The sequence below is a fragment of the Labeo rohita genome, chromosome 18, assembly GCF_022985175.1.
Source record: "Labeo rohita strain BAU-BD-2019 chromosome 18, IGBB_LRoh.1.0, whole genome shotgun sequence".
Taxonomy (NCBI): domain Eukaryota; kingdom Metazoa; phylum Chordata; class Actinopteri; order Cypriniformes; family Cyprinidae; genus Labeo; species Labeo rohita.
In genome coordinates this window covers 25,759,790-25,822,086 of record NC_066886.1, presented here as the reverse complement: position 1 = coordinate 25,822,086, position 62,297 = coordinate 25,759,790, and the positions used below count along the sequence as shown (strand labels likewise).

The 62,297-nt window shown below is 38.3% G+C and overlaps 1 long non-coding RNA gene across 1 annotated transcript; it reads right to left on the bottom strand.

The window, feature by feature from the left end:
* Positions 1 to 23,777: 23,777 nt before the first annotated feature.
* LOC127180712 (uncharacterized) lies at positions 23,778 to 27,352 on the bottom strand. The gene is made up of 2 exons (XR_007829684.1): positions 27,289 to 27,352; positions 23,778 to 24,075 (listed from the first exon to the last, which is right to left on the bottom strand). It is a non-coding gene; the product is annotated as an uncharacterized LOC127180712 (long non-coding RNA).
* Between the last annotated feature and the right edge of the window lie 34,945 nt (positions 27,353 to 62,297).

Genomic DNA, 62,297 nt, shown 5'->3' with positions numbered 1-62,297 from the left:
AAAAATGATGGCTTAACCTGCAAATTTACTTAAGTGTAAACTGGTGTTTTATTTACATGTGCACCGATAATCCAGCAGTCCAGCAGTGTAGATATTTACAAGTGCTCAGTCCAAACCAATATATATACACAACACAAAAAAACAAAGTACCAAAATAACCCAAAAATAAAGCAAACAAAGAAATTATAAATATATACAGACTTTTCACTTGTATCTACTAATATACAGAGGGGTTTTTTTTAGCTCACGGCACCGCAGTAGCACGTTTGCTCAACTTGGTTAACAAGTATCGTTTGAAGTCTAGCACCAGATTTTAAAGGCTAGACTCTGCCCCTTTTCCAGGCACAACCATTAACAGGTAAATTACACCAGTTATTATTTAATCAACCACTTTAAAATTTATACCATAATTTCTCTTGCTAATATTTTAAAACACATCAAAACTGCATTTCCAACCGCAATATAAAACAACCATATATTAGTTGCCAAAATTCTGTCTCTTTTTACAGATTGAAACATTCGGGTACCCCACAGAATGAATGAACATGGTTTCACCGGGTCATTCGGCTGCTGTGCGGATGTCAAAACGATGACGTCAAAATGCGATCGCCCTCCGCAAGCTCCGGTTCGCCAGCACAGTGTTTAGTAACCCGGCTACAGCAACATGTAACAGACGATTAAAACATAAAACAGTACATAAAGTTTATGTGTGATTTATCTGGATGACTGTATGATGACTGAGGGAACGAATGGAGTGTGGATAACTGACCGATGCTACCCAGCCAGCGTGTGCACCCACTATGCTGAGCCACTTAAACTGGGACTGGAAGGGTGAGTAATGAATGCATGTGCGTGTACATAAGAGCGCCAGCGCTGCCGTCTGCAGTGGTAAAGAAAATCACTTCTTTACAACGACATTCTTTGTTATTAAAATTACAGCTATCAGTGCACAATTTTCCACACCACAAACACATCTTACCAGGAACCATACACTTGTTCACGTCCTTCTTTCCACTTGCAGAGGTAGAAGTCTCCAAACTCAACCTTTATAATTAGCCTACTACTTGTCCACTTTATCCCATTCCACCTCATCTCCTTTAAGCCATTTCACCTTCAGTTGTACCTGCACTAACTGGTGTCTTTCCCCCAGCATGTAAACAGGATTGGATAACCCAACTACTTAAGAAACCCACTCAAACCAAGCACTTTTTGAAAACCACAGACCAGCATCACTTCTTCTATACATTGCTGAAACTCTAAGACTGGCAGGAGCAATTTCCAAATCTTCAATACTTATCTTACTGGATCTGTCCACTGCTTTTGACACGGTTAACCACTGGACCCTTCTGTCAACCCTCTTGGCAAAGGGCATCTCAGGAGCTGCACTCCACTGGTTTGAGTCTAACCTATCAGATAGGTCCTTCAAGGTATTTAGAAAGGGCGAGGTGTCCAAGTCGCATCATCTAGCTAGGTTCTGTTATTCAGAAAAATGGCTTTTTATATCACTGCCATGCTGATAACACTCAGCTCTACCTCTCATTCCATCCTGATGATACGAAGATAACTGCTTGCATCTTAGAATGTCTAACAGATATTTCTTGCCGGATGAAGGACCTTCACCTTCAACACATCCTTGCCAAGACAGAACTGTTTGTGGTTTCAGCCAACCCATCACTTCACCACAACTTTTCCATCCAGCTAGGTTCATCAACCATAATATCTTCCATGACAGCCAGGAACCTTGGAGTTCACAGACCACATTGCTAAAACTGCCCAGTCCTACAGATGAGACAGGCTAGAGTTCATACAAGGGGCGAGCAGAGTCCGAACGACAAGGCAAAGAGTAATCCACGACGGAAAGGTCCAGGGCAGGTGGAAGGCAGACAAGACGATATAACCAGGCTAGAAAACAAGACCGGGGGAAACTAACTAGAAGCACGACTGAACTAGACTAGGGATTAACAAGGTGGCTCCGTATAACACAGAGAGAGTGCTAAACACAGTCCAATACTCGGCCCAGAATATTGGGAAGGGCCTCATATTTATACCGTTTGTGATTGGCTGCAGCTGTGAATGTGTAATCAGCGCAATGGAAGATGGGGAACGTAGTCTGGGATGTGATGCAACAGTCTGTGTAATGTGAATGGCAAGGCGGCCTCTGGTGGTGAGCGGACTGGCGTTCTGGACCAGATTTGTGACATCTATTCTTTTCTATTCTGTCTACTTGTTTTCTTTTTGTTTATTATTTAAAGAAGGTCTCACTTTATATTAGGTGGCCTTAACCACTATGTATTTACATTTAAATTAATAATTTATATTGTACTTACATAAAAAAAAAACCTGCACATAATTACATCTGTAATTAATTTCTGTGATTACATTTCTAGTTACACTATTGACCCATCCTTTACACTTTAACCTACCCTTAAAGCAGCAAAAGTGTTTTTAATACAATATGAACACAGTAAGTTGTACATAGTAGTTAAAGCCACATATTATAAAATGGGACCAAAAAAATACTGCGTTAGACTAACTAGGACTTGTCACAGCACATATCGTTGCCCTTTTGTTGGTTTGATGGCTTTTATTGTCCTCATTTGTAAGTCACTTTGGATAAAAGCGTCTGCTAAATGACAATGTAAATGTACATGTTTTGCTGAAATACATAATACATGGAATAGTTTGGACACTATATCGATTTTTCATGTTGCTAAGAGTAGTTGCTAAGGGTGTTGGGCAGTGATACACAGAACTGTCAGGTAAAGCGGTCAAAGCGTGCTTTATCGTGAACAAAACAGCTAATAACCAATTAGAATCAAAGATAGGAGCTGTTTATACATATAATTAAGCCAGTGTGCATTAGCTAGTATAGACAGATGATTAATGTAACTGTAGACAGATATTTACAGAATAAATTAAACAAATATTCTGCTCTTTTTTCTGACTTTGAAACATATTGCCAGACAAAACTTCATAAAACACTACAGTCTTTTTGTTTAATGTTAAAAACATCATGGAAGTATGAAATGAACAAGGGTCAATAGTTATTGACAAGTCTGATTCAATGCTTGTATTTTTTAAGCACTGATTTTGGTAATAAAACAAACAAAACTTTATCTAGCCACTGTAACAAGGTATTTGTATGTATCATGACCCACCGGGACCTGATGTGAAATCCACCAATCAAAGAGTTTTTTGAATCTCACAAATGTTTTGTTTTTTTTTTTTAAATCGCTTAAAGTTAATAGAGAATATATTGTGTTTTCCCATGGGTGCTATTTATTTGTTTATTTTTATTTTATTTATTTATTCAATGACAAGCAGGCATGCGTGGGGCACAAACTAACATGGGGTTAGTTGTAACACACATGATTTAAATATTTCCACACATGCTAGCATAACACAATTCTATTTACTAGTTGCCATATCAACACTAGATAGATAAAAATATCGATGAACATTTATTTTACCATAGCAAAAGTGGCAGAAGTTCATTTTTCATTTCAGTTTTTAGTATTCATTTCAAATGAGACAAATCTACTATTATTTTAATTCCCATGCTTCGCTAACTAGCAGAAGGCACTAACCAGTTTTAAATTCCATTTGCGGAGATGGGGAATGTTGTAACACTGCGTTATAATGTGTCTTGCTATTATTAGAGCTATGCTATTCTTTGACATTATCAGTGTAATTTACACCATTTTTTTTTTTTTTTTTAATGAAATTTAATGAGAAACCACAAGAAGCAGGTGAATAAAGACTAACAGTTAATGTTTAATTTTCAAAAATGATTATTTCAAGAAATGTAAAGCATTTTAACTCATTTACAGTATGTGTCTCATGTTCTATGAGAGCTGTGTGTGGAGGGAGGGGAGTGTTGTGTTCATCTCTGTTTTGTTTTGTTTTTTTCTGAATGTGTTTCTTTATCTATTTGCCCACATCATTTTGAACTACTATATAACTGTGTCTTGCGATCAGGGCCCTTTCAAGCTTGTTTGCAATTTGTTCATTGTCAAACTCCAAAATTAGATTATTTGTAATTCTTAAAAAATAAATAAATAAATGAATAAATAAATATTTTATTTTGTCATATAGTCATGTTAAAACTTGCCTACGGAGCATGGTGTCACATTTCACTTCCATTTTTGGGGGTAAATAAAGAAAAACAAATTATGAAACAAAGCCACATATTTGTATTAGGCAAGTGTGAATTTAATGTCAATAAAAAATTATACTCTGGACCCCATGCAGATTGACACAAACTGAGAAAGTCAAAAAGTGTTATGTTGTGCTCCGTTCTCCCCTAATATCTTGCTTGTTTATTAAATTTACATGCAAAGTCAGATTTAGCATCTGCTGTGCTAGATGTTAATTTTAACTGTACTAGATCAAATTAATTGGTTTTAATTGGGATCAAATTAACTGTTCCTGTTGAAAACAGTTGGATCAGCTTAATATTTTTAAGTCTGTGTTTGTACTATGATTTAATGTCCTCCAATAGTTTGTTGGTTTGTTGGTTGACCATAATTTCATTAGACTTTGACAAACTGTTGGGTTAATAAGATAAATAAAAATGCTTTTTGAAGTGAGAACAAAGGATTCAGGTGTTGTATTGTTCACTAAAGAGATTGATTGAGTTGTTCACAGCCAACACAATTATTTTCCTTTTTTTAACATACCATACAAATCTACTAAAAGACTTTTAAAAGACTATTTTTTTTTTTTTTTTTTTTTTTTTTTTTTGCCATTTGTAAATCGGAGATTAGGTTTTGTGCAGCCCTCAAACTTTGTCTATAAAGCAGCTCTGTCTACTCAGACATTCGTTTCCATTTGCTGGTGCTGAAAACAATTCATTTCCAGGAATCTTTTCAGTTTATTGCTGTTGCTGTGGCAGTGACCCTGAGCTTATTTTTATTCTTAGTAGCCTTCAAAAAGTTTCTGTGTAATTGATTCGCTGTCTTTACCAAGACAACATGAGTTTTAGTGGAGACAGGAATAGAACAACGGAACTTATTTAACTGCTCAGGAAAAATGTGATGCGGTCAATGCTTTTAATTCTGACTCAAAACACCAACTTGGCCCTAATGTCCAGTGTATGTTCCTATATGTTCCCTTCACAGCCCACACGGCTGTAGTCAGTCTTTGAAGTCAGAATCAGGGAGAGACTTCAGTGAAAGAGTCAGTGCATGGAAGTGAAAAGGATCATATCGTTTTTCTACAGAAAAGGATGAGTTAAAAAACACGATCGGATCCCTTAACTTGCATTGCTGACTAGTGCATCTGTTTGCATTTTATTTCTTTGTCCATAACTAAAGCATATTAAATTGTTAAAGCACCTATAACAGTCCTTTAGCACACTGGTTCTCAGTCCTGGGGACCCCCTGTTCTAAACATTTTGCATGTCTCCCTTATTTAACACACCTGATTCAGATCATCAGCTTGTTAGGAGAGATATCCATGAATTGAGCCTGTCAGATGAGAGAGACATACAAAATGAGCAGTGGGTCCCTGTAGGGCTGGAACTGAGAACCACTGCTTTAGTCATTTTAAAATTAAATGAACCTTTAATACACATCCCATTTGAGACCCAATGAGTGACCTTTCTCAGCACTCTTCTCATTATAAGCAACTTAACTATGAAAAAGACTATTTTAAGATGGCATTAGTTTTATTCACTGTAAAAAATTATCATAAATGTAATGGTAAAAATGTTCTAAATGTGCTGTGATGGAGTGCGATTATTTGTTTTTAATTATTCAGATTTTGTAGTATTTCAGTACGTTGGCATATTACTGTAACATTACATCAGTTACTGTTTATTTATTTATTTATCAGTCATGGATTTCACCATTTTTTACAGTGTCGGTCAGAACGTTAGCTATTTTTTTTATTTTTATTTTTTTATGTAAACAACTCCTTCCAGCCCTTATATTACCCAGCGGAAAACACCAGACATTTAGTATGAAGCTCTTCAGTCTTGGGTCAATAAGAGGAGCATGTTAACAGAACGGGTGCCCTCTCTCTTTCTCTCCCTTTCCCTGCTGTTTCGGCATGTTATCTTGTTTCTTTCCTAGCTGTCAGGCAGCTGTCTGACGTATCAGAGGAATCGCAAGCGCAGGCATCCACCTGGCCGTAGCCCTCCAACACATTTCTCCATTATATCTGTCTGTCACACAAGATGGAGGAGATTGCGTAGGCGTTCCTTTTGTGCTTGTGGCGTAGGCTTCTGTTCGCCTTTGTCCCTCTTCACTGCTGCGCACTGCAGATGACTGTGTATGCCATGCAATCTGTCAGCAGTGTCGTAGTGGGAGGATGTTTATTTTGGCCATGCATACCACACATCGAGATCACAGGGAAGAGCTGCAATTCCGGCTGTCTCAACAAATAAGGAATTATATAAGGAATGAAATAATTAAATGCAATGCACCATCCTCATGCAACACAAAAGAGCAGTCATTTAGAGCTAGAATAACAGCACTATACAGACTTGACGTGTCTTATTCTCTGTGAAAGCAGGTGTTGTGGCATGCTTGATTACGAAGCAACATGCATGAGAGAGATTGATGCTGAGTTGGATGAGATCATGGCAGTCACGATAGGAAATAATCCCTGGAATTTCCGTTGCAATTTCACGGAATGCATTTTACTGTGGTTGAATAAAATGGAGAAAGAGCAGTCGTTAATTGCACATTTGGGTTTTCCTCCAGAAAGCGTCCGTTGTAGACAAATTATCATAATGATCGCTTGTGTCTTCTGAGAGGAAGTGTGCTGACCTGCCATTGACTGCAGCACCTTTACTCTGCCTCGTTTCAACACCATATTGACTGAGCCTGTCAAAAGCTATTAGTTCAAATCCTTACCTGTTTCCAAGCTGAAAAGAAATACATTTTGGATCAGGACAAGTGCACACACACACACACACGCACACACACACACAAAAAAAAAAAAGAAAAAAGAAAAGAAAAAATGTTGTTTGTTTTACAATAACGTCAAAAATGACAAAACGCCCCTATATTTATTAAATGGAGACCTCGGGACACCAACCGTTTTTCTCTGCTGACAACATTTATTGCCAAATTCTTCAGTTTAGTAATCAATCTGGCTGTCTGAGTGCTCAGAGGTTTGTCTGTATGATTCTATGTTTTCTCAACTTTCTAATCGTTTTTGAATTGGTCTCTTTTTGAAATGGATCTCTAAGATTAACTGTCAATATTTATTCATTTATGTATTTATTTATTTATTATTTTATGTATGCATGTATTTATTCATTTATTTATTTTTAACATTAAAAAATATTGCCACACAACACCTTTAAATATACAAATTAATGTGATAAACACTAAAATAGATACCTATCAGTGGTGAAATTTGATACAGTCTGACTGCTCTTTTTATAGGATGTATTAAGAGCAGTATTGTAGTTAATGCGGCATAGCTGGTGCACTGCTACTTACAAACACATTTCCAAAGCATTATTATGGAGACCATTCGCATATTAGATTAGCTAGTTATATGGGCGATTGTTATTATACCTGATGACACTGTTAATGTTTCTTTTAAAATGCATTGTCTAATGCTGAAATGTGCTCATTCTCTGCAGTCTAATGCTGAGACCTTAATGTTTGTAATAATTTGGTTAAAGTCCAGAAGTGTTGGTGGTTTGTGTTTTTTCAACTTTATCTCTCTCTCTCTCTCTCATCGCGTGTGATGGAGGAGGAAAACTTTGACCTGGACAGATGACTTGATTGATTGATGAATCATTTCAATTTCCAGAAATTATGCTATAGAGAAGAAATGCTCTAATTAAATAAGTAGGTTATGCTTGGTTGATGGTCAAAGTTTTTTTTTTTTTTTTTTTTTTTTTTTTTTTTCGTGTGACCTATTTGAAGAAGGATTCAACATTTTTGATTTTGTGTGCTTCAAAGGCTGTGATTGTGTGGCCTCTTAAAACCAGTCCTCGAGCAAGAAGGGATTGCATTTTTAAGTGCTTTGCATTTATTTCCTTGGAATACAAATCATTGTAAAACAGTGAAAATGTGAACTCTACGGCTGATTACTGCTGCACTCACTCCCAAATGGTCATTCGCAGCAGATAAATCACTTGAGATGTGAACATCTTGGCATTTCTTGCAGTTAAAGAACATTGTACACAAAGGATTTTCAAACTTTCTATAGACTCCAAAATATGACCTATCCATCTACAATCAATAATTATAATAATAATAATAATAATTTTAGTATATATTAATTACAAAAAAAATATTTAAATATTTACAATATTATATTTATTTACTATATATATATTATATATATATATATATATACATACATACATATATATATATATATATATATATATATATATATATACTGATAAAAATTATAAACGCAAAACTTTTGTTTTTGTCCGCATTTTTCAGGAGCTGAACTCAAAAGGCACAAAAGGCCTATTTCTCTCAAATATTGTTCAAAAAACTGTCTAAATCTGTGTTAGTGAGCACTTCTCCTTTGCCGAGATAATCCATTCACCTCACAGGTGTGGCATATCAAGATGCTGATTAGACAGCATGATTATTGCACAGGTGTGCCTTAGGCTGGCCACAATAAAAGGCCACTCTAAAATGTGCAGTTTTACTGTACTGGGGGGGTCCGAAGACCAGTCAGTATCTGGTGTGACCACTATTTGCCTCACGCAATGCAACACATCTCCTTCACATAGAGCTGATCAGGTTGTTGATTGTGGCCTGTGGAATGTTGGTCCACTTCTCTTCAATGGCTGTGCAAAGTTGCTGGATATTGGCAGGAACTGGAACATGCTGTTGTATATGCCGATCCAGAGCATCCCAAACATGCTCAATGGGTGACATGTCCAGTTAGTATGCTGGCTATCCAGTTAGTAGACGCAATCAAATGTGAGCATTTGCCCACTCAAGTCAGTTATGACGACGAACTGCAGCCATGTTGAGAACCCGATGAGGATGACAAGCATGCAGATGAGCTTCCCTGAGACAGTTTCTAACAGTTTGTGCAGAAATTCTTTGGTTATGCAAACCGATTGTTGCAGCAGCTGTCCGAGTGGCTGGTCTCAGACAATCTTTGAGGTGAAGATGCTGAATGTGGAGGTCCTGGGCTAGTGTGGTTACACGTGGTCCGTGGTTGTGAGGCCGGTTGAATGTACTGCCAAATTTTCTAAAACGCCTTTGGAGACGGCTTATGGTAGAGAAATGAGCATTCAATTCACAGGCAACAGCTCTGGTGGACATTCCTGCAGTCAGCATGTCAATTGCATGCTCCCTCAAAACTTGTGACATCTGTGGCATTGTGCTGTGTGATAAAACTGCACATTTTATTGTGGGCAGTCTAAGGCACACCTGTGCAATAATCATGCTGTCTAATCCGCATCTTGAAATGCCTGTGAGGTGTATGGATTATCTCGGCAAAGGAGAAGTGCTCACTAACACAGATTTAGATAGATTTGTGAACAATATTTGAGAGAAATAGGCCTTTTGTGTACATAGAAAAAGTCTTAGATCTTTGAATTCAGCTCCTGAAAAATGGGGGCAAAAACAAAAGTGTTGCGTTTATAATTTTGGTCAGTGTATATATATATTCCCTAGACGCTATGGGTAAAACTCCTTTTTTCTATGAGAACTGAAGCCTTTACAATCACACAGTGTAACTGCACTGCCATTGGTTCATGCAGTAAATAGAAAACGAACCAATGGCAGCAACCAAGCCTATGGTGACAAAGCCCAACAGAGCCTGCCAGAATGGGTGGAGCCATCTGGCTATATAAGCGGGCATTTCGCTCAGACAGCATGACAGTGGTGTCTTATATAAATCGCCAGGCGGGCTCACTTTGAAATGCCTTTTCGAGATGGTGAAACACCTCTTGGAGTGGGCACATCTCAACTTACAATCATTGAGGGCAGCACATGTGCCCGGTGTGTTGAACCATGGAGCAGACATGCATTCTTGGAGCAATGTCCCCTCAGAGGAGTGAATGATCCATCCCACAAACGGTTCAGAGAATCTGGGAGATCTTTGGCAGAGCAGAGGTTGACCTCTTTGCTCCAAAAGACAACTCTCACTGCCCAATTTATTTTTTAAAGAGTGAGGACACATTGGTCGACAATTGGCCCAACCTCCTCCTGTATGCTTTTCCCCCGATTGTTCTGATCCCTCAGGTAATCAGGTGAATCAGGGAACATAGACACAGGGTCCTTCTGGTGGCCCCACTCTGGAGGAACCAGCTTTGGGTTTCAGAGTTGTCTCAGCTGCCGATAGCAGCCCCATGGCCCATTCCCCTGAGGCAGGACCTTCTCTCAGGCGAACGGGACAATTTGGCACCCCCAGCCCGAACTGTGGGCTCTGTACCTTTGGGTTTTTGATGGAAATCAGCAGATCTCCCCGTGAGTGTCCTGAATACTATTTCACAAGCTAGAGCCCCGTCTACGATACGCCATATAGTAAGTACATCTAGTTAATTAATATTTCTCAGTACTGAAACAAGGACACCTTAAAATAAAGTGCGACTAAGATCACTCAGCGAGTGTATAAGTATTACTGTTTTTGTGTCAAGGAATGTAGTTTTAAGATTAAGAGAATATACTTGTTTATAGTTCAGATATGCAGTTTGTTAATAAAGATAACATCTATTTGAAAATTTGCTTCAAGGTTTTCAGACATGTGAGCATCTGATGGTCTGCGGCCATTCAGCGCTTATGACTCCGCCAGACAGCGCCTCACCGCAGCCAGATCTTCTGTAATTTACCGCTGGCTCTAATGTCTCTGTAGTGGTTAAATGTGACATGTAATTTGTTTTGGTTAAATCTAAAGGGCAGTCTTTGGTCTCATTAATCTATTATTAGTTTAAGAGAAGAAGTTTTGGCAAAATCTCATGTTTATTAAATTAATAATGTATATCAGAGTGCTGTCTTTGTACGTTTGACTGAATCGCCTAGCAACTTTGATGATGGCTGTTGTTGTTGTTTATGAAATATTATTTAATAAATGTTATATAAACAATTTTTTAATATAAATAATATATTTAATAATAGTGTTTTGTATTGATAAATGGTGCATGTTCGTGATGGTGATTTTAGTTACATTGTTCTTTTTACATTGAAAAGTTATAAAGGCTGTAAGTGGAGGTTATTTTTAGTTTCAACAACAGCTTGATGCAGCGAACAAATGCACTAAGCAGCAAAATCACCCTTAACAGATAAAAGGATATTAACGCTATGGCAAAGTTACTCAGCAGACATTCAAACTGATGTTTATTTTGGGTACGAGACCGGTCTGAAGAATAAATGCTGAATGCAATCAGATGCAGGTATGCTAATCACACTCGCTCAGTCCATCTCTCTCTCTCTCATAATACTCTACATAATACAGTGAGCTTTTACTGCAGTAATACAATAAGCTTTCAGTGAAGCAACTCAACGTTCCTTTGTTACTAGTTCTAAAGTGACATTTTGGAATTAGTAATGGAGGCTTGGGCTTAGCTGTTCAACTGTCAAACTTTGATTTAAATCTGTGGTGGAGGGAAGTAGTTTGCACAAAAGGCTTTTTTTTTTATTATTTGCCTATGTATTTACCAGCCTGGTCTCATTGTTTATACTTACATATTTATATGTAACGTTTAGAGGTGCAAAACGTACATTTTATTGATGCTAAAACTAATTCAACGTTTTAAAGGTACAAATCGCTATGTTTTTTTTAACTAAAAAAGTAAAACATTTATGTATCTTTTATATCATTAAGATATTTGTATCAATACCTTTTTATCATTTTATCAATAAGTGATTTACATTTTTAGCCTGCTTAACCTACCCCCAAACCTAAACCTACCCATTTTATAGCGAATATGCATTTTTTTACAATTTTATCAATAAGCAATTTAGATTTTTAGCCCACTTAACTTACCCCCAAACCTAAACCTACCCATTTTATAGCGAATATAAAAGGATATAAAACATAACTGACCAAAATACGCAGGGAAATGACCATTTTAGTAACAATATAGTATAAAAACATTTTTTAATAGTCATTAATCCCACTCCTATCTCTAAACCTAACCATAACTCTCTCTGTATAGTAAAATAGAAAAACATGACAGACAGATAAGTGCAATCACAATCATTTATTTATTGCAAAAATGTCAAAAGCAGTACCAAAAGCAGTCCAAATGACGATGCGTTGCAGCTGCAGTCCTCTCTGGCGAGAATACATTAGGTTTCTGAGGTGCAGAGCAGAATTTAATTGTTAATCGCTGAAAATATTATCCAGATTATTTTCCCTATTCATTCCATGAAGGCACGCGCATCATTCAAGCACAGCTCACCAGGAACACGGCATGTTGCAATCTGTGACGAATGTAGGCGAGAGCCAATAAGTGTTTTTCCTGCCGTAAAACCTGTCGTTTCTTGATGCTGCAGTTTTTGAATTTGTAAAATTCACTTTATTGCTGTTGCTACTGGACTCGCTGTTTGGAATTGAGATGAATCGCCGGATAAAGGCTTGAATTTTCCTCAATCGTATGGATTCTGAAGATTTGGATTACAGTGCACAAATAAAATTGTTTAATTTCGTAATTCTGTTGCATGTTTGGTGTATTTTATGGTTTTATTGTCAGACTCCTTTTGTGCCCCATCACATTAATATTACATGAATGGTTCAACGATTGCAGAAATGTTATTTATTTTAAGGGTTTAAAGTCTTGTTTAACAGTATGTAAATTAGGCCTATTCTTGGAAACAAGCTGGCAGCAGAAATCACACAGAACAGAACTAAATGGTATTATTTCATATTGAGTAAACTATTAATTTAATAATGCAATTGAAAACTTAAGGCCATTGATATGACAACTAAAAACAATAATAATGAAATTAATGAAGTAAATTAATGATTTTAATATTCATAAGGATTCGTTTTTAGGTGTCGTCAATATGGCAATATTGTACGTTTAAATGCTGAAAATATGTAAGTATTTGTACGTTTAGATGTTGTAAATACGTTAGTATTGTATGTTTTAGTGTCTGGGAAAACGTAAGGAAATGTAAGTTTTGTGGAACCACATTTTCCGTAAAATACATACGCATTATCATGAGATCACGTTGCATTTACACACTTGTGCCGTCGAACTGTTGTACAAGCCAAGTCACAGCTGTGCCGATATACGGCCATATCTCACGTCTACTTGTGTGATGTTGCTTGTATATAGCTGTATCCGCATATTAGTCTGGGATGAATACAATAGCTACTCAATATGGTCAAAACAAAAACACACATACTTTTCTCCTGAGTCAAAGAATCAAAACATGAACTGAATCATTGATGAAATAAAGAAACAGGAGAAGGTCAGAGCTGATAAACGTCAGGCATGAATGAACATCCTGTTGCATTTGTTGTAACCAGATCTGAATGAAAACTGTAATTTCTCAGCATGCATTGAAAACATTTTGAAAAGCGTCTGACATTTTGAATGCAAACAAGGTCAAAGGCCATTAAATTTCATTCAGTCATACAATTCACCTTCAATAATGCCTTTAATTTATTTTAACTGTTTAACAGACAGAGATGAAATATGAAAGCATCAGATTGTGTTAATATATAAGATGCATCAAATGATTATTTTCTCTCAGTTAAAGCTGACAGAGTTCATAATAATCAGATTTCTTCGGAGGTAAAGAATTTCTTAAGATGGCATAAGAAGTAACATGTTTAGACTGCGGCTTTATATTATTTGCCTTAAAAATGGCACATTACTTTATATACAGTGTATTTAAAACACAGCAGTCCTGAACTCAAACTTATGAGATTTATCCCTGTGTGACCTTAGATGGAGACGTAAATCAAATGGCCCAGGAATATTATTGCACTCACCAGGAGAAAATCATCTCCATAAATACAGACACTTGACTACAGGTGAGCTGAGGAAATGAATGCGCTGCTTCTGAATGACTGTCCACTACATCATACTGTATATGGTACATATATATATATATATATATATATATATATCAAGAATTCATTTATGTAGCTATAGGAGCGAATACAATGGAGAATACTGTGTCTTTCTGTAAGCATTAGATGGCAGTTTCTGAGAAGCGTCTCTAAATATACTTCACAAACCATGAAGCTTTTGCTTGAGGGAACTACTGGCATATACAGATTAGGAGACAAAATACAATCAGACAAAAAAAAAAAAGGTATAACTAGGAAACCCAGATAGCATTTTGAAGTCAAGTCTGGCAACCAGCACATGCATTTTTATGTTTATTGGATGAATGCCTTTCATTTGTTTTTGGCACTGATGTCTGACCTTTTTGATTTTTCCAGTAATCAGGCCAATTCCAAAGTAAGTTTGGGGTTTTAAATGTTTCTAATTTTATATTTCTTACTGATGATTTAAACCATACCAGCATGATCTCACTAGTATTTGCATGCATTCATATGTAAAGCTGGTTCCAGTGCACATGCATTTTCATATTTTTAGATATAGAATGAAAAATACAACATCAACATTTTGACAGCATCTAAAATGCAAACAACTATGAAAACAACTAAAATACAAATAACTATGAATCAGGGTTATTGCAGTTAACTAAAACCATAAAATATTTTTTTCTTACTTCAGATAAACTTTTATTTAATTCAATTTCAACTTAACTTTAATTTTCATTTAAACGACATGTACTAAAATAACTATAACTAATTAAATGACTTGAGTTATTAAAATAGAAATATAATTGTATATATATATATATATATATATATATATTTTTTTTTTTTTTTTTTTTCAGCTGCATATTTATATTGTACATTTAAATGTCTATCCAAACATATAAAAACAACAAACATATAACAAAACATAACAAACATACACTTTTACACCACATAAGGTTTATAGTGGTCACCTGAGTGCATAGCTGATGCTCATCACACTTCCTAGAATCTGTTTTAGTCTGTGGTAACTGGAATCCTGTGGGATCTGCTCTAATCTGAACTGAATCTGATGCTCATTTCATGAACATTTTAAGAGCCTGAAGTGCTTCCCAAGAGACGCCAGATTGTGCGAATACATTCTGACTTTGTTTAGTAATGGACAGAGAGGAACTGACAAAATACTGCTCATGAATCCCAGAAAAACACTTGACATTACGAGAGAGTTCATGAGTGCGGCTGGCAAGCTTTTTAACTGCAGTGGATCACAGCGACACATCGGCATGATCATTGTGTGTTTTCGATAGATAGATAGATAGATAGATAGATAGATAGTATTATACTTAATAATACATACTAATAAAATAATAAATACAATACAGTTCATGTCAAAAATATTGCAAATTGAGGATGAGGACTAAAAAACGTTACAAGCTATCTGGCGTAGTAAACAATATTATAAAGGGAAAAATAAATGTTTATACAGATTTCCCTCTGTTGCTAGTGTGAATGTGTGATATATATATATATATATATATATATATATATATGCATAATATTATATATTATATAATATAATATAATACATGTCAAAACTGCAAATTGTACCATATATCAAGAAGAACTTTCCACATAAACCATCCATGTCAACTGACAGTGCAGCACCATGTTCCAGCAAGCCTGTGTTAGATATAATTGACTGAACTTATTCTGAATAAGTACATGCAACTGTTTGGATGCTTATTAAAAGGAGAGTGAAAGAATAAGACAGAGAGTGAAGCTTCCCTTTTAAAAATGCCAGTCCGTCTGTAAACAACATAGTAAGCATTTGATAATAGCCAACTTTCTACATTAAAAAAAAAAAAAAAATGCAAGGTGCGGGTTACGACCCGAGCAAAATCAGTCTGTGAAAATGGTTATTGTTGAATAACAATAACAGTAACAATTTGACATAATGTCAAATCCTTTTTCAGCAGGAAGCAAATGAACAGATTCCAGACCCAAAATGGGGCAAAGGCGATGTGACTCCTGACCTGAGGTTGAGATAGACTTGTTTGTGTGTTTCGTGTGTGTGTGTGTGTGTGTGTGTGTGTGTGAGAGAGAGAGAGAGAAAGAGAGAGAAAGAGAGAGAGAGAGATAAGATGCTGAAATGAAGCTGTGTGTGTATGTGTGTGTAGCGATTGGAGCTCTAATTACTCTCCTGAGAGATGCTCTGCTAACCAGGAACAGAGCTGGAATTGGACAGATCCTAATTAAAACTCATGTCAGGGATCTACAACTCCACACAACTCTCAATCTACTGCTGTCATTGATTCTCAGAGGACAGAGACCTACTTGAAGACTGTCAGGCTGTCTGTCTACTGTAGCTGACACACAAAAAAATACAAGTGCATTGATATTAGTGTGATTTCTTCTTACAAAACTTTTTTTTTTGTACTTTATTACAGCATTCTAATTATTAAGGGCCCCAAAAGACACTCCTGCTGTTTGCAGTGCTCCTCTGACATGAAACCAGTTGGTGGTCGTTGTGTGAAGGTTTAATTTTCTTGGATTCTGTGCTGTAGACTCACTGTAACACGCACTGTCTAATGCGCATGCAGAGGGAAATAATTAGTCTATTTCTATCCGATGTAAACGGCATCATTAAAGTCGTGATTTCTTACGAAATCTTGGTTCATGTGGGTTGAAGCCTTATGAATTCAGAAGGCAGCGACATCTGCAGCAACTCAATGATTAACTGAACTTGAAGATGAGGACTAAGAAAATATTAGCTGCAAGCTGTCTGGATCAGTAAACAATGCGCTCAGAGGGAAAATAAATATGAGGAAAGCTTACCGACTACATCTGAAAGAGGAAAGAGGTTAGATTGTGACCTGTTTTTTCACCTTTCCTCTCTAATGTTTAAACAGATTTGCATAAAGAAGCACTGCAGAGCAAGACTCACAAATCATTTTCATCTCAGCAGCTTTATCTTCTAGCAAAAGCATTGAAGACACTGTGCTAAAGGCAAATTATTACCATTTAAAGGGGACATATAATGGGGAACTGGGTTTAACCTTTTTATGCAGTTTTGTTATTTTGAGATTTGTTATTACAGAGATTGGAGGAGTACTTTAGAAAATGTAATTCAAAATAAAAGTACATTTTAAAATAGCATTTTTAATGCAAATATCTAAATGAAATAAAATAAAATCATTACTTTGAACATGTAAAACAATATATATATATATACATATATATATATAAAATAAAAAAAAAAATAAGGTAACACTTATTTTGAGGTGTCCTTGTTACACTTTACATGTACTTACTATTATAATAAGAGTTAATTATGCATAATTACATGCAAGTAACCCTAAACCAAACACTAATCCTAACTCTAACCATATAGTATGTACATCTAGTTAATTAATTTTACTCAGTACTTAAATGTATAATTACACTGTAACAAGGACAGCTTAAAATAAAGTGTAACCAAAAGTAAATAAAAAAAAAAAATCAAATAGATATAGAAAACAGTGTTGCACTTCTATATCATTAGGCTTACTTTGAAAACGCAAAATAAAATGAAATAAAATAAAAAATACTTCGAAAACAGTGCTGAGCTATTTCTATATAACTGAGATCTGTAACTGATGGTATTACCATCTTTCCCGCTATACATTAAAACCTGTAATCCTGCTTGTAAGCCCCATTTTCACTAAGTTTATTTATAATCTGATTGCATCTTGCTTTGTGGAAATACTCTAATGTTCACAAACATTCACAAATCTCCCTTCCCCCTTCATCCAGACTATTTATGGAAACTAAGCAGCTAAAATAGGTCATTTAGAATTTCTCATGAACTGACGTCAGTACCAGTGAATTTACACATCAACACAGATTCAGCAACTTTGCCTGCCCTGGTCAATGACGGTGTAGCAGTTTTCTTATAAAATATGAATATACAGATTGCGGGGGCCTTAGGGTCCGGGCCACTAGAGGGCCACAACAATTGGAGCTTAGAAGAAATATGTAATTTCTCCACCATCAGTGGCACCAAACAGAACTAAATATAAATAATAATAATGGTTTCTTTCCACACAAGCTTCCCAAACACTCTTGCTGTCATTATTCTACTATTATGCCACTGGATGGTCCCACTCAACTTTTTCAGCCTCCCAGAGTCAGTGTTTACTGACAATGCTAATTTACATTTTAAAAATTCATTTGTTGGTTTAGTCGCACTTTCAATGTAAAAAAGCACTATATTCATATTTCTTAAAAATTCATATTCACGCTGTCAAAAAACACAAGAGAAAAAGATTGTTTTCGAAGTTGGCATGAATTAAAATTAGATGAGGAATGAAAACAGACTGAACTGTTTGACACTGATGCAAACCAAGGACAACCTCATGTGCCCACGTGATTACAATCGTTGGAGGACTTGAGAGAACAGCAGAAAGTGGGCATTTGGAGAGGGATGAGTGACATTTAATACATTTCTGATCTGTGCGTGAATGTTTTTGTGTTGTAATGTGACTGTGGAGTATAATTAGTCTAACTGATGTGGATTCCCTTGTGAGTGCACTTTAGCATACTTTTAGAAAGGAGAATACTATACTTTAAAAAAATAAACTTAAGTGTGAACAGAATGTAATATTTTTGGTCACTTAATTGCATGTTATTTACAATTAAATTAAGATGTGTTAAAGTTTAAATTCATGTTAAATGTAATTACTTAAAAGCGTTTTTATGTAGGACATCAGTACATCTTGTGTACATCAAATGTAATTTCAGAATTACTTCTATAGTATTCTATAGTTACTGCTGAATGCACTGACTATAGCATTTATGATAAAACAAAAATATATTTTAATTTAATTTTAACATAAAACTATATGTGATTACACATTTGTATGGATCAAGATGCAATTTAGTACATTTAAAGTACATTCACTTTGAATGTAATTTTGATAACACACTAGAGTGAAGTAATTAAGTGCATTTGAGTGTGTCAAGCAACTGTTACGGAGTGAAGGATGTGTGAAGCGGGCAGATCCAAATGCGAGCTTTTATTAAGGGACGTTGACGGAGACATGGTCATATAACAGGCAGGGTCAGGCAATGGCAAACATGTATGTGAAGGCAAGACAAAAGAGTAGTCCGAAAGGCAGGCGAGGGTCGATCCACGGTGAACGTAATCCAAGGGGCTAGGCAGAAGGGAAATCCGAATAGACAGGCTAGAGTACCAAAGGGCAGACAGCGAGACAGACTAAACAATATAACAATGCATAGATACAAGACTCAAATGACTAGAAACAGGAACAAGACTAAACTAGAAAACACAAATGAACTAAGTGCCTCCGTTGCTAACACACAAAGAGTGCTAAACGCAATACAATACTTGGCGAATCGTGGGAGGAAGTCCAAGGCTTATATAGGGTCTCTGATTGGGTGCAGATGATAAGCACAATGAATGATGGGAGACGTAGTCCGGGGTGTGGTGCAACAGTCTGTGTACTGTGAATGTCAAAGCAACCTCTGGCGGCGAGCGGACTGATGTACAGGACCAGATTTGTGATAGCAACTGTCATGAAAGTGCACTTTTATGGCCTTTTATTTAATCCTCATTTGCTCATTGCGTATTCCAATTAAATCAACATACTATATTTTAGTTTGATAATTTATTATTATTATTATTATTATTATTATTATTATTGTTATTTATTTATTTATTTGTTTGTTTTTTTAGTGGATTTTATGGTACCAAATTATATTTACATATATTTACATACAGTTTTGATTCCTTTAATGCCTGTTAGATTTTGTGTAGCCGCAGTAGCAAATGTTTCCACTAGATGAACTTAATTTATAGTGCAGTCATTTTTGATCATGATGAGTGCAAGTGTGACTATTATTTCAGGACCATTTAACTTTTTTGAATCATGTCCATGATTTTTTGTGTTCACATGGCAAATAGAAAAGCCTTTACAGGGAACCCTGGGTGTTATGACATATATAGCTTTATATCATGTAAATTATATATCTTACTAAAATATGCAGTAGAAAACCCATGAAAGTTATTTAAAAAAATCCACTTTGTTTTATACATATTCCGGACTATGGAGAGCCCCATAATGATGTGAAATGGCTGCTTGCTGCTATTTTTAATGCAACACAACTCAGAATACACAACTTTGAAAATAAAATATGACCACAGTTACTGAAAGAGATTGCAGGTGACAGTAGATGTAGGCTTAAACCAAATGTCATACCATCGATTTTCTCCACAAGGAGTCTATATGCTTCTGGATATCGAGTGAAATCTGCACTGAGAAACTCCTTCAGTAGCTGCGACGTCATGACAAGCATCGGCATGTTTACATACTGCCAGGATGGCATCTAGCGTTTCTTGTCTCTGCCGTTTGTAAGCTCTTTCAGTAGCTGTGGTCTACTAAAAGCCTCAAAGGCATCAGGGCTAAAGTGTAGAGAGGATGGGTTTTGAGGATGTTTTATTCATCCACGGGCATCTTCCTATTCTTTTTTCCTTTTCTTATTGGGAGGAAAAGCAACAAAGACTTACATCACTTATCTTGTTGGCCTTCGACTGAAAATGACAACCAAAAGCCGCACAATGTGGCATTGTATCAGTATTTTATTTTCTGGGTTGTGCAACAGGTAGTGGCAGTAGCTCACAGTAGTCCAAAATATGTTTAAAACTATCTGAATGTTTCCTGAAGGAGACCTGGCTTTGCACATTTTGCATGTCTCTCTTATTTATCACACCTGTGCCCATATTCACAAAACATCTTAAGGCTAAAAGTAGCTCATAACATGCTGATTTAGGAAAAAATCTTAAAAAATAATGAGCGTGTCAATCCTAAATTTAGGACTCCTACATTTTTGCTCTAAGAGTATTTCATAAAGCCTTTTAGCACTAAAGTTAGCTCCTAAATCTGTGAAACATTAGAAGTAGTGAAGGACTCCTAAGACTAAATCACAACATATCCTAAAACACACACACACACACACACAGACAGAAATTTATATGGTTTCCACTACAAATACCATTACAAATCAACAGACCCATTACAGTTACCACAAAAATCAGTACAATTCTAATTATAACCAGCAAAACCATTACAATTTCTTTCGGCAGGGCAAATGGCTGTTGTCGGCATTCTGCCTCGGAATGTAAACATTTTAGAAACACGCTGCATTTATTTGTACACATATGTTTTCCCACGCTTCTTTTTTTATTATTATTATTTTGGAGGTTATCCCAACTCCAAATTTTCCTTTGATTGTATCATTGTTTTCAATAACAAGTTGGGCAAGAAGCTGATGCTTTTCTTTTATGTTTGCATGTCTTACTATCAGCCATGATTATTCAAGTCTACTAAATGTTTACGAGAAGCACATATGTAAAAGGCTGACAATTAGCTAAACATATGCTTGTTTAATTAGTGACACTTAGCCTGGATTTTAAAATCTTTATTTGATCGTGGCAACATGTTTATTTTTAAAACTTTATTTGAATAGTGCAACATAATATCGTACTCTACAATATTACTATGAATAAATCTCTGACAGAGACTCCTCCCCTATGAGCCTATGTGCATAGTTGGTAAGTATGCTGACATCATCCATAGCAACAAGGTCAACTCCGCCCTTACTCTTAGCTTAAGACTTCTCGCTATTCCTTAGTAAAAGTTTGTCTCAGCAGCTTTGTGAATAGGTTTTGAGAGAAAACGTTTACTGCTATTTAGGAGAACTCTTAGTGATAAGAGAAAATGTTTTGTGAATACAGGCCCTGATTGAGCTCATCATCTCGTTAGTTCAGTTCATAGATCTCTCTCCTAAGATAATAATAGTGATAATAATATAATTGGACTTTATTTATTTATTTATTTACAAATAAAATAATAAACAAAATAATAAAGTGTGGTAATGCTATTATATTTTAAAATAAAAAGGGAGTATTAAATAAAAATTCAATTATTTCATAGTACACTTAAAAATAAAACAATAATATTTATTTTATTTTTTTTTTTTTTATTTATTTGTTTGTTTGTTTGGAATGAATTTCCATCATTTTCAAACTTAAAATTAGCAAGCTTTTAATTTGGCGAATTGCAAGTAATATGCCCTCCTGCTGGGTTTGAAGACCATCAGTGAATGAAATAAAAAAATTTTGCAGTGTGCTTTGAAAATGGCATCGAATAGCCCAGTATTATGCTTTCATTTTAAATAGAAATATTATAGTTTGTCCTTCTAAAATGGTGATTGTGTATTAGCAATTGTCAACCATGTCGGTATGCAAATGCTTGCTCTGAACTTATTTAGGCTTATTTAGACGTTTTCTTATTCAGGTTTGGTATGTAGACCACTTATGTATGTATATGTGTGTATATATATATATATATGCACATATATAAAATTTTATGATTTAATGTACACTACAAGTGCACATTTCATAGAATTAATTGCACTTTGCCCCTTTTAAGGCAGCAAAATGATTAAAATAAACTTATCTATATAGTGTAGTTTCAGCCTCAAAGCAACATGATTTGATTTTCGGTCATCAGTAAATCAACACTGTGACTCTCTTTTACGATGTATAAAATATGGGCCCTCAGGATAGGAGAAAGCTTTCAGATTTGCACAGCTGTCAAGAAAGTGCTCTTGCTCTCTCTTCACAGGCATCTTTGACAGGAGAAGAGGACTGATTTGTGGAGATCTTTCTCTCTCTGTGGGGAGCAGAAGATGATGCTGAATAAGGTTTAAACCAGAATGAATGAGAGAGTCTGGCTGGAAATTTTAAACTAAGCAACTCATATTCAATACATCCTATTCAACTGAATAAAAGCCATTATTGTGGGTTGTATGGTTGGTACGGTAATTACTGCAAACATGAAAGTGATAAGCCCATTGCAATCATTAAAATATGACAGAAAGGAGTGAAGGCCACTCTCTGAGGATGAGGAGGCTTTAACTCAACGGGACAAGCTGTGTTTACGCCACCTGAAGTCACTGGAAGAGGCAGTAAACACAGGGCTGTTCAATGATTTCCCCAGGTGCTTCCAAATCACGTCTTATTCACGAGTATGAACACATGTTGATGGCTTCTGAAAGTGAATTCAAGTAAATGTTACATCTTTGGACTGGTTTCAAAAGATGAGCACTAGAAAGATCAACACCTGACATTTGTGTCGCCAGAATGATCAACACTGTTTATTCTGGGAATAACAATAAGAAAACAATAATATTCTAAGGCACTTAAGCATCTGATTACATCCCAATTAATGTCAATGAAGACAGGAGCAAATTATCTTGGAATGTTGATTCTGTTACTCAAAAGAGCCAAGTATAATTAATCTAAGTGCAATCATAAAATAAGTACAATCATATCTATCTATCTATCTATCTATCTATCTATCTATCTATATATATATATATATATATATATATATATATGTTAGTGTTGCAGATAAAGGAAGACCTGTAATTATTGTCGCAGTGTCTTTGCTTTGAAAGCTGTAAGGCTTTTTAAAGGGGTCATCGGATGCCCATTTTCCACAAGTATATATGATTCTTTAGGGTCTTAATGAAAAGTCCATAATATACTTTGGTTAAAAATTCTCAATGGTAGTGTAAAACAACACCCTTTTTTCCTTGCCAAAATTAGCTCTGCAAAAATCATCCCATTCTGGTCGAGGCTGCTTTAAATGCAGATGAGCTCTGCTCGCCCCACCCCTCTCTTCTCTCTATGGAATGACTAGCCTGTTTACTTTAGGCGCATTTAGCCACTAAACTAGCTAACTAGCACATTATTAGGAAAGGTTCAATTCAATTCAATTCAAATTTATTTGTATAGCGCTTTTCACGATACATATCGTTGCAAAGCAGCTTTACACCAAATTGACATTTTTACTATATATGTAGTAGTAGCTTGATGTACATATGGTAGAGATGTCTGGTAAAGATCAATTAATGACGTAATCAAACAGACAAAGAACACTATAAATTTGTAGCAGAATTTGGTAGTGCTGTATGTTTTCAGGGTTGGCATCATCTGAAGTCCTCTGAAGGGTTGGCATCATCTTTTCTTAAGTGTTCTGGATCCACACTGGAGCTTGTGAATTCCTAGTTACCATGGGATGTCAATCCCATGGCAAAAACAGAGAACAAATAGGAACATAATTAGCGTAGCTGCTGTTCAAACTAAGAAAAGGAAGGTTTGTTAAACCAGAGCTAAAAGATTAAAATGAACATTTGATCAGATATAGCTGCAGAAAAAGTTTATGAGATGCATTATTTGAATGCTTGGCTAAAAAGATGTGTCTTTAATCTAGATTTAAACAGAGAGAGTGTGTCTGAACCCCGAACGTTATCAGGAAGGCTGTTCCAGAGTTTGGGTGCCAAATGTGAAAAAGCTCTACCTCCTTTAGTGGACTTTGCTATCCTAGGTACTACCAACAGTCCAGAGTTTTGTGACCTTAGGGAGCGTGATGGATTGTAGCGTGGTAGAAGACTAGTTAGGTACGCAGGAGCTAAACCGTTAAGTGCCTTATAGGTAAGAAGTGCTATTTTGTAGCTGATGCGGAACCTAATAGGCAGCCAGTGCAGAGACTTTAAAATTGGGGTAATATGATCATATTTTCTTGACCTGGTAAGGACTCTAGCAGCTGCATTTTGGACTATCTGTAGCTTGTTTATTGAAGATGCAGGACAACCACCTAATAGTGCATTACAATAGTCCAGTCTAGAGGTCATGAATGCGTGAACTAGCTTTTCTGCATCAGAAACAGGTAACATGTTTCGCAGCTTGGCAATGTTTCTAAGATGGAAGAATGCTGTTTTTGTAACATGAGAAATATGATTTTCAAAAGACAAGTTGCTGTCTAATATAACACCCAGGCTTTTGACTGTAGTGGAAGTAACAGTACATCCGTCTAGTTGTAAATTGTAAGTCAAAAGATTCTGTGTATTGTTTTTAGGTCCAATAAGTAATATCTCTGTCTTATCTGAATTTAATAGCAGAAAATTGTTGGTCATCCAATCTTTTACATTTTTAACGCACTCTGTTAACTTTGATAATTCAGAAGTTTCATCTGGTCTTGTTGAGATATATAGTTGAGTATCATCAGCATAACAATGGAAACTAATCCCGTGTTTTCTAATAATATTACCAAGGGGCAGCATGTATATTGAAAATAGTAGAGGACCTAGAACAGATCCTTGTGGCACTCCATACTTTACTGGTGATAACTGAGATGACTCCCCATTTAAATAAACAAAGTGGTAGCGATCAGACAGGTAGGATCTAAACCATTTTAAAGCCTGCCCTTGGATACCTGCATAATTTTGTAGTCGATCTATTAGTATGTCATGATCTATAGTGTCAAACGCAGCACTAAGATCAAGTAAAACTAGCAGTGAGATGCAGCCTTGGTCTGACGCAAGAAGCAAGTCATTAGTGATTTTAACAAGTGCAGTTTCTGTGCTGTGATGGGGCCTGAAGCCTGACTGAAATTCTTCATAGATATTATTTTTTTGCAAGAATGAGCACAGTTGAGCACATATAACTTTCTCTAAAATTTTAGACATAAATGGAAGATTAGAAATGGGTCTATAATTTGCCAGTTCACTAGGGTCTAGCTGTGGTTTCTTAATAAGAGGCTTAATAACCGCCAGCTTGAATGGTTTAGGGACGTGACCTAAAGATAACGATGAGTTGATAATATTGAGAAGCGGTTCTTCTGCCACAGGTAACAATTCTTTTAGTAATTTAGTGGGTACGGGATCTAATAGGCATGTTGTTGGTTTAGACACAGTGATGAGTTTATTTAACTCTTCCTGTCCTATAGCGGTAAAGTACTGCAGTTTTTCTTTGGGTGCGACGAAAGAAGTTGACATATTAGATGCAGTATAATCTACATTGGTTATTGTATTTCTGATGTTATCTATTTTATCAGTGAAGAAATTCATAAAGTCATTGCTATTAAACTGTAAAGGAATATTTAGCTCAGGTGGTGTCTGGTTATTTGTTAATCTAGCCACTGTGCTAAATAAAAACCTTGGATTGTTTTGGTTATTTTCTATGAGTTCGCGGAAATGCTCAGCCCTAGCAGCTTTTAAAGCCTGTCTGTATCTGGACATACAGTTTTTCCATGCAATTCTAAAAACTTCCAAGTTAGTTTTTCTCCATTTGCGCTCAAGATTGCGAGTTTCTTTTTTGAGGGATTGGGTATTACTATTGTACCATGGTGCAATACGTTTTTCTCTAACTTTTTTCAATTTGATGGGGGCAACAGCTTCTAACGTATCGGAGAAGATGGTGCCCATATTGCTAGTCATTTTGTCTAGATCCTGTGTATTAAGGGGTACACAGAGCAGTTGAGATAAATCAGGCAGGTTATTTGTGAATCTATCTTTGGTGGCTGGAACAATAATTCTGCCAAGACGATAACGCGGAGCCCTACAGTTAATATCAGTGATATGCAGCATGCACGATACAAGGAAATGGTCAGAAACATCATCACTTTGAGGTACGATATCTATATCAGTAAGATCAATTCCATGCGATATAATTAAATCTAGCGTATGATTAAAACGATGAGTGGGCCCAGTGACATTTTGCTTAACTCCAAAAGAGTTTATTAGGTCAGTAAACGCAAGTCCTAACGCATCATTTGTATTATCAACGTGAATGTTAAAATCTCCGACAATTAGCACTTTATCAAAATTAACCAATAGTTCCGAAAGGAATTCTGCAAATTCTTTTAGGAAATCTGTATATGGCCCTGGCGGTCTATACACAGTAGCTAAAACAAGAGATAGGAGAGATTTCTTTTGCATATCTGGCAGAGTAACATTAAGCAAAAGTATTTCAAATGAATTAAACCTGTATCCTGTTTTCTGAGTAACATTGAAAATATCACTATATATTGTTGCAACACCACCACCACGACCACTCTGACGGGGCTCATGCTTATAGTAGTAGTTTAGTGGAGTAGACTCATTTAGACTAATATAATCATTAGGTTTTAGCCAGGTTTCAGTTAAGCAGAGTACATCAAAACTATTATCTGTGATCATTTCATTCACAATAACTGCTTTGGGTGCAAGTGATCTAATGTTTAGGAGCCCAAGCTTTAAAAATGGTTTCTGTTCGTGTATTTTGCTTTTTTCTGGTTTAATTACGATCAGATTTTTTCTAGATCCTACATTAAATTTACGTTTTGACCTCACTATTCGAGGAACAGACACAGTCTTTATAGATTGGACAGTGCAACTACTATCATTTAAGCGTTCAGAACAAAAGCCATCGTAGCAATCATATAAGAATGTACTCACTAGTCAAATGGAGCGTAGCGTCCTGGAGATGTTGTCCGACAGCAGCTCCGCTCCGACTCTGCTGAAGGTGATTGCAAAGATTCATAAATAAATCCCTTATACTCACTTCTGCTGTAGGTGAAGCTGGATCATGAATGATTTGTGCGAACACAAACGGATATATGTAGATCGGGATGCGTATTCCCCATCTTCAGCAGCTCAGATGTCGGGAGTACATGACGACCACTACGTTCATTATCCAGCAACACAACACCTCAATCGCTCAATTCTTGTCTAACTTACATCCCTGCCCCAGCATCAAAACATGGAGGTTGGTCTGAGGCAGCTGATCTGAGGTAAGACACTCATGTCAATCAACTATTGTGGGAGCGGCCTCTGTCGGTGTGTCGCCACAACAACAGGCATCTGAGAATAGTCGATTTGAAAAAGATTTTTACAGATTAATTAAAAACCACTGCATGGATTTTTATCATTATAGGGTAGACTTGTACATACACTGCCAACACACATTAATGTTCAAACAACATGAAACAGTGAACTTAGCATCCAATGACCCCTTTTAAAAATGTAAAGGATTTACACTTTCCATGCACTTTTGCTGGACATGCAAAACAGGTATTTGTTCTATATTTGTTTCCAGTGTTTCCAGCTATAACAATTAGAAATGGAAACAAACCAAATTTCGCTGAGATTGGGCTATGTGTAGGGTGTGCTCAACAAAGCTGAAATTCTCAATATAGTCTTAATGACAATAACAGCATATAATTATTGAGTTTTACCGTTTTTGAATCCATTCAGCCGATCTCCATGTCTGGCGGTAACACTTTTAGCATAGCTTAGCATGGATCTTTGAATCTGATTAGACCAATAGCATCTCGCTCAAAAATGACCACATATAATGTTGATATTGTTCCTATTTAAAACTTGACTGACGGAAAATGAAAAGTTACGATTTTCTAGGCTGATATGGCTAGGAACTATACTCTCATTCCGGCGTAATAATCAAGGAACTTTGCTACCATGGGTGCAGCAGATCCAATGATCTGTCATGAGTTAGATGAGTCATGTGTAGAGTTGCAGCTGGCAGAGTTGACGGCTGCATATTAGCATTGCGCCTGCTGCACCCATGGTAGAGCAGCAAAGTTCCTTGATTATTACACTGGAATGACAGTATAGTTCCTAGCCATATCGACCTAGAAAATTGCAGCTTTTCATTTTCTGTCTGTCTTTGTACAGGATGTAACTACAGAAGAGTCAAGTTTTAAAAAAAAATAGAAAAATATCGAAACTCTTTGGTCCTTTTTTTTTTGAGCAAGATTCTAACGGTCTAATCGAATTCAATGATCTATGCTAAGCTATGTTAAAAGTGTTACCACCAGACCCGGAGATCAGCTGAATGGATTCGAAAACGGTAAAACTCAACTGTTTAACTCTAGACTGATAAAAAATACCACTAGGCAGATTTTTATCATAATAGGGTGGTTGTGTACACACATTGCCAACACACATTTATGTTCAAACAACATGTAAAAGTGAGTTTTGCATCCGATGACCCCTTTAATATATATGAACTTGATCCTGTTTAAGCAGCACTGGAAGATAAAATCTTTTTCATGTTTCACCATAAAGAAAACTAAACAAGTGTTATAGTTTACTAAAACATAGGCTAGCTTTTTACTAATAGTGCTGTCTGGTATTCTTCTTCTTTATTTGTCAAGTTAAATCACATACTTGACAGATCCGGTAGGTAAACACATGTTCAAATCATGTGGGAGGCCAAATTTGCTGTGTAACCAATTATTATCCTTTGATACCTTGCATCATTCCTGTCTTCAAGATTTTTTGCACTTCAGCGATTTTGCGTGTTCTGCTGACTAAATCTGGCTTACAGTCGTTCACTCCAAGGTTATCCATCCAGCTGTGTGCTGGAATAAACAAACGCCTCAAACAAAACTTTGATCCCACACACTCATGCTACAGTGCACAAATGAAAACCTTTGGACGCATGAAGGCTCGATGTAAAATCAGTGTTCACTTGATGCACATTCTCACAATCGTGCAAAGTTATTGCTTTTAATATATCATCAGGCTCCTGTTAAAGTTAGAGAAGACAAGCATGTCTTACACCTATTCAAGCTCAGCATAAAATTATTCTGACAGAAGCAGTCACTTTCATCTTAGAGTAGCTCGCTCGCAGCTGGAGACAACAGGAACAGCACGCCATGTAAGTCTTTTAATTTTCTATTCCACGTCGTGACACAGAAACGTCTGAAAATTACACTCAAATTTTTTACCATCTAATTTTTTAGACAAAGACATTTTAGGCTATGAGAAATTCCTGCTGAGAGAAAGTGACACCGGGTAAATTATGAAGGTTTGAAGGAAAACTCAAGCCCAATGTCATTTCAAGACCATAGGACTCCCTTTTTTGCATGATACAAAATATTTATTAGTTTGTTTGTTCGTTCGTATCTTTGTTGATTGATTGATTGATTCATTCATTCATTCTTTAATTATCTGAGTTATTACAATAATTCCCATAATGAAAATAAAAAACGCAATCAATCAATCAATCAATCAATCAATCAATTAGTTGTTAACAAGTACCACACATACTACAAAATAAAATATTTTGAATAATGTTCATACAACTCTTTCCCCATTCAGCAAAAGCAAGGTTTTTGAGCTCCAAAAAAAGCAACAAAAAGTACCATATAAGTAATATTAGCTCAGCATATTATTCTTATCTAATAATTAATGTATTTATTAAGTTTTAGTATTTGGTAAAATTTGGTTATGATTTTTTATTTATTTATTTATTTATTTATTTTTTAATGTATGTATGTATTTATTTTATTTTATTTTATTTTTTTTTTTTTTTTTTTTTTTTTCAGATAAGAAATGAAGAAATAATTTTCATCACCCTCCGTCACAAACGCGATATATATACTTTTATGATGATTTTGTGTCCTTTTTGGAGCTTGACAGTACCTTGGCAAAATACGCTTATGATAAAGAGCAGCTCTGAGTACATTTTGAATGATAGCAGAATTATTTATTTATTTATTTATTTATTTATTTATTCATTCATTCATTCATTCAATGCAAGTCAGATTATCAGTTAATGTTTGATTATATTCAAGTATGTCATAAGAGTGTTCATTTCAGGACTATTAAAATTTCTGAATTCATGAAATGAGGTTTTACATCCAAGTACATCTTCAAACTGGAAAATACACAATAAGAGTTTCTGGCTTTTGCCGAGGCAAAGTTACATTTAGCATCTAAATTTCTCACTCAAAGTCATCACTCTGCTGTCTTATGCTGCCCTTTTGCTGAAATGCTCCAACATTTTCATTTATCACTCAACTCCATAAATAGGTTATGAATGGGCACCGTACGGGATACCCTGCAGCCCCCGCAGTGTGATGGGTTATAAGACAATGAATCTCTGGCACCTTTCCAGTGCAAAAGAAAGCAAATTTTATCATACACATATGGAAGCCCGTTTCCCCTTACTGAATAAAAAATAAAACAAGGTCATTTTCATATCACAGTTCTATTTTTTTTCTCCTCACAATTTTTACATCTGACTTAAAAAATAGTTATAAAGTCAGAATTGTGAGATATAAATTTGCCATTGCTAGTTAAAAAATCTGAATTGTGAGATATAAACTTTCCTTTTTTTTCCCCACAATTACGAGTTGCAAGTCAGAATCGTGGCAAAGAAAGTCAAACTTGTGAGATAAAATTCATAATTACCTTGTTTTATTCTTTATTCATATGCAGAAATGGGATTCCATTCAAAGCATCTGGAAAATACAGAGGAAATTATAAAATGATTGCTTTATTTCTTCATAATATGGCACAAAGTTGCTTTCCAGAACCTTCACTCTCTCTAATCCTCTGGAATAAGCTGCTGAACTCCACCTGAACTGCTGGGGATATCACAACTAAAGACACTGAAGCACTCCACAACCCTAAACCAATGCATTTGCAAAAACAAACTATTTAGAAAATATTCTTTAAATTTCTTCTTTGCTCCAGCTTGTCTCCTAAAATTATAATAAACATGGTATTGTATACTGTGAATGTTGTCGTCTATGTGATAAATTGCTTATGCTCCTCTATTGGATAAAAACATCTGTTAAATGCATAAATGTCAACAGAAAATTCAGCTAGAAATCTTTCCATTAGTCAGAAACTTGTGTCATCGTTTATACACAGAGCTGATGTGAAATAACTTGCCCTTCTGTCTTCCTCAGCTAAAATGTTAGACATGCAAAGTTTCTCATTTATAAAAGCCAAACGCAAAAATCCAAAAGAAAATCCACACAAAAAAAAAAATTGAAAACATCAACAGTCTGCTTTATAAAGTCAAGTGCACTGTGGCGTGCTGCATGTCCCCATGAGGCCGCTTGCAGAGAGAGATCAGAGCAGGGCAATTACACCGGTCTCATCTCCACTATACTAGGGATTTACTGCTAACGGTGCTAATTATTTCAAAACAACAAAGGAACACATAGAAGATGGCTTATGAACGCTCACTAAGGCACCTGCTTCATCAAAAGATCCCTAGAGTAAGTCCTCCTAAATAACAGGACTCTTCTACTGATGAAAGTCAGACTTCCCTTCTGTGAAATCGGGCAGTAACGTCGCTAATCACTGATGCCAAATCGTTATATTGCTGCCGTTTTGAATTATAAAGTAATTTAGCATTAAAACCTAAACATAGAAATAAGAAGGTAGCAAGGTCTGGGACTCCTCAATCAGTCATTTATGAGTCTAAAAAATAACTGTACTTTTTTTTCCCTATTCGACTATTTTTGTCATTACGTTAAATTCAGGTGTAAAACACAAATTTGATACATGTAATATTGGCAGCTTCTGATTTCTAAACAGTTTGCAACTTTGAAGATGATGAGGTTCAAAGAATATTGAGAATTTACAAATTAAATGTCATTTACATGATTAATGCATTGACATAACTTGACTTTATGCTCTGCAAACACTTGTGATAAACTGCCTGTGATGTTCCTCATTTGTAAGTCACTTTAGATAAAAGCTTCTGCTAAATGGATAGATGCACATGTAATTTCACAAGCCAATTTAAAGTGATTATACTTGAATGTAACTACTGTTTTGCTGAAGTATGTTTGTCATGCAAAAGATAACCAGGACATTTAAAAGAATCAGCTGTGTCATCTTCTACTAGATGGGTCATGTAACTGCCAGTTATTCTAAATCGCCTAGTGAAAGTCAACTATTTTTAACTTGTGGTCTCCTCCTTTGCATTTCAAAGGCAAATAACAAAGAACAAAGATTGCTAATTGAGGCTTGTGGCAGGTCAACAAAGTTTGCCTGCAACAATAAACATCAAGTGAAAACGGTTTAAAGAAAGGTAAGAAATGATAATGAGCTTGCATCGCTTTAGGGCACTGCTTGAAAATGTGTAGCTTCGCCTTAGCTATTTGATGAAAATCACACAGTGCTGTATTATAAGGTTAAATCAACCATCTGCTGATAATTTGACTCATGCTCATTACTTGAAGAATAGAAATTTCTTCCTGCTTGTGTTATTAGTTCATTCAGCAATCTGGAGCTTTAAAAACAGGCTAAACAATAAGGTAATTGGCTGGAACAACTGTAATTTGGTTTAGAAGATGTTCTGATTAGACCCATGCAGAAGACTGGAAATTACTGTTTCGCAGCCTATTGTGTAGTGTTTATTAAACACTGCAGCACCCATACATTATATATTTTGGATATTGTAGCATAGTGAACATGATTTTCAAATTTACTTTACCTTGTTTCTTTTAGTTAGTTGTTGTTAGTTGCTTTCAATAAAATCATGTGTATTTAAAATCTTCAGTTGCAACAGCACATCAGCTCTTGTGCACAAAAGAGTGATTTTTGACTATCATGACAATGGTGAAGTTTATGGCACTACAAAGAACCAAAGCTACATCAAAATCAAACACATAAGCTAAGATGAATCAGTTTTACAGTACATTCAAAAAAAGTCTGAAATCTGAATCCAAGGATCAAATCATTGACATTTGAAAAACAAAACCTTCATTCATCAAAATCTTGTGTAAAAACAAGCCGTTTGTTCCTGATATAAAATGACCGTCATGTTAACATTTCCTTCCTGTAATATCTCAGTTATGACAAGCATGAAAACACCACCTTTCATTTTGGCTTAATTTCCGAAACGAATTGCTCATGATGAAGTCTTTGAATTTGAACCAAGCATAAACAAACATTACGCATTTCTTTACATGGGAGCTCTCCATGGAAATGCACTGTAGACTATGTAATTTGATGTGGCACTTCTTCACACTTGGCCAACAGACTCATACAAACCCCCAAACGTAATTCATGGTAATTTTGAACGCGCCAGGTCTGTTAGACAAATACTGTTAATTTCATTATCTAAATATGCAGTAGAATGAAAGAAAAGGTCAAATGTGCCTTCGGTTGCAGGCTTGTCAGGGATTTCTTCATCTCATGGGGAACATCTAAATATTGTAACCTGGTATTTCCTCCAGCTGCTCAGAGATCTATTTAAAATACTGATTTCTAAATAAAACCAACAACATAGTGTCATTTCACAACATTCCTGTGAGTCAGACTCACAAGTGCGTTATAGTCCTGACAGCTCGCGATCGAGCACGAATATAGAGGTGTGAGTTAAAGGCCTTCAATTCAAGTATTCATAAGTGCAGTTGCCTACAGGGCAGAAGAATGACTTCATTACACGACTTCCCGGCCAGTGTCTGTATAGCAAATAAAGGACTATGAGGACAATTCAGAAGGCCTTGAGGGAAAAATAAATAAATAAATAAATAAAAATCGAGCACACCGACAACACAAAACAAAAAATTGAAAAGATAATTGCGTTTGATTGCAGAGGAAGGAGTAATTGTGTGCTTCCCAGCTGCGAGGCTCTCAGGCTCGATTCAGTTCCTTTCACTGTGGGTCGCAGCACTGCGTTGGAATGCTGTTTGTTGTCTCATCAAATAAGGAACAAAGTCCTTATCATGGGCTATATACAAATAACCATCATCCCCCTCATTTAGGCCAATAACAGCAGGTAAAAATGAAAAGAAATAAGTACCTCTATAGCAGATTTATGGGAGATTGCATATTTGTCTTCAAATCAATAGCTATGTTTAGATGCATCCTCACAATATCCAATACTATGCAATACTATGACCTCAAAACACGTTTTCCATAGTGCATGATTAATACAATCTGACATTCACATAATTTTTTTCTAGCTCTATATGTATGACTTTTCTGACCTGTGAATCACAGCACTCGATAAAAGAGCTCAAAGACTCAAAGAAACAAGCTAAATTGGTTGCTACATGGTTGCTTCAGAAAATGTGCTTTTATCTCATGTTTGCTTTTGTTAACACTGTTGGTTAGGTTAGTGTAGGTGGTAGGTTATTTTCGAACACAAAGCATTAACCTTTTAGTTCCATGCATAAAACTTTTTGCAGACTTTGCAGAAATCTTTGTCCGCTGCTTTTGACACAGTTAACCACAAGATCCCCCTGTCAACCCTATTGGCAAAATGCATCTCAGGAACCGCACTCCATTGGTTTGAATCTTACCTCTCAGACAGGTCCTTCAAGGTATCTTGGAGAGGTGAGGCATCCAAATCGTAACATCTAGCTACTGGGGTACCTCAGGGCTCAGTTCTTGGACCACTTCTCTTCTCTGTCTACATGGCATCACTAGGTTCTGTCATTCAGAAACATGGATTTTCATATCACTGCTATGCTGATGACACTCAACTCTACCACTCATTCCATTCTGATGACCCGACGATAGCTGCTTGGATCTCAGCTTGTCTAACAGACATTTCTTGCTGGATGAATGACCATCACCTTCAACTCAACCTTGCCTAGATAGAACTGCTTGTGGTTCCATCAAACCCATCGTTTCATCACAATTTCACAATTCAGTTAGCCGCATCAACCACAGCTCCTGCAAAAACAGCCAGAAACCTTGGAGTTGTGATTGATGATCAGCTGACTTTCTCAGACAACATTGCTAAAACTGCCCGGTCCTGCAGTTTAGCTTTATGCCACATCAGAAAGATCGGTCCCTTTCTTTCGGAACATGCTTCACAACTCCTTGTTTAAGCTCTTGTTCTGTCCAGGCTTGACTTTTGCAATGCTCTTCTGGCAGGTCTTCCAGCCAATTCTATCAAACCTTTACAATTAATCCAGAATGTGGCTGCAAGATTCATTTTTAATAAGCTGAAAGAAGGCACGTCACACCTCTCTTCATCAACTTGTACTGGCTACCAATAGCCGCTTGCAAGTTCAAGGCATTAATGTTTGCCTACAAAACCACCACTGGCTCTGCACCTCTTTACCTAAATCCATTACTTCAGACTTATGTGTCCTCTTGAAGCTTGCATTCTGCAAGTGAACAGCGTATTATTGTGCCAACCCAAAGAGGCACAAAATCACTTTTACGGACTTTCACATTTAATGACCTGCCCAACTCAATCCGAATATCTGAGTCCTTAGCCATCTTCAAGAATCGGCTAAAATCACATCTCTTCCATCTTAATTTGACCCTCTAACTCTAGCACTCTCTATTCTAATTCTATTCCTTTACTTACTGCTTGTTTTTTTTTTTTTTTTTATAAATAAATAAACTCTAGCTTCTCTGTTATGTTTACTGTGTTGGGCTAACTGAGACTTGTCATAGCACTTGAATGTTATTGCTCTTTTGTTGATTTTGATTGCTTCCATTGTCCTCTTTTGTAAGTCGCTTTAGATAAAAGTGTCATCTAAATGTAAATGTCACAACAAGCATGCTTTTCCAATTAGGATGGGTTGAGTAGAATTTATCTGATTGAGTATGATACAAATGCAGATGGCATGAATCTTAATCTGTCAAATATAAAAATAATTGGCATATAAATCTTTAAATTCAGGCTCATTCAACAGATTGTATCTACCTTTACTATAAACAAAGTTCAATCAACTAAAAGTGACTTTTTTATAGGTCATTCTGAATTTATTTACTGATGGAAAAACATCTAATTCTAAAAACTCTAAATTCTAATTTAACTAATTTCTAGTAATCCAGAAATTAAATTGAAAGAAATAAAGATGTCATGAAAACACAACAACAACCCAATGTACATTCTACACAAAAATCTACTCAGTACTTAATGTTTGTATTACTTCTTTAGTAAACTTGAAGGATGAATAAGAATATGTGCACCTTTGTATCATATCTACCTCTAAAGGGGATATATTACTACATTAAAGTGCTGATATGTACCCTTAAAGCACTTTTAAAATCCCTTGGGGGTAGATAAGGCTCAAAAGTGCCCTAGTGACAAGTTAAAGGTAGCCTAAATTCTTGGTCTATCTATCTGAAATGCATAATCCATATGCAAAGAGATATTTCCACTGTACTGCAATGAAAATGCTTTTTCATATATTTTTCGCATATTTATTTGCATTTGAATATAATTCATTTCCGATCAGCATCTGTGAAAGTAAACAAAGTCACTGATGAAACAAACAAACGTCAAAAATGCTAGACTAGATTAAACCAGCTAACAATCTTAGACTGGTTTAGACTGCTTCAGCAGGGTAATTAATGATTGTTCTCTGCTATTTGTGTAAATAAATAATAAATCAATTTAAAGTTTATGAACATATTCCAGCAATATTATGACTGATTCACACAGCCTATCCTCACATTTTCCTCTCATTAGAATTTAGAAGTGGCTATTGCTTTTGTTTAGTGAAAGACACAATTCACAGTCAGGGTAAATGAAAAGCAGTTAGCGCTAATGAGATAAAAATGCCTTAAACGATAACAAAGTGACATTCCCAGTTAATAGTTCCCCTGCTTTCAAAAGTAAAGCTTTAGTCTAAAGGCTTTACTAATGTGTTGTTTTCTGAAAAGATCCACAGTACCATGAAGGTGCGTGTGTTACAGAAATAAGCGTATTGCTGTATTTATGAAATGTTCATCTTCTAACACTCCCAGGCAGTACAGTTTTAATATCTGCCAGTGAATGTTGTTTTTGCTGTTTTCGCAAAGCAATTTAAAAAAAAAAAAGGTCCCTTGTGGCACCTTTCAAATTTATGAAGGACAATTTTAGCATATTACATTATTTGTTATTACAATTCAGTGGTCATAGCTATACAGTTTAATATCATCTTTACTTATTATCTTGTTCCACAGTGGACCAAAATTCACCATTTGATCCCTGGCACCATGCCAAGATATTCAGTAATTTCTTTTCTCTGACCTCCATTTGTGGCACAATAAAGGCCAAGGACGACGCATCCCAAATGGGCTTTAGTGGATGTTTGATTGAGCACATTAGCTGTAAAAGTAATTGTGTACATGTCTTCATGCCCCTTTCTTCTCTCAGGTCAAAGAACATGAATTAAGAAATACAGTGGATGTCTCCCTGGGCCGAAGGAGGCAAAAACCAGCGGAGGTTTATCCAGGGACTGTTGAATAATATTAGTGCCTGTCAGAGCAGCACTGTCTAATGGAAGTGTAGAGTTTAAAATTCACTGTATGTCTCATTAAAGATGCATGCTGGAGTGATTGTTATTAATTGTTTACTGCAAATGCCAGATAAGATTTGGAAAGGACGCCTCGTGCATATATAATTTATCATTATTTCCAAGTTCAAAATCACAAGTATTCATGGTAACCCAGAAATGCAACAGAAAAACCTTGGCCGTAGTGTTTCACTTCGTTCTGACAAAATGCAAAGCCTGGGGAATATGGGAATAAACAGACTGGGCACCTGGACATTAGGGGTGTAACGATAAATGTATTCATACCAAACCGTCACAGTACGGACATCTCGGTTCGGTGCATGAGGCCTTACAATGAAATACAGGCAATTCACCCTCAATCTAGAAGGGGGCGTCCGTAGTAATGCAACGCTGTTTGATAACCGCCAGCAGAAGAACAGCGAATGCTAGAAGTTGCGCACTTGAAAACAAAGCCCTCTAGACATGTGACCATGTGCTGATTCTGAACGCGTCTCTCACTGACAGAGTATAACGTTACTTTAAAGGCTTGCACACTCAACTGTTTGCGAAATGGAGTTTTGTGCTCTTGTATTCTACCTCTCTCATTCTGCATAAATCCAAATATTCCATAATATTTCCATATTTGTGATGTATCTAAATGCTAAACTGTTATTCATTATGTAAATTATAGGCTTTGTACTTCAGTAGCGTTCCAACGGTCACAAAATGAGGCGGGTGCGCTGATGTTTGGTTCACTGTATTTTATTTTGATAAAGTAACGTTATCAACTGCGCTGTCAAGTTAGCAATCATGGAAGCCTGGAACTAATATGTTTTGTCTGTGTGCGCCGACGTGATTACTTCAACTGTTTCCTTATACCAGGAAATCTTAAAACACTGACATTATTGTCTTATTAATAATGCATCACTGTAAAAGGTCTTTTGTAAAATAAAGAAAACAAATAGGATGTCGCTTTCTGCCATTATTTCACATCTAGGTGGAAAAAAAAAAATGTAATTTGTAGTCTGTCCAAAATAAATAAAAAGAAGCTTAGCATAGTAGATTTGTTTTTTCCTGTTGTACCAAAATCGTATCGAACTGTGACCCCCGAACCGAGGTACATACCGAACCGTGACATCTGTGTATCGTTACACCCCTACTGTACATGGTAACACCTGGCCTTTAACCTTGATCAAAGTGTACACTTAAAAGGGACTGTTCACCTAGAAACAATCTTTACTGACCTTCATGTCATTCCAAACCCATATGACTGACTGCCTCCAAAAAACAAACAAACAACAAAAACAAAACAAACAGTGTAAGTCAGTGGCAACCAAAACTGTTTGGTTACCAACAATCTTCAAAATATCTTCCATTGTCTTCCACAGGATAAAGTCAGTTAATGACAGAATTTTAATTTTCAGGTTAATTATACTTTTAACTCAACCTTAACTTAGAAAGGAACTCAAGAATATAAGATATAAAATAATACTAGTATTGGAAATTGCATATTTACATTTAACCCTCATGTTGTTGTTTGTTTTGTTTTGTTTTGTTCTTTTTTTTGTCTTTTTCCAAAAAAAAAAAAAACCTGCTGACTTTACTAACACAGGGTATAACTACTTCAAATTGGATATTTTTGTGTATATATGCAAACTCACGTGACTATGCCTTACATCAATTGATTGTATAACTGAACTACTAACACACCATCTCAAATGTTAATTGAAATGCCTGAGCCAAAGTCTATCATCAAAACGATTCAGTATAATCACCTCCCAGAACTCTCTGTGTTCCCAAACATCAGGCATCTGAAAGCAAGATAACAAGACAGTGTTATTTAATGCTTTTTATCTGACGCAAGTCATTTATTATGTAGGAAACAAGAGCTACAGTCTTCCCTAGATATAGTAATTTTCATTTTTATTATTGATACTTTGCATCATTTTAAACACACAGGATGGAAATGGTGCTTTATTTGCAAGTGTTTTATGCATCCTTCCCATTTTAAAGTTAAATTTGCAACTTCGGAAGGAATCTGATCTAAGCTTATGTACCTCAGTTAGTAGAGTAAGTATTGCCAAAATTATCCAAATATGATGTTTCTATTGTTGTTTGTTTTTCATTAAAAAATTAATTAAAAAAAAAAAAAAAAAAAAAAAAAAACTGAGGAGCTTAGGTTAATGAAGCCCATAATTAGTTATACACAAACAAATAAATTAACTTTGCTAATTGAATGAGAACAACTGAATCAAAAATTTGGTGATTTTATATTAGCATAAGAGATTTGCAAGCAATTTTTATAAGACCGGTCATTTTTGGCCAGGATCACCAAAATAGGTAAAGGATTTTCAGCACAGCACAAGACTAAGAGGTTCCAGTGTGCATCTCTAATGCCTAACTTTCACGAGAAACTGCTTAAAAATCCATAATAGCATGTATAAAAAATACCTAAGGAAATCAAAATAGGAGCAAACAATTTGAAAGGTACAAAACTAAAATTGGCATAGCAATCAAAAATTGTAAACAAACACATCAGTCCCCAGCCAAACACCATTAATTTTAAAACAAGAAAAAACTGTCTTAGGAAGAAAGTTCAAGGATTTTACGGGTTGCATCTGAAAGGCTCTGAAGTATTAAAGGCCCAAATCATGTGAATCCATCTGGTAACATTCAAATTCTAAAGCAATCTAAATTATTTAAACAGTAATTCAATATATTAGCACACAATGTGGGCACTGTGAAGGAAATGTCAACCTTTTAGACACTTATAGATATCCTTGGAAATGAAAGGTTGTTTCAGTGGAAACTCATAAGTTAATTTAGGCCTCTACTGGATTTTACTTTGCAATGGCTTGCCACTGAACATTATATAGGGAAGCAGTGAAGTTTAATGTTCCCAGTGAGGTTGACCTCATAAAAAATGCACAATGACCCTTATTCATCAGCATTGTTGTGCTGATCTGCTCTGTATGCATATTATATGTCTGCAGCTTCTAAAGATTCTCCACTTGTTTTTTCACCTTATATATCACAAGAAAACAGGCCCTGGTGATCCTGTTTTTTCTTTTGTTCTCCCTCCTGATTAGTCTTCATTATTGACACATGTCGTCATTATTCCACCCCACTTGAATACATGACCATGCAATCACTATTTCCCAGAGAAAAAAGGTCCTCAGCATCACAAAGCAAACAGGCAGAACACAACTAATATATAAAACTACAGCTGCACGTAGTAATTAGACTTACACAGTATGATTTAATGAATTTTTATAGGCATATGTATTTTTGCATCATCCCTCCTGTGGTTTTATGAAATGAATGTTGATGCGTGAGGAAAAGACAGAACTTGTATGTTGTCAGAAAGTGTCGTCAAAGTGACATTTAATTTCACAGAAAAATATTTTTTTTTGCTCTTTTTGGCACCCATCAACTGTAATAAACACCTTTGCACTGGATGCTCAGTTGTGGTCGACCATCTGCTTCATTAATAAATTAATTGGAGAAAATTAGTTTCCTGTAACAGCTCTCAAAGAAAGAAAAATGTGATGCAATAAATGTCCCATGTATGGGAAATTAGTGCTTATATTTTACCTGCAATATATGCATAGACCATTTATATAAACCCCTTTCACATAGTAATACCAGTAAATTGCTGTAAAAATACCGAAACAAATCACATTGGCAATGGCGCTGAAGTATAAGTCTCTGCAGGAAAGTAATCGGTGGGCGAGGCCAAAACAGAGGGGCTTTTTTGACCATGTTACCTGATTAGCTCACATCACATTGACAGTTATGTTCAGGGGTGGGGTCAGGTAACGGGCATCATTTTCATTGCATGATTTATAAACAACCACCAGTTTAAAAAAACCCACAAAGTTAGAATGCCTGCTTTTGTTCTGCAGAGACCTAATTCTCATGATGTTCCATTTTTTTTTACTGGTAAAGTACCATTTACACATCAGTTTCAAAATACCAGTAAATTCTGTAACGTCATTACCAGAAATAATATAAACCATATAGATAAACATAACATTTCTCAAGAGCAATTTTTGAAGGGGACACAAAGATGTTTTGCCTTAATTAAGGCCATATTACTTTAATATGGGGGCTTTTGTACTTACTTGGCATTTTGGTCTTTATTTTTTTATATATTTTTTTTTTTTTCCTCTGTCATTTTATCTGGCCAATAACACAAACCTAAAGTTGTTTAAATATAAATTAGATTCATATGTTCAACATGTTGTCATATTATAATTATTATATTTTATTAATATTTTATTATTATATTATTTATTATATTTTATTATTATAATTAATTATTAAATTATCTTCCATCCTCCATCCTCCTATTTTGGTTTTATTTCTCTGGGACAGAGGATGTCTCTTACTGAGATATTCAACTGCAGAAAGCCCCCATGATCTTATCATATTGAGCAAAACCCAACAGAACGGTAGATCTACGATATTAGCTTAACATCAGCTCACACATAAGCTTATCACTGTGTTAGTTGTAGTGGAAAACTTACTATCCAACGAGCTATGGCATTAAACAAGCTATCAAACAAGCTAACATTAAAACTGCTAACAGTGGACTCATGAAAAAATATGTTATTGTCTTTTTTTTTTCATTTTTCCATGACTAATTTATTAATGATTCAGAATCATCTGTATTAAACAGAAAAGAAGCACTTCATCTGATGTTTAAAGTGAATAAAAATGGCCTTGACAGCCTACTTACTGGAGTTGCACAGCTACTGAAGAACTTTGTTCTCTTTCACCAGACTCATGTGTGAAGGTGAGGTTAAAGGGGTAAAGCAGGCAATGGACCAAAACACTGTGAGGCAAGGGATGGGAGACTCAAAACGACTCAAAACTTAAAACACATTTTTCATTCTGTTTGCATCTGCATTGTTTCACTACATTTCTATATATATATATATATATATATATATATATATTTATCAGTGAAAATCTAAAGGCAGTCTGTCATTTTGACGGATTACACCGAGGGGGATCTATTGTAAAATTGTATCTGTAATTGCCATCCCTGTCCAGTTGGTGGCGAGTGCGCTCCAATGTAGCAGCAGAGAACTGGATCCAGAACAAAAACGGAACTGTCACAAATGTTTTCCTATGTGTTTGATTATGCACAGGCGAGTACACAGAAGCTACAACAATCTGTCATGCCATATCAAAGAGTGCCAAAACGGTATTTATTGCTTGAATTTTCAAATGAAATGGACAGAATTTAAAATCTGACACTTTGTTTTATATCAAAAGTAACACAAAGCCTAGCCTATTGCTATTTTTTTTGGAAGGAAGACACACTATGTACTGTTTATTCATCAACTGAAAACAGCATGGACCAAAAGACATATTGTTAAAAAAACGTAGGACAAAGTCTAGCACAACCTCTGCTATATATATATATATATATATACATATATTGTGGCGGGAATCCCGAGGAGCAATCAGCGTCGCCCTGGCAACACACAACCTGCACCTGGAGCTACTCACCACGAGCCAATCGGTCACGGACTAAACCCCCATATAGGCCGGCAGCTCAGCACGGAAGGGGGAGAACTATCTCTGACGGTGTGTGAACTTACCTCGCTCTCTCTATCGCTCTTCCTACAGATTCGCCGTGACCGATTGGCTCCGCAGTTCCTGGACCCATTCACTGGGGTGACCGCACTTCCTTGCACCCACCCCTCACTGGACATCGACACTCGGAAGCACAGGAGAGGAAGGAATCACCACGCACCGCTCACCGAAGACGCCGACCTCACTATCACCCGTATTGTTTGTCTCACCATTTCTGTCAATAAATATCACCCTCCGGGGCCCACTAAAGTCTTGCTCTGTCGTGTCGTTCCTCGCCAGGCCGCAGTGGTGGAGAATGCGGGCAGATTTTTGGGCCTGAGAACACCGACGAGCAAGACGCACCTTTGTTTACACCGCCATTTTGCCCCGACGCTCACTTCCGGTTTCTTTGTTTCAGGCGCGCGCTCCTCCCCGACAGCATGGAGGACCTCGTAACGAAACTAGCAGAGGTTAGCGTCCACCAGCAACACTGTTTTGAGCTGCTTACCGAACAACAAGGGCAGATTCAAGGATATTTAGCGGACGTACGCTTATCAGCCGCTCAAAACGTCCCACTTCCGGATCCGCGAGTGACGGCCGGTCGACTACTACCCAAGCTGACCACAGATGATGACATCAAGGCTTACCTCAAAATGTTTGAGTCTGTCGCTCACACAGAGGGCTGGGCGAGAGGTACCTGGGCTGCGGTGCGGGCTGCGGTGCTGGCTCCGTTGCTTTCGGGTGCGGCCCAACGGGCATATTTTTCTTTACCAGCGTCTTCTCAAAATAATTATAATGAACTAAAAAGAGAGATTTTAGGTCGGCTCGGACTCTCAGCCACCGTCGCTGCCCAACGCTTCCATGACTGGGAATTCAGACCTCGTGTGCCAGCCCGCACCCAAGCCGCTGATCTGATGCGAGGGCACCCCACGGCCAGTGCACAGACCGCCCAGCCCCCGCGACGAGCCCATGCCCACCGACCCACCATCTCCGCCAACAAAGACTTGGATAGCAGGCTGTGTGGTTCACCGGAAAACCCCAAGAGGAGCTCCAAAGACCACAGTGAAGATTAAAGGCCAGCTGTGTCGGGCGCTTTTGGACTCCGTCGTCCTCTCATCAGGCCTGACACGCTGGGACCCCGGCCAGTCTCCAAGTCAACAATGCCTATTACGTGTGTCCACGGAGACACCCGTCAGGTACATACTAACTTGCTTACCTTCCGTAAAGGTCGAGAAACGTGGACTCTAGAAGTTTAAAGGACCTACCTGTGCCCCTGTTGTTGCCACACAACCTGCCCAGCCTCGTCGCCACCAACGTCGTGCGCCGTCGCGGGGGTCTGAGAGCCAGTCCAGCATGCTGACATCTGACAGTGGGAGAGATGGTGAGTCCCCCTCTCGTGACTCTAACCTTTTCTATGATGTATTCCAGCAGGTCACGGGAGGGAGAGACTTCGGGAGAGCCCAAAAGGAGGATGACCGTCTCAAATATTGCTGGGGACAGGTACGGATCCTGGAGGGCCAGGAGGTCCTCCCAGCACCCCATCCTCTCCCACACTTCGTCGTGCAAAACGGTCTGCTGTACTGTGTCGCGGAGCGGCAGGGGGAGGTAAAACATCTTCTGGTCGTCCCAAGGGGAAAAACTGAAACGGTCCTCAAGTTGGCCTACTCACACCCCATGGCTGGTCACCTAAGGGCCCAGAACACGGTCCAGCGCATCCGGGACAGGTTCCATTGGCCTGGCTTAGAAGCGGAGGTGAAGAGGTTTTGCCAGGCCTGTCCCATGTGCCAACGCACATCACCCAGGAAACCTGCCCCCAGCCCACTCATTCCATTACCCATCATCGGGGTACCCTTTGAGCGGATCGGGATGGACATCGTAGGGCCGTTGCCGAGGTCTGGCCGGGGTCACAAGCATATTCTAGTCATCGTAGACTACGCCACCCGGTATCCCAAAGCAGTTCCCCTTCGTCGAGCCACCGCCAAAGCCATCGCCCGTGAGCTGTTCCTGCTCTCCAGCCGGGTGGGAGATACTGACCGACCAGGGGACCCCCTTCATGTCCCGGCTAATGGCTGACCTCTGCCGGCTGCTGAAGGTAAAACAAGTAAGAACTTCCATCTACCATCCTCAGACTGACGGGCTCGTCGAGAGATTTAACCAGACCCTAAAACAGATGTTGCGGAGGGTAGCTGTGGAAGATAAAAAAGATTGGGACCTGCTCCTACCTTATGTTCTGTTTGGGATCCGGGAGGTACCTCAAGCATCCACAGGCTTTACCCCCTTTGAACTTCTGTTCAGCCAGCAACCCCGCAGTCTCCTCAACGTAGCCCGAGAGGCCTGGGAGCAGCAGCCGGCAGCCTACCGGACTGTCATCGAGCATGTCAAGGAGATGAGAACCAAGATCGACCGCGTCATGCCATTAGTCCGGGAGCACTTGGTGAAAGCTCAACAAGCCCAGCAACGCCTCTACAACCGGGCAGCCCAACCGCGGGAGTTCCAACCAGGAGACAGGGTGATGGTCCTGGTCCCCAACGCTGCTTGTAAATTCCTGGCCCAGTGGCAGGGACCCTTCACCGTAGAGGAACGAGTGGGCCCCGTCAACTACAGGGTGAGACAACCTGGCCGTAGACAGCCCGTACAGCTATACCACATTAACTTACTTAAGAGATGGGTCGGGGACCGGGACCAAATGACCGCACTCACCCTCCAAGAGCCCGCGGTTGTGGATGCCAACCCCAACCTGTCCGCCGCCCAGAAGGTGGAGCTGCGGCACCTGGTCGGCCAGTTCCAGGACGTTTTCTCCGACACCCCCGGCCAGGCTAATATCCTCTCCCACGATATCCGCACTCCTCCCGGCGTCATCGTCCGGCAACGGCCCTACCGAGTCCCTGAGACCCGCCGGCAGGCTATAGAGGAAGAAATACAGAAGATGCTCAAGCTGGGGGTAATAGAGCCATCCCGGAGCCCTTAGTCCAGCCCGATAGTCCTGGTCCCAAAGCCGGATGGCACCCTCCATTTCTGTAATGACTACCGGCCCCTGAACGAAGTGTCCAACTTCGACAGCTATCCCATGCCCCGAGTGGATGAGCTCCTGGAGCGCCTGGGAAGGGCCCGGTACGTCACAACACTGGACCTTACCAAAGGCTATTGGCAAGTCCCTCTCACCGATGAAGCCAAGCCCAAAACGGCCTTCTCAACGCCATCTGGCCACTGGCAGTACCGGACCCTTCCCTTCGGCTTACACGGTGCTCCAGCGACGTTTCAGCGGCTGATGGATGTCGTTCTCCGGCCTCACCAAACCTACGCAGCTGCCTACCTTGACGACGTGGTAATCCACTCGGAGGCATGGGAGGACCACCTAGAGCGTCTTCGGAGGGTGCTGTCCGAGCTCCGTCAGGCTGGGCTAACCGCCAACCCCCGCAAATGTCACCTGGCCATGAACGAAGCTAAGTACCTGGGTTTCACCGTGGGAAGAGGACTCATCAAACCCCAGGAAAACAAGGTAAAGGCGATCCTGGACGCCCCAAAGCCCTGCAACAAAACCCAGGTACGAGCTTTCTTGGGGTTGGCGGTGTATTACCGATGTTTTATCCCCAGTTTTTCCTCTATAGCTGCCCCCCTGACGGACCTGACCAGGAAGGGGCAACCAGAGCGGATCCGCTGGACAGAGGAAGCTGAACGGGCCTTCCAAGTCATCAAACGGGCGTTAACAACGGAGCCAGTTCTTTGCGCCCCAGACTTTAGTTGCCCCTTCCTGCTCCAAACGGATGCCTCCGACACAGGATTGGGGGCCGTGCTCTCCCAGGTCCAGGAGGGAGAAGAGCATCCGGTGGTATACATCAGCCGTAAGCTGTCCCAGGCCGAGAGAAACTATGCAGCCGTGGAAAAAGAAGCTCTCGCCATCAAGTGGGCAGTCCTGGAGCTAAGGTATTACCTATTAGGCCGGCGATTCACTCTTTTCACAGATCACGCCCCGCTACAATGGATGGCCGGGCCAAGGATACTAATGCCCGGGTCACAAGATGGTTTCTTTCGCTCCAGGACTTCCACTTCGATGTGCGCCACCGGGCCGGTTCCAGCAACACCAACGCCAACGGACTCTCTCGGTCCTGGGCAGCATATACAGGTCTGTCAGGGGTCACTCCCCTCCCACCCCCTGTTTCCCCCTTTGTTTCTACCTCCAGGACTAGGACATCGCTTAGGGAGGGGGAGTGTGGCGGGAATCCCGAGGAGCAATCAGCGTCGCCCTGGCAACACACAACCTGCACCTGGAGCTACTCACCACGAGCCAATCGGTCACGGACTAAACCCCCATATAGGCCGGCAGCTCAGCACGGAAGGGGGAGAACTATCTCCGACGGTGTGTGAACTTACCTCGCTCTCTCTATCGCTCTTCCTACAGATTCGCCGTGACCGATTGGCTCTGCAGTTCCTGGACCCATTCACCGGGGTGACCGCACTTCCTTGCACCCACCCCTCACTGGACATCGACACTAGGAAGCACAGGAGAGGAAGGAATCACCACGCACCGCTCACCGAAGACGCTGGCCTCACTATCACCCGTATTGTTTGTCTCACCATTTCTGTCAATAAATATCACCCTCCGGGGCCCACTAAAGTCTTGCTCTGTCGTGTCGTTCCTCGCCAGGCCACAATATATATATATATATATATATATATATATAGAGAGAGAGAGAGAGAGAGAGAGAGAGAGATTCATCATTATCATATAAGGATAGTTCAGTGCCATTTTAGTAAAGTAAAAAAAAAAAAAATACAAATAAACTTAGAGCAAAGATTTAACTTCTTTTTCAAGAGATGTTGGTGTGATGGTGCTATAGTATGGCTTTGTGTTTGTACAGCTTTTTTAAAATGGTGTTTTTTATTTATTTATATAGTTATTATTTATGTATGTTTGGAATGTGTGTGTGTGTGTGTGTGTGTATGTATGTGTGTATTTATTTATTTATTTAAGATGAATATTTATTTCTGTTACCATCAAATGCTGATGATGCAAAAATTCAGCCAAATGTCCTAATTTCCTCTCCCTGATAAAGAACAGACTAAAACAGCCACAGCACTCATGCTGGTACATAATAACTACAAAATGTACTAGTAAATTAAGCATTTAATTTTAGCTCGCATGAAGCAAATAATGAACATTCTCCTCAACCAAAGCACAAACCAAACTACTTTTTTTAAGAAAGCCCAATGTAGCGCCTTACAAACTGCTTCTTAAAAAAAAAAAAAAAAAAAAAAAAAAAACCTGATCAATTACAAAAGTAATACTCTTCTCAGCTTGATTTGATGTATCATTTGTTTCTTTAGCACAAAGATTGCAGGATGAGTAACAAGATGTTAGCCTTATAGTTATTGATTTGTGGATTAAATATGACTAAAGTGTATGAGCAATAGCTACTGTGATGCTTGCTGATCAAACGCCACTAATTAACAAAATCATTGAGATCAATAATTATAATGATGATAATGACAGCCAGTGTAAGGAGCAACTACACTTCAGACTCTAAAAAAGCTGTGAAGAGGCACCAGTGCTCTATTATGATATATAGCTGAAAGGTCAGACAGGTAATGCAACTCCATAACAACTGTTGGCTTTTGGTATTTCTGCTCCATTAAGCTCTAAGATGGGCTTTGATTGAACTGTTAAATAAGGCGTGCACATTTCTCCAGCAGAAGCTGCAGAGGAAGATCTGGGTAATGGTCTTTTCCAGCACAGTGGCTGTAAACATTGGCCTCATCACAGGAGCCTCATCTTCTCCTCTTCCATATCCTGTCCATCTAAATTTCCCTTTGACATTCGCGTGGGTGCTCGGACGTCTCCCATTCTCAGACATTGTTTGAATCGCTAGACCTGTGCAATTTGGACATGCTTTTGAACACTATCTCAGTTTGTATTGAATGCACAGTATAGGGCTTTTCCATGTAACGCCTGAGATACACTTCAATTTGGATATGAAAACTTGCCTGCTTTAGTGTCAGACAACACTAATGCTGTACACTGTAAAATAATAATAATAATAATAATTTCAATAATAAAAACTGTAAAACTTGCTGATTTGTTAACGGTAACTTCCCTTACAGCGATAGATTTAATATTTCCTGTAATTTTACAGTAAAATATTGAGTACAATTTTTGTTAGTGAAAAATAACTCCTCTTATAATTTGCAGTCAAATAATATAATATAATATAATTTTTTATTTTACATAGCTACACATTACCAATAGAGTATTTATTTGGTTTTGAGAGTATTATTACCGTTCATACCAATCAGTCACTGCATTTGATATTGTAACACTCCTGCAATGGTAAAACTACTACAAGGCTGCTGTCTGTCAGTCAGATTCTACACTCATATCTTTGTCCTCCAAGGCATCTGCTTTGTATCGATTCACAAACTATTGAGCGCTCTCACAGATACCAAGACCTTGTACAGTATGTGTGTGCATTTCTCCAGGGCTTTATATCAGTAAGGTGCACGGAACTCGAACTGTGCACCATTACGACACCCATTCAAGTGTGCCATTGATGTCACCCACATGAGAGCAACATATTCATATTCTTTACGAAAGAAAGCCGCATATTAAGTGAGTGTGAATTGTTTTCCAGAATCATTTCATTATTTGCTCCATTACTCATTAGAATTTAGCAACTGCAATTTCATTTGGACTTTTGTCACCAAATTAAGGAAGATTAAACTTTCCAATGCGCTCAACAGTGAACGCTAAATAATCTTGTTAGGTGTGGTACATGCAAAGATGAGCACAGGAATATAAACAAAACTCTATTGTAGAAAGATCCAGACATCATCCTCAGGCTATCCAAGGTGTAGATGAGTTTGTTTCTTCATGGAAACAGATTTGGAGAAATGTAGCATTGCATCACTTGCTCACCAATCCTCTGCAGTGAATGGGTGCTCTCAGAATCAGAGTCCAAACATCTTATAAAAACATCACAATAATCCACAACCAATCAATCAAAATCCACCAACATATTTGTTTAGAGCTGTTTTGGATTGTTTTGGCTTGTAAATGGTGTTTTATTTCTCTCCTAATTCAGACTAATGACTTTTTTTTTTTAACTAAAGAAGTGTTATGGATTATGGACCCAATTTTTGAAGTTAAAAACATCTTAATCATGGATTTGTTTCTTACAAACACAGAGCTTTTGGCTTCACAAGATGTTCATAGATGGACTTTTAGTCATGTGGATAACTTGTGGATTATTGTGATGTTTTTATCAGTTGTTTGGACTCTCATTTTGACGTCACCCATCCACTGCAAAGGATTCATTGGTGAGCAAGTGATGCTCTGATGAAGAAACAAACTCTTCTACATATGTTTTTTTTTATTATTATTTTTCTTTTTGGTGTGCTGTTCCATTAAAGGGGTTACAAAAATGATGATTCTATGCACATCTACTAATAGAAAAGTCAAGAAGGCCTTTATTTCACTTTGGCTTTCTACAAATGGACATAAAAAAGAGAGAGTTTTAAAATCTGGTCACTGCACACTAATGCAGTTCAGAAGTTAAGCTTCCCTCTGAGTGTGTCATTAAAAAGGTTCTCTTGAAAACTGAGGCTTAGCAAAACAATCAGCTTAGCTAAGCAAAAAAAAGTTTCACTGATGCAGAAATATTTTGAACCAGACCCAGTTTAATGTTCTGTTTGGAGTCTCAAGGCTGTTTAAAATATGGCCATTTAAGCATCTGGCTGATGATGGTTTCTGATCTTATAGGAACTATTTCAATTTAAGAACATTGATTCTCTATATTTTTACCCGAGATAAATTACTGTGTACTGTACATTAAATGAATTTTCACATGCAAAGATTTTCTTACATGTGCACAGTTGAGTATAGCAATGAAATCCTTTCAGTAGTTTAATTTGATTTTCTTTATTGTATTTTTCTATAGTTTTGATAGTCAATTGATCCCAAACAAACAATGTGAGGAAAAATGAGAACAGCAAAAACAAAATCATCCAAAATATGTTGCAACAGCCAAGCATTTGTGCACAAAAGACCATAGAAAAGATCAGAAATGTTTAAAAACTAGTGATCCTCAATAAATTCTTCTAAAAAGTAAAACAACACTGATTATTTCACAGACAGACAGACACAAACACAGTTGTGCTCATGAATATCTAATCTGCTTGCTCCTAAATATCATAAACAAAAAATATTTGGAATAATATCTGGCTAATCCAGTAATTAATTCTTCCTCTGCACTCATCATATATCAACCTGGTACTCATTCAACAAAATTTTTGTGGGTGGACTGAACAGAAATCCTTTGGGATTTTAATATTAGAAAGGCAAAGATCCAGCAGGCTGAAGCTTGTTGTCATGAGCCCTATATGAATCTCGTGATTCGACAAATTTAACAATAGGAAAATAATATCCTATTTAAGGCAAAATAACATCCTATTTCCTCAAAATGGGGAAATTAGCAGAAATAATTTAACACATATACATGAGGTAAACAGCTTACTTAATGTTTTATATTAATACTTTTGCAAGCCCTAATTTATATATGATACATATTTTAAAATTTAATTGCATAACACAATAGCCCATTTTTAAAGTTTAGAGTTCCAATTTGCAGTAGTAAAGCACTGGCTTAAATGAGAACTCCACTTCCAGAGCAACAATTCACAAATAATTTGCTCACCCCCTTGTCATCATGTTTTTTAAGGAAAGCATTTCAGGATTTTTATCCATATAATGGACTTCATTGGTGCTCCGATTTTGAACTTCCAAATTGTAGTTTAAATGCAGCTTCAAAGGGCTCTAAAAGATCCCAGCCGAGGAAGAAGGCTCTTATCTAGTCATTTTTTTCGGAAAATAAATATTTGTATACTTTTTAAGCACAAAAGCTCATGTAGCACAGGCTCTGGGATGCGCATTCACATACTACTGAATCATGTTGAAAGGTCATGCGGAACGTAGGCGGAACCACAGACCCAGTGTTTACAAAGCGAATGCGCAAAGAGTAAGAAAGTGCAAGTAAGTCAAACGCTGTTTACAGACAAAAAGGTACAACGATGTCGGACGATTCTGAAGTTGTAGGAGAAAATAACATGGAGTTTTTCGACATAATCTAGCTTTTTGAGCCGACACAGACGATGAATTTGGTGATTTGAAGATGTGATTCGTAGTAGTGATGGGAAGTTCGGATCATTTTACCGACTCAGACCTTTGAGTCTCATTCAGCAAAATGAACAAATCTTTTTTCGAGTCATTCCGTTCATTTTAGCAAAATCAGCATCAGGTGACAGCCCCATAAGATGAATGAATGACTCGAAAAACCCAAAGACTCGAAACAGGTGAACTAATTCCAGTACAGAATCTAATAGGATGTTGCCCATGCACGACTGAACGAATCACTCCCAGAGACGATTCGTTCTTCCCGAGTTACATTAAAGATTCGTTCAAAATGAATGAATTGTTCAAGAACGCGCATCCCAGAGCCTGTGCTACATGAGCTTTTGTGCTTAAAGTATACAAATTTACATTTTTTGAAACCATGACAGATCGTTTTGCTAGATAAGACCCTTCTTTCTCGGCTGGGATCATTTAGAGCCCTTTGAAGCTGCATTTAAACTGCATTTTGGAAGTTCAAATTCAGGGCACCAATGAAGTCCATTATATGCAGAAAAAACCTGAAATGCTTTCCTCAAAAATCATAATTTCTTTATGACTGAAGACAGAAAGACATGAACATCTTGGATGATAAGGGGGTGAGTAAATTATTTGTAAATTGTTGTTCTGGAAGTAGAGTTCTCCTTTAATATTATTGTACTATTGAAAACATTTTCCAGGATTTCAGTGTTACAAGTCTCCACATATAGATTGCATGCATATTATACTTACCCACAACTGTTACTGTATGGTGCTTGGTGGTGGTTAAAAAGCTTTTACAAAATGACTTTTGGACTGTGCAAATTCAGAGATGTTGATTCAGATGTTAGTCACCAAAAACAGTAAAAAACAAACAAAAAAAAAAGTAGGTAATTCAGTCGAGAACTGAAATTACTTTGTAAATGCTAAAAATACCTTATGTCCCCATGAGAAACAATTAGCGTGCAAATAGGGCTATACAAAAGATTTACCTTGATGAGTAAATCAAGTACAAATATGTATATAAAGTGCTGGCATCCCTGTTCCTGAACAGAATAGGTAATGCAGAATACTTAAATTTCAATATTATGCATGAGTCTCTTTACTTCTGACCTCTCCTCTGTTCCTCTCGGCTTTGGAAAAACTGAATCAGGTGCATTTGCCTGCTGCTGGGGTGAAGGTGAGCCTTTACGCCCGTGGCTCAAACAAATGCTTTTTACACCTCCAACTGCTGCCTCACATATTGGCCCAATGCAAAAGGTCAATGGAAATAATGACATACAGGGCAAAATTCATTTTTCAAAAAGCCATGTTTCACTTGCATAGATCTACTCATTTACTATACCCTTATGCCACTCATCGTTCATATAAGAATTTCATTTAAAAACCAATGCAATATCAATGAATGGTTGAAAGGGACAGAAAACAGTAATACATTTTTATAAGATGATTTATGTGTGGAAAACAGCCAAAATATAAAGGGGTCATTGGATGCAAAGTTCGCTTTTACATGTTGTTTGAACATTAATGTGTGTTGGCAGTGTATGTACACATTTACCCTATAATGATAAAAAAAAAATTCATGCAGTAGTTTTTAATTAATCTGTAAAAATAATATCCCCTTTTTTAAATCGAGCCATTCTCAGATGCCGCTCCCATGATAGTTGATTGACATGAGCGTCTTACCTCAGACCCGCCTTAAATCAGCTGTAACAGTCAGACCTCCATTGTTTCGATGCCGGAGCAGGGATGTAAGTTAGACAAGAATATCTCAGATTGAGCGATTGAGGTGTTGTGTTGCTGAACCTTTCCTAATAACATGCTAGTTAGCAAGTTTCGTGGCTAAACAATCTACATGTAAACAGGCACATCACTCTACAGAGAAAATAGAGGGGCGGGGCGAGCAGAGCTCGTTTGTATTTAAAGGAACAATCCCCTCAGAATGGATTAATTTTTGCAGAGCTCATTTTGACACGGTAAAAAGCGTTTTGTTTTACACTACCTTTGAGTATATTATAGAATTTTCATTAAGACTCTAAAGAATCACATCAACTTGTGGAAAATGGGCATCCGATGACCTCTTTGGTGAATTACTTGATTAACAAAACTGGTTTAAATGATTCATTCTTGAGCTGGAGATGATCCAGCAGTGATCCAGCTGATTGAATAGGGTGCATCACTACTTCTGTATAAGCAACCAGTCAAGTAGATATATCTATGTAAACACACTGCTATAAGAAAATGCGAGTCAATTTATAATGTTTACAGGTATTTGTTGTTTTGTGCTGTTACAGCACTGAAATGCCTGCAGGAAACAGAACTGATGCAGTCCTACATTCACTTATGTATAGGTAATAGTGGCTCGACTTGCTGTTGGCTTTAGGACCTGGCCATGTTTGATTGAGTTCTTCCTCAGTTCTTTTGAGATTTTTTAATAATGCATTCAGAAGCATTTTCACTTCCCAGTAAGGAGTAAAACTAGTCAAAACTGATAATTAAGTAATACGCTACAAAGCAAAAAAAATAAATAAATAAAAAAAAATACACTACAGGTTTGGATGAGGTAAAATAATGCAAATAAAGAAGGATTTATTTTGGTTTAATTCACCAAAAATTGGTGGACAGAATTTTGTTTTTGACAAGGAAGTTGCTTCTGCTTCACTAAGGGATTGTGACAAAAAACAGAGAGAAAGGACAGATGATGATGTAGGAGAAAAAAAAAAAACAAAGAGAAAGAGTAGTTGAGTGTCTGCGCTGAAAGTCTGATAGAATTCTTTGTAGTGACTGTGACATGTTTATTTTTCACTGTGAAGCTGCACTCGAGGCACTGCTGTATGATGAATGGTGCCAGAAAAAGGCTGCAGAATATCTGGTCAGCTCCACTGTACACTGTCAGAAAAACACCAAAAACTCCATCCACCTGACCTATACTACATATGACACTTCAATTACAGTCCTATCAGTGACATGCTTATTTTAATTGTTGTACAAAAGTCCATCTTTAGCTCATGCTTCATGTGTCTTTTTGCTGTCAAATCTGTATTGATTTTTATAAAGTAAATGTAAGAATAACTTTGATAGTGTTAATAATGTTTCAAGTTAATCACTCACTGGACTGAAGCAGTTTTGCTTTACTTAATTATCCAGATATCATTTACTTGAAAAATTTCAAATTTCAGTTTCAGTTTCAGTTTCAAATATGATCACCAGATTTTTGAGAAACGTTTGTTTCCAGAATATTGATTTTGACTGTTCCTCAGTAGAGAAAAGATCTGAAAACATCTCAAATCTTACATTTTAGGAAACGTTTATTAGATCATCTCTCGATCATCATTTCATTATGTTTTAATCATCGAACTACACCCTTAAAAATAAAGGTGCTTTAAAAGGTTCTTCACAGCAATGCCATAGAAGAACCATTTTTGGTTCCACAAAGAACCATTCAGTCAAAGCTTTCTTACCTTTTTATAATCTGAAGAACCTTCTTTTACCACAAAGTGGTTTCGGGTTCTTCAGATGTTAAAGGTTCTTTATAGAACCAATTAGACAAAAAAAGGTCTATGGCATCGTGAAGCACCTTTATTTTTAAGAGTGTAAGCATGACATATATGAGATATTAGACATTTTATTGGAAATATAGAGTGATGACTGATATTTATATAATTTAATCTAAGAGTCTGTTATACTGATATAAAGATCTCATTGAATTTCATCTTTCATCTTCACTGTAAGAATTTCATCTTACTTTTGGCATAAAAATGTCAGCATCTGTACCACATTGCATATTTTTTCTCAGTTTGAGTTTGATAATATATGAGCCACAAAACCTTTTGTTCCTCTCCAAGTATTTAAAGTTTCAGTAAACTGTTCAAGAAGCTTCTGACTGCTTTTTTTCCCCATATGTGCAGGCAAATTCAGATCAAGCATTAAAAACTTCAAACTGTGATATCATAACTGATAATAACAGTTTCTCTGTATTGAGTCCATCCCTGCTGTGGCTTTTCTTACAAGTTGTTTACTATTATTATATATTATTATTATTATATAACAATGTCACAGTTCTGTAAATGAACAACAGTTTAATTCCTAACAGTTGTCCACATCTCATACTTGAAAAGTCAGAGAGAAAGAGAGAGAGAGAAAGAACATTTTTAGAGGATTTATATATACGGTCACAACATGCTGTTCTTCTCAGATTTGTTCTGATTTGCATTCCTAAGTCTAGCCAGTGTTTGAAGCTAATCTTCACAGCTAGGAAGAAATTGCTGTGTTTTATTTCCTAAAACCCCCCTACTTACAGCATGCATGAGCCCACAATGCTTTACACAAGGAGTGCGGAGCCCAGTCTGGCCCTTTCCCAGAACAAATGCAACGCATTCATTCAGTACCTTGGCTAGGCAGTTCACTGACCGCCGTTCATAAATTAAACCTCTCTGAATTATATTTAAATTCATGCCTTTGAAAATAGAATAATGGGAAATTAATTTGGAGCATTATGTGGGAGCTCAGTGTGCGGCTTTGAAAGGCCTGCTGAAGACCACACACTCCAGAGCAGGATATTTAGAAAGCTAATCCAGATGGAGCTCTATGAACTTAAGTATTATCCTGCATGATTTCCGGTACAACGCTGCAGCCAAATAATCACAGTTGTAATCCAAACCCCACATCTGTGATGGATGTTGTTCCAGGAACAACAAAGGATGATCATCCTGAAACAAGTGTTAGGATACACAACAATAGATATTACTGTACACAGAAAAGTTAATGTACACAGAATTTATTCTTATACATCAAGTTAAATAAACAAAGCTAAAAAAGATGTCTGTGAAACTTTTATTAATACAGGCAAGAGCTTGCAAATTTTTAACCCATCTCTCTTTTTTATTAGTTGTTTTTTAAATGTACATAGTTTTATTTATTTTTCAGTTCTAGTTTGAGTTATTTTACATCAAGTTGAATTAAATGAAAATGAGGTAGGTTTCCTTGGAAACTAGCTGTAAAATTATTTTTGTATGATTTCAGTTAATGTTTATTTTATTTCAAGTTTTTATTTTACTGTAATAATCCTGCATTTTTCTCAGTGAGTTGAACAACTTTCAATTCATCTCTCTGTTATATAAATTCTATATAAATTCTTTATAATAATATATAAATTCATAAAAGAAATACTGTAATACTGTATGAATACTGTAACCCTACCAAGTTATAGATCCATAAAAACAATAGTTTTCTGAATTACCGAAATCAGACAGACAGATCCAAACTCTTTTAACTTTATTTTTTCCTTTTTTTTCATTATACAATATAGCGCAAACAAACAGATGTTTTCAGCCTATATGTTCTGTGTTGTTGAAAGAAAGAAAGAGAGAAAGAATTTACTGAAATAAGAAATCTACTGTCTGAACAAAATGCACAACTATTTTAAGGAAAGTAAGTAAATAAATAATTGTTAATTCTTTGTTGTTAATGTTGTTTTTTTTTTGTTTTTTTTTAAAAAGTGTTTGTGGAACTTTTAGTTCCCTACCAAAAGCTACACTCGATGCTGCGTATCAATACGCTAATGGGAACATTCTTTGTTCGACCGGTTGTGAAGCATGTGTGTCAAAAATTAATAGATCATGTCATCCAAGAAATGCTTGCCACCATGTGTACAAGTTATTCCTGATGATGATCCTCATGATTCTTGTTCGGAGTGCCTCGGAGAACAGCACGCAGCAGCCGCACTTCAGGATTCGGAGTGTGAGCACTGCGAGTCTCTCTCCATCAGAACGCTTCGTTCGAGGCTTGCTTTCTTTGAGGAGGGGCGAGCCTCTGCGTCCTCATTGCGATCGTGGGGCTCGCGTGTCGAGCTGTCTCAGAGACAAGAGGCACGGCAAGCGCCCGTCTCTCTTTCGCTCTCCCCAGATCGTGATGACCCCGCCCTCGCTGAAGCGCGCCTCAGCAGCGTTTCTTCAGTGCGAGCCGAGGACGCGGGTTCTCTTGTTTTTTGCGACTGAGACCAAGAGCGCCACCTCTGGGCGCTCCTCACGCGATAACAGGGCGTTTGAGGAGCTGCTCGAGGTGGTGTCCCACTCGGTGGCCAGGCTTAAACTGGACTGGCCACAAGAGCAAGAGAACCCCAGGCACTCCAAGCTTGACGACAGGTTTCTGTTGGGTGGCCAGGGGGAGAGACCCCAGCGTCGGTCTCTTCCCTTTTTCCCGGATCTCCATGACGAGTTATCTTCTTCATGGAGTAAACCCTATCCCTCTTGTATCTTTGTACCAGCAACGTTGATTTATTCAACTATTGTGCAAAGGAGCAGGGGTATGTGATGATGCCCCAGGTAGAAGAGACGCTTACGGGCTATCTCTCTCCTGGGAGCTCATCTTCACTTAAGAAGCCAGCACTCCCCACCAAGCCCTGTAGATTAACATCTTCGCTGGTGGGGAAGGCATTTCAAGCAGCTGGACAGGCTGGTGCTGCCTTGCACACCATGGGGGTTTTGCAAGCGTACCAGGCTGACCTGCTCAAAGACTTGAGCATGGGCGGGAGTATTAGTGAGGAGGCGTTTTTAGAACTACGCAGAGCCACGGATTTGTCTTTTCGCGCAACCAAACAAACGGCCCGCTCCATTGGCCGTTCGATGGCTGCTATGGTTGCTGCAGAGAGACATCTGTGGCTCAACCTCACGGGCATCAAGGACAGGGATAAGATCTTCCTCCTTGATGCCCCCGTGTCATCTTCAGGCCTATTTGGCGACTCTGTGAACACCGTCGTCACTAGGTTCCGGGAGGCCAAAAGACACGCAGAAGCTTTTGATCAGTTTCTCCCCTGCCGTGGTCAGGCGTCGGGGCTGTCGGCCATCCAGCCTCGACCCAGTCAGGTGCCTCTGCGGCGAGAGTCACAAAAGCAGAGCGTGGCAAGCCGTGCTACCCCTCGTAAGGACTGGGGAGCAGCTCGCCACACTCAACAGCCCAGCAAGAGGCCGGATCGGAGGTCCATTATCAAGGCCAAAAAGAAGTCCTGAGGGTTATGCGCCCAGGACTGTGGGGGTATGCCACCTCGGGGAAGGGCGCAAAAAATTCCAGCAGAGATTAGGGGCTCTTTCCCGGCACCCTCAGGAGACCGCTGTACTACCTCCACCAGCGGGGGGCAGCGGTCTCTGGCGAAATGTTACATGCTCGGTTGCCTCCTGCCATCTTTCAGGACACCGTGCATCTAACATCCCCCCAGATAAGCGAAGTGTCAAAACTAGTGCCCCTATCAGAGAAACTGGAAGCGTGGAAGCTACGGCCAGATATCTCTCCTTGGGTCGTAAGGACTGTAGAGAAGGGCTACAGGATTCAGTTTGCATATCGTCCTCCGCGTTTCAGCGGTGTGGTCTCCACTTCCGTGAAACCGGAACGAGCACATTTGCTGACACAGGAATTGCAGACTCTGCTGGACAAAGGGGCCATAGAACGTGTTCCCCTGCCAGACAGAGAGACAGGCTATTACAGCCGATACTTTCTGGTTCCCAAGAAAGATGGGGGGCTGCGTCCAATTTTGGATCTTTGCGGGTTAAACCGCTACCTCAGAACTTACAAGTTCAAGATGCTAACAATCAAAAATGATTGTTTCCCAGATCCAGTCAGGGGATTGGTTCGTGACAGTCGATCTCAAGGACGCATATTTCTATGTAGAAATTTTGCCACAACACAGGAAGTTCCTGAGGTTCGCTTTCGGGGGCGAAGCTTACCAGTATCGGGTTCTTCCATTCGGCCTAGCTCTGTCACCCCGCACGTATACAAAATGCATGGATGCAGCATTGGCTCCTCTGCGACTCCAGGGCATCCGCATTTTGAATTACATAGACGACTGGCTCATTCTTGCCCGGTCTCAAGAGCTTGCGCTTCGACATCGGGATGTCGTCCTAGCTCATCTCAGATCTCTGGGGTTGAGACTCAACGCCAAGAACAATGTATTTGGGGGTTGTATGGGACTCGATCACAATGCAGGCACAACTGTCTCCTGCGCGGGTCGAATCCAATCTAAACACCCTAAAGAATGTCAAGCTAGGTCAGAAAGTTACTCTTCATTACTTTCAAAGAGTTTTAGGTCTCATGGCAGCTGCATCCACGGTGATACCTTTGGGCCTTCTGCACATGAGACCGTTTCAGTTGTGGCTCAGAGCCAGGGGATTTCATCCAAGGGCCAATCCCCAGAGGCAAATAAGGGTTACGTGCCAGGGGCTTTGTACCCTTTCTATGTGGTTCAGACCCCGGTTTCTGACTTTGGGTCCCACTCTAGGTCCGTGTTGTTGTCGCAAGATGCTAATGACAGACGCTTCCCTCACGGGCTGGGGTGCGGTCTTAAATGGCCGTCCAGCCCAAAGGATCTGGAGAGGTCATCATCTCAACTGGCACATTAATTGCCTCGAAATGATGGCTGTATTTCGGGCCCTGAAATACTTCCTCCAGCAGTTAAGAGGCTACCATGTCCTAGTGCGGGTGGACAACACAGCGGTGGTCTCTTACATAAATCGCCAGGGCGGATTGCGGTCGCGCTGCCTGAACAGCCTAGCGCAGCAGATTCTGCTTTGGGCACAGGACAAGTTCCTGTCCCTCAGAGCAATTTATATTCCGGGGCATATAATATGGGAGCAGACTTTCTGTCCAGACAAGCTGTGACACACGGGGAATGGAAACTCCACCCCGAAGTAGTCAGTCAAATCTGGGAAAGATTTTACGAAGCAGAGGTGGACCTCTTTGCTTCACAGGAGACAGCGCAATGTCCCCTCTACTTCTCTCTGACTCCTCCAGCTCCCCTGGGTCTGGACACGATGGTCCATATGTGACCCAGACTGCGTCTGTACACATTTCCCCTGATTGCTCTGCTCCCGGGAGTCCTAGCCAAGGTCCGTCAACAGGGGTCTCGCCTCTTATTGATAGTGCCCCGTTGGCCGACCAGAGTATGGTTCTCAGATCTAATATCCCTTCTCGACGGCTCGCCATGGGCGATTCCGGTCAGGAGAGATCTCCTATCTCAGGCACAGGGGACAATATTTCATCCCCGGCCCGAACTCTGGAACCTTCATGTCTGGCCCCTGAGGGGGACCAACTAAGAGATGCTGGGCTTCCAGCTGATGTTGTAGAGACTATTCTGAGTGCTAGGGCTCCCTCCACTAGAAGAAGTTATGCCCTCAAATGGCGTGTCTTTGAAAGTTGGTGTGTGACACACGATGCAGACCCAGTTCACTGCCAAGTTGTTTCAGTGCTGGAGTTCCTACAAGAGAAATTGTCCTCAGGAACATCTCCTGGTACTCTCAGAGTCTATGTGGCCGCCATTTCGGCTTGCCACACTCTGATTGACGGGGTCTCGGTGGGGAAGCACCCACTAGTCGTTCGATTCATTCGTGGAGCCAGGCGGTTAAGGCTGCCCACCAGAGCAACAGTCCCCTCGTGGGACTTAGCGATAGTGCTCGAGGGTCTGGCTGGGACCCCATTTGAACCACTAGAGTCAGCACTTGACAGGTTTCTGACTCTAAAGATGTTTTTCCTTATAGCTATTACTTCTCTCAAGAGAATCAGGGATTTGCAGGCTCTGGCAACCTCTCCATCCTGCTTAGACTTGCCCCTGGGCTGGTAAAAAAGCCATTTTACACTCTCACCCTAATTATCTTCCAAAGGTTCCATTCTCGACCATAAATCGTTCTTGAAGCCTTCTGCCCTCCGCCATTCAGTTCACCAGAGCAGGAAAGGCTACACTTACTGTGTCCAGTACG